The sequence below is a fragment of the Anolis carolinensis genome, chromosome 6 (assembly GCF_035594765.1).
Source record: "Anolis carolinensis isolate JA03-04 chromosome 6, rAnoCar3.1.pri, whole genome shotgun sequence".
Lineage (NCBI taxonomy): Eukaryota > Metazoa > Chordata > Lepidosauria > Squamata > Dactyloidae > Anolis > Anolis carolinensis.
In genome coordinates, this window is record NC_085846.1 from 37428603 (window position 1) to 37493969 (window position 65367).

At 40.5% G+C, this 65367-nt stretch overlaps 1 protein-coding gene and 1 long non-coding RNA gene across 6 annotated transcripts; one reads left to right on the forward strand and one right to left on the reverse strand.

Moving 5' to 3' along the window:
* Window positions 1-12893: 12893 nt before the first annotated feature.
* acbd4 (acyl-CoA binding domain containing 4) lies at window positions 12894-50444 on the reverse strand. 5 transcript variants are annotated; one of them, XM_062983723.1, is made up of 10 exons: window positions 50216-50444; window positions 47566-47653; window positions 46204-46324; window positions 43855-43939; window positions 41721-41841; window positions 35987-36087; window positions 27960-28098; window positions 24897-25084; window positions 17091-17144; window positions 12894-16535 (listed from the first exon to the last, which is right to left on the reverse strand). In XM_062983723.1, exons 2-10 carry the CDS (start codon window positions 47645-47647, stop codon window positions 16425-16427), a joined length of 1002 nt encoding a protein of 333 aa, XP_062839793.1. In that variant the 5' UTR covers window positions 47648-47653; window positions 50216-50444; the 3' UTR covers window positions 12894-16424. The 5 variants fall into 5 exon arrangements, with proteins under 5 accessions (XP_062839793.1, XP_062839792.1, XP_062839794.1 ...); XM_062983722.1 differs by having other exon boundaries at window positions 50250-50443; XM_062983724.1 differs by lacking the exon at window positions 50216-50444 and adding an exon at window positions 50099-50119 and having other exon boundaries at window positions 28029-28098.
* LOC134299843 (uncharacterized) lies at window positions 47592-57248 on the forward strand. Its single transcript, XR_010007081.1, has 2 exons — window positions 47592-47731; window positions 56904-57248. It is a non-coding gene; the product is annotated as an uncharacterized LOC134299843 (long non-coding RNA).
* The last annotated feature ends 8119 nt before the right edge of the window (window positions 57249-65367 follow it).

Below are 65367 nucleotides of genomic sequence, written 5' to 3' on the forward strand. Positions count from 1 at the left end.
CAAAACGGACTAGACTTCAGGCAGCCATTGCCAGGCTCATACATTACATCACTACAAAAAACAGTGGTGCAATTCAGCCCCAAGATCTTTCGAAAGCCTCAACAGTCATCCTGAGATCCACTCAAAGACAGTGTTTTTTAGAAGAAATAGCTTGTCTAGAAAGAAAAGCATCCTTGCCCAAAAATAGTTGTTTAAAGGACTTGAACCCCTTCCTGGACAATGAGGGTCTCCTTAGGGTTGGAGGTAGACTAAAAAGAGCAAAGATTAGATCCTGTGTTAAAAATCCTTTTATTTTGCCACACCATAGCCACATAGCTCTGCTGTTGACACAGCATTTCCACACAAAAGTCAAACACCAAGGAAGGTCAATTACTCAGTCTGCCCTAAGAAACTATGGGTTTTGGATTGTTAGGTGCCAACGTAAAGGTTGGGGATTTGGTGTTACTTAAACAAAAAGATGCTCCTAGACACCAATGGGCTAAGGGTATTGTGTCAAAATTATATCCTAGTCCTGACAATAGAGTGCGCAAGGCCCAGGTTAAGGTCGTCTCTAACGAAAAGGTTTCTTTGTTTGACAGGCCTATCAGCGACATGGTTGTGTTATTTTCAGAAGACATACAGTCTTAAAGTTATTAGAGTTAAAGGTATTTAACTCCATTTTGTTTAGATTTCCGAAAGTCCGGAAATCTAGGCCGGGAGTGTGACGGCGCGAGTGGCGCCATTTATATGTCAAACTATAAGTTTCAAGATTTGAATTGCTGTATCATGCCTGATTTTGCCCTTACCCTGTAAATGTAGTTGGATTGGTTATTTATATCTGTCAATCAATGTTGTTTGTACCTGTTACATTGCTCACTCAGCAAAACTGTTTGGCTCCACCTCTTCCTGGAGTAGGACTGTGTTTCCTCCTTTTCATTCCACTCTATCGGATGGACGTGAAAGAGAGGCTTGGCTCTGAAAGCCCTTCAAAAGTTACCTCTCAGCACCAATTCTGAGGTTCTTACCCTTGGGACTCACACTTCATGTTCAGGGCCAACCTGAACAACGTTGAGGAGTCTCAAGCGCCTTCACATCAGTCCTTTGGCAACAGAGGAAGACTCTTGTCTTCAGATATAGGTCATTGGACTGAGGCTGAGTTTGCTCCGGCATTCACAGCCAGAGAGAGAGGGATCTGGACAAGCTTCATGGACTTAGGCAATTAAAGACTGTGGTGTATGTTTTCTTTTACCCCCTTTGTGAAGAGTGGACCCAGTTTTTGAGTTAACTGCAGTGTTTTGGTCCTTGGGAGTTCCAGTTTCCCTGGGGGAGGGCGGGAAGCAGTCCCCTGGGGAAAGATGTCACGTCCATGCCTCTTTCACTAAGAGTTTACAGCCCCAGGCGCGACGGCACAAACATTATTGTCTTTTTGAGTGACTCATGTCTTCTCATTATATGGCCCAAGTAATGGCAGTCCTAGTTTAGTCCTCTTGCTTTAGGGAGCATTCAGATTTGATTAGCTTTATAACAATTTATTGGTCTTTATAGCAATCCATAGTATCTGTAGAACTCTTCTCCAGCACCATATTTCAAATGAGTTGATTTTCCTATCAGCTTTCTTCACTTCCCAGCTTTCACAATCGTGCATACAAATTGAAAACATGATTTCATGGCCCATCCTAACTTTAGTATTCAATGACGTATCTTTACACGTTTGGATCTTATTGAGTTACCTCATAGTCCCCCCCTCTCCAAATCCAAGGCCTCATCTACATTGCCATATAATGCGGTTTCAAACTGCATTATATGGCAGTGTAGATGGGGCTCTATTCTTCTGATTTCTTGATTGCAGTCTCCATTCTGGTTAAAGACTTAGCCAAGGTAGGGAAATTCTTGAAGCATTTCAATGTCTTAATAATCTACATTAAAGTTATATGAACCATATGTATTTCTGTTTCCTTAACGTTTATCTGGAATTTGCTTTTGTGTTGTTTTTCTTGATTATCTTCAGTAATTGTTCTAAGTCTTTACTATTTTTTGCTAGTAGTATGGTGTCATCTGCATAACTTACATTTTTGATCTTCCTTTCTTCAATTTTCACACCAACCCCCTGGGTTTAAACCTGGTTTATGTATGATATATTCAATGTATGCAGCTTTGCATGTCCCCTTTCCAACTGGAAATGATTCCATTTGTAGGTACAGTAGAGTCTCACTAATCCAAGCCTCGCTTATCCAAGCCTCTGGATAATCCAAGCCATTTTTGTAGTCAATGTTTCCAATATATCGTGATATTTTGGTGCTAAATTCATAAATACAGTAATTACAACATAACATTACTGTGTATTGAACTACTTTTTCTGTCAAATTTGTTGTATAACATGAAGTTAATTTGTAAAATCATAACCTAATTTGATGTTTAATAGGCTTTTCCTTGATCAGTCCTTATTATCCAAGATATTCGCTTATCCAAGCTTCTGCCGGCCCGTTTAGCTTGGATTAGTGAGACTCTACTGTATTCTGTTCTGACCACAACCTCTTTCCCTGAGTATAGGTATACGTGAGGACAAATAATTGTAGTGGCATAACAATTTCTTTAAGACAGATCCATAATTTTTAAAGATCAACACAATCAAAAGGTTTCCAGTAATCTATAATGCACTGGTTGCTTTACTTCTGAAATTATTTGGTGTGCTACATTATCCAATATGATAATACAATATGATCCCTAGTTCCGCTTCCTTTTGAACCCGGCTTGGACATCTGGCATTTCTCAGTCCATGTATAGTAAAAGTCTTTGGTGTAGTATTTTAAGCATCACTTTGCTTGTATGGGAAATGAATACAAAGACAATCTCTGCGATTCCCATTCTTTGCGATCAAAATGTCTATTGAATATTTCCAATCTGTTGGTCATTCTCTCCCCACCCCACACCATATTTGTTGACAGATTTTAGTTAAGACTGTACACTGAAGTAGCTCTATTCATATGCCATCTGTTCCTAAGTGCAGCTTCCACTCCACTTTCCATAATTGTAGGCTCATCTCCAAATATCTTTTTATTTGTACTTGGTTGTATAATGTGTTCCTGCCAGTCATATACCATTCCAACTCTTAGTTCTTTGAGACCTTGTGAAAGAGATATCTTGCTCTTTCTTTTTTGTTTTAATCTTCTGTTATCTCTGTGCTGATTACACAGCTCAACTAAAAGAAATTTTGGTATCTTGGATATTAGGCCTGTTCCTGGGGTTATTTAGGGCACTGATTCAGGAAATTACATTAGATAGACCAAATCAGTTCAAGTTCTTAGATCAGCAGGTCAAATATATTCAGAAACAGGGTCAACATTTTGGGCACCAAATGTGTATTGGCCAGTGTTATCATTGATTACACTATGTAACACAATTTTTGTTCCTGGATTATAAATGTCATTTTCTAATTGGTTCTATCATAAAAACATAGAAAACATTTATTAAACTGCAAAAACTTTGTTTCTACAGGACATCCAACAGCACATTTTGTTATAATTTTTCAGTGAATATTTCCACAAATCACAACTAATTCAGCATAGGTTGTGGCAGCCACAAAAACGATGTTTCTGGACTATAACAACAACTTTCAAAGGAAGTACTGCACAATTAAACAGGAATAACACTTTGTAACCAGGAAGAGATTTTCCCCCCAAATTTGGTTGCATAGTGTTAGTAGTTCTCCTTGTACCTTTATGCAGTTGCATTCAGGGTCCTGCCTCTAGTTCTGATCCTTTTTACTTTTGCTCCCCCCCCCTCTCTCTCCTCTCATAAAGTTACATTAACTTTAAAATATAGTTTTCATGATAAATTTTAAACTTCAGCTCTAAGTCTAACTTTTGTTTTGTGTATTTTATGGAAATATGTTTTAATATCCATATTCTATGGAGTATTTTTAAATGAATATGTTTTGATTATGTGTTTTAGCAATGTTGTAACCCACTTTGAGCTGTGAGGAGAGGTAAGAAATAAAATATAATAATAATCATCATCATCATCATCATCTACATGGTTGTTCTTCAGGCTGTATTCTGGAACAGTGATTCATTTGGTGTGTTCTTCAGCTTTACTCTAATTTTGATAGTGTCACAAACTGCTCCTGGTCTTGTTTTTGCAGAGAAAATTGAGCTTCTCTGTTTTCTGCTTCCAATTACCTCCTTTGCATTACCTCCTTTGACTATTTTTGCTATTTTATTTTGATTTGACACCATGTATATCCAGTTGCCTCTTTGGCTGCTTGAGGAATGTGTTTTCAATGAACAAACTGTTCAGTCAGCCTCCTTCCACATAACTGAATAAAATCCCACATTATCTGCTTTGAACTGGAATGAATATATCACAGTGTGGACTCAGATAACCCAGTTCAAAGCAGATATTGTGAGATTTTCTGCCTTGATATTTTGGGTTTTGTGACTGTGTGGAAGGGCCCTCAGTCATTCTGCTGTTTTATTTCTTGATCTTAGGCCTGATTTATCTACAATATTTGATTCTGTCCTGTTTCTTACTTTTATATTTCAATCGTCTATGATTGTTATGCCCCAGGTTATGTCCTGTTTTAGTATGTGATCAATAGCCTCCAGAACTCCAGCATGGGATCTATCAATTTCTTCTTTTTCCTTCTCTGTAGTTGGAATCTAAACTTAGATTATGATTCTATTGATCTCTTTTCCCTGAAGTTTTATTGATTTGCATTACCCCCTTTGACTGTTTTTGCTACATTGCTCCACACTTATATTGCCATTTCTCCATAAATGGTCATTTCCTGAACAAAACATTATAATTTTCATGACTCAAAAAGTCTCATTCTTGTCTGTGCGCCATTACTTAAAACATCAAAATTAAGAATGAATATTCATTTCTAAAGTATTTGGCATCATGTGTGAAATAAGTGTCTACCCACGCAGTTCAGATAATTATTTGCTTAAACTCCAGGATAGATCTAATTCAGTTTCCTCGAGCAGGGAGAACAATTGCTTCACCAACAACCAACACAGAGTCATATAGAAATACAGTACTTGCAGATTTCAAGGAGTGACTGTGGCAGGGATAGGCAAGGCTATCCCTACCACTATTTGGAGTAATAATGTATCAGGAAGTTGTTGTCACAAAGGAGAAGTAAATGGGTTGTTGTGTGTTTTCAAGGCTGTATGGCCATGTTCCAGGAGCATTCTCTCCTGACGTTTCGCCCACATCTGTGGAAGGCCTTGTTATGCTCCAAGGCATGGTATATGCATCTGCCATACTGTGTTGCCTTGTAGTTTGGCCCTCTTGGCTTTCTGTCCCCCTAGTGATGATGCAATAGCTCCTCCCTTCTCTCTCAGGGCCTGGACTTCGTCTGAAGAGACAACATGGCTGCCCAGCCTCTGGGAAACTCTCATTTTTTCTCCTACTGTAGTGTGATTTTTACAAGATTTGCCCAGAATAAAAGACTTGGAACCTTGTTTTGCATCTCGGCAGCAGAATTGACAGTATCTGACAAAATTTCTGGTGTAAGTACTGGTCAAATGAGATTACTACAGGCCTCACACTTGCAGCCAGGTTATTGAGTCAGAATAGGCATCCTCAGAGGTTGTGAGGTAGATGGCAAATGGAAGTAAATAGTTAATTCTTCTTCTTTTACTGCCAAGGAATGGAGGAGAGGCCCCTGTGCAATTTGTGTCTCAGATGACAGACTACCTTAGTTGGCATTGGGTATTATGCGACTTGACTTGGGTGACAGGAGTGTTTTGGGCGTCATTTGTTGTTCTACCTCAGACAGCAAAATGTCTTATGAGGTCATGGATAGGGTTACCAGAGTGAAAACTGAAGACAGTTGCTATATCTTTAGTAGCTGCATAGCCGGGAACATTTCAGCAAGTGGTACTTGTTACCTGGTTGTATGAAAAGCAACACAAGGCAACATTCCCTCTTCTATACATCCATGGTTGTGTTGAAGGAATTTCAGCATGTATCGTATGTTACCTGTTTGCTTAAGAAGTAACATCTGCTGAGATTCCCTCTTCTACACAACTATTATAGGGGGGAAAAATCTATTTCTAGTGCTTAATTTGGCAACAATATGTACATCTGTAAGGGTTTCCTCTCTGGTGGTTGTTGTTTGCCTGCTTCAAGTCATTTCTGTTTTATGACAATCTTAAAGTTAACCTATCATAATGTTTCCTTGACCATATTGGTTCAAAAAATGTTCAACGTTGTCTTCCTCTGAAGCTGAGAGACTATGACTTGTCCAAGGTCATCCAGTGGGTTACCATGGCCAAGCAGAGATGGGAATCCAGGCCTCCAAAGCTCAGATATCTACTGGATTTAAATGTCTCTGCTTCGCCTGAGTAATAGTAACATTTTGCTTTCCTGGATTTTGGATCCTTGTACACACTACACATTTATAGAGCTTTGATTCTGCTTTAACTGCCATAATTTAATCCAAGAAGCCCCTTAGGTGGGCAGTTAAGGGAATGACATATACAGGCAGGTCCCAAGTTTAAACAAGATAGGTTCTGAAAGTTTGTTCTTAAGATGAATTTGTATGTAAGTCAGAACAGGTACATTTTAAGTGTAAATCCAACCAAATTTTTTATTTTTTAGCTTTGGATAGCATAGGGAAAGGTTAACAACCCTATGGTGTTTGTTTTGCCTCCTGTGCCCCTGTTCAAACAATTTCACCTCGCTTTCTGTCCCTGTGAGAATTGGATTTTGAAAAATTTGTTTGTTGTGGAAACAAGGATTGGTGAGAAAGCTTCAGTGGATACACCTTTTCCCCATGATAAGTCTTTCAGGAGTGAATTTCCCTTCAGAGGGCTAGATTTCTCTCACTTCCTGTTGTCTCCCATTCTTAACTATGAGTTGTTTGTAAGTCAGATGTAACTCGGGGATTTCCTGTATATTTTTTATCTAGAGACCATTAATGACTCTGGCCAAACTACAAACCCCAGGATTGCTTAGGACGCAGCCAAGGCAACCGGCATTACAGTGTTATAACTGTGTGGTTTGAAAGGGCTCTTACTGCACAGTTGATATAGCCACCTTCCCCTTAAGGCAGTGTTTCCCAACCTTTGGTCCGCCCAAGTGTTTTGGACTTCAGATCCCACGGTTATTTATTTATTTATTATTTATTTGCTACATTTATATGCCACCCTTCTCACCCCGAAGGGGACTCAGAGCAGCTTACAAATTAAATTTACATACAATATTATATTATTAGCATAGTATAATATTACTATATTGTACTGTATCAATATATTGTTATATGGTGGGAGGGGCCTCAGCTGATGCAAAGAGACAAGATGGAACTCTCTTCAGTTCCTTACAAGCTGATAAGCTGGCTGGGATTTCTGGGAGCTGAAGTCCAAAACACCTCAAGGAGCACAGTTTGAGAACCACTGCCTAAGAGGAAAGGGCAGAATACATTATTTAAGAAATAGAAGGAGGTATGCCAATTTATCCATTGTCATTTAACATTTTTACCTGTTTGATGTTCATATTTATTTGATTTGAACCAGTAATACAAATCCAGTTCACTGTGATGGTAACAAATAGAGGTGGCCATGGATTTGTTGTTATGTGCCTGCAAGTTATTTTTGACATATCCCAATCCTATCACAAGATTTTGCTGATAAGATTTGTCTAGTAGGTTTCTATTTCTTTTCCTTTGAAGGTGAAAGGGTTGGTTTTCATGGCAAAGCAGAAATTCAAAGCTTGGTCTCCAAGCTCAGGGCTCTTCCACACAGTCATAACGCAGAATATCAAGGCAGAAAATCCCACAATATCTGCTTTGAACTGGGTTATTTGAGTCCACACTGCCATATATCCCTTTGTCAGCATCATAGGTGTCCAGGACACTCGTGTCTTTTGGCAGATTCCTCTGGTGATGATTTTTGGTCTTTCTGCTGAATTGTGCAAAGGCACCCAATGAAGGCCATGCCATCTCCAGAACTTTATAGCCAGCTGCCATGGTGACAAGTGACAATGCCTGGCAGGACTGAAATGGGGTTGGGTCAACTGGGAAGTCTGACCCTTATGTTATATTTATATTATATTTGGCCTTATATTATCCAATTGTCTGCCCATGTAACATCCATACAATATCCGGCAATCATGGGTCCTGTGACAAAACGTGTTGCTTGCACAAGGATCGGGTGGTCATGTTACCTTCTCCTCACAGCAGGGGTACAAATGCTTTTCCTTACGCAGAGAGATGAGCTGGCATCCAAGATGGCCATATTCCAGTAGCATTCTTTCTTGACGTTTCTTCCGTATCTGTGGCAGGCTTCTTCAGAGGTTCTGTTGGCAATGATGCAAGTGGAGTGTATACATATATCTGTGAAATGTCCAGGATGGGAGAAAAAAACCCTTGTCTGGTAAAGCAAGTGTGAATGTTGCAAATTAGCAAACTTGAATAGCATTGTGCAGCCATGAACCTGTAAAGTCAATCAGTGAGAGTATCTGCATAGAGATAGCCTGGGTTTTGTTGCCTGGAGTTATCTTCTGTTTGGGAGGTGTTAACTGGCATATGATAGTTTGCTGTCTGGAGTTCTCTGTTTTCTGAGTGGTGTTCTTTATTTACTGTCTTGATTCTGATGTTTTTTTTAAATACAAGTAACCAGATTTTGTTCATTTTCATGGTTTCCTCTTTCTGTTGAAATTGCCCATGTGCTTGTGGATTTTGATGGCTTCTCTGTGTAGTCTGACATAACAGCTGTCAGAGTGGTCTAGAATTCGTGCGTTCTCAAATAATATTCTGTGTCCAGGTTGATTCATCAAGCGCTCTGCTATAGCTGACTTCTCTGGTTGTTGAATTAGTCTGCAATGCCTTTCATGTTCTTTGTGTCTGAGCGCTTCATTTGAGGTTCCTGTGTAGACTTGTCCACAGCAGCATGATATACGGTAGACTCCTGTAGTGGTTAGAGGATCCCTCTTATCTTTTGCTAAACGTAGCATTTGTTAAATTTTCTTCATGGGCCTGTAGATTGTTTGGAGATTGTGTTCCTTCATCAGCTTCCCTATGTGATCAGTGGTTCCCTTGGCGTATGCTAAGAACATATTTCTTTTAGGTGGATCTTTGTCTTTGTTCTCGTGGCTTTTCTTGTTCTTGCAGCTCTTCTGATGTCTGTCGTAGAATACCCATTATCCTCTAGAGCACGATTTAGGTGGTTCAGTTCACATTGGAGCAGGTGGGGTTCACAGATCCTGTTTGCATGGGAAATTCTAGTTAAGGAGTGTTGGTTTTTCTGGTGATTTGGTTGGTTGGGTCCTGTTTAGGTTTTTTGTATGTTGTGGGATCCAGGAGTTGTCTGCTTTTTTTCTTTGTGTTGTTCTGTTTTCATGATGACTTTGGCATTCCCCTTGTCTGCTGGAAGAATGATGATTTCTGGATCTGAACTGAGGTCTTTGGTGGTTTTTCTTTTTTTCTTGTTATGTTGCTGGAGGGATGCTTTGATTCCCCGGGATCCTCAATGTTGCCCTCTTACTTCTGCTGCTTCTTCCTCCTTTTGCTCAGATGAATACTTCACCACCTGAGGGTTGCCCATCGATCAGATAATAATGGTCCGCAAATTATCCAGTTTAGATTAAGGCTGGAAAATGGTACGGCCGGGGCACTGGCCTGGGAGGAGGGGAAGGTGATAGGGTTTTTTGTGGGAGGAGGGCGTGGACCTGCTCGAGGCAGGGGAATTATTTTTGCCGGGCTCCACTGGTCCGCGCTCAGAGGCATCTTCGGGAGAAAGGATTGTTGTCTCTTCACTTCCGTCTCTTCCACATTTGCCAGCTGGTGCACAGACCCAGGGCGGAGATCCTTCTGGATGGAATCGTGTTCCTTTTGGTCTTCCTGGCAGATCTTCCCGTGGGGCTTCTTTGGTAAGACAGGGGGCTCCTGTTTTGGCCTTCGCCTCTCCCTCTCCTCCCGCTGCTTTTTCACCTTCTCCCTCAGGATTTCCGCCTGGGCCGCTTTTTGTGGCTCCAGTTCCCACAAGGGGCACCTCTGCCTGCTTGGCCGCTTATTCTGCATGTGTGGCACTGGCCACTTCACGGGGGCTTCCTCGGGATTGGGGGTCCTTAAGTAAATGACCCTGATCTCCAGAAGCAGCTGGCCAGTACTTAGCATATCAAATGCCTCCATTACGTTTCCAAAAAAAATTAACAAAAAACCCCCTCAAAATAAAAACAAACAAAATCAAAACAAAACAAACAAATAATAAGTAATATAAAGAAAATACTGCAAACAAAATAAACAAAAGGATACAAACCTAAATGTATACTATATTTCAGAAATAAAGTTAAATAATGAAAATTCTAAATGCTAACAAATACTACAAATTTACTACCAAACACCAACTTAATAATAGGAATAAGAATAATTAACAAACACTACCAATAAATATATTCAAAAAACAACACACTCAATAACAAAAACAATTAACAGTCTAAACAGATACAAACAAACCAATTATAAAAACAAATAACAAATAATACTACCAAAACAAAACAGCAACAAGAAAAAGCAAACCAATAAACAAAAACTGAACACAAATACCAGGAAGCACAATAGGAGGCAAGGACAGAGGCTAAGGGCAGGCAGGGCAGGGCAGCGATGAGCAGTGGATGAGGGCAGAATGAGGCAAGAGGAAGCCCGGAAGAGGCTGAGAGGCAGCAGGAGTCTCAGCCTCTTCATTGTGACATCGGAGACATTGTGACATCAGAGGGAGGCTGGGGAGGGGGAGGCATCGTGATATCAGAGGGGGAGGGGGGTCTGCTGGCCGGGGTTCTTGGGGAGATGACTTGTGCATGTATAGAGGGTTTTTTTAAAAAAAGTATATTACTATTTCTCTAAACATTTACATTTTGGAAGGACCAAGGCTGGGTCTACACTGTCCTATGTCCCAGGATCTGATCTCTGAGCTACTGGCTAGAAATCAGGCCTTGAACCTCTGCTTCAAAGTACATATTGTGATGACTATAACCTGGTGAAAGTTATCATGACCTTTTGTATCCGGTTTTGGCCCTTGGGGAATGCCTGACCTGGTCATCTTCTACAATGGAGAGTGGCAAACCATTCAGGTTACTTTGGACTGCAGTTCCCATCAGCCCCAGTCAATGGTAAGAGATAGTAGGAGCTGTACTTCAAACATATTCTGCGGCAAAGATTCCCCATCTCTGTTGCAGATATTGGCTGGGCTACAACCTCCACCATCCCTTGCATTGGGCATACTGGTGAAATTGATGGGATGTTGTTTCCAAGCCGTTGATTTGCATTATTCCAGTATTCTGTGGAATAAAAAAAAAACATCCCTTATAAATTGAATACTTATTCAACGTGGCAATACAATGGTGCAAGAGCTTAAAATAAAGGGCAAAAGTACACCTGAGATCAAAGTATTGCTTACTGTTTTGGACTACAATCTCCCGAATCACCCAGCCAGCATGGTCATTAATAACAATATGTAACAAAATTTGAAAACCTTTCTGGTCCTGGTTTGAGAGTACTATTTCCTGTTTAATTGTGCAGTACTTACTTTGAAAATAGTTGTTATAATCCAAAAACGTTGCTTTTGTGGCTGCCACAAACTATGTTGAATTGGTTGAGACTCGATGAAATATTCATTGAAAAACTATAGCAAAATGTGCTGCAGGATGTCCTGCAAAAACATAGTTTTTGAAGTTTAATAAGCTTTTTACATATTTTTATAATAGAAGTGATTAGGAAATGACATTTATAACTCAGGAACAAAAATTGTGTTACATCCAAAGAGCAGTACAGTCCAAAAAAGTAACTTCTTGAAGCTGTTTCTTTCTCGAAGGAATTCTGTATTTCTGTATTTCCTGATACAGAAAGTAGCTTGCAATGAAAAGTGTGATAGCTGTAAATTCCAATAAATGTTACTAATAAATAAAAAAGACTCATTGCCATACCAGCATACCTGTATCTCTGTAGTCAGTAAGAAAATCCATTAGGGTCCAAGGGATACCTGTAAATTTACAAGGCTCAATCTGGCCCCAATAAAAGCTTATAATCAAAAACATAAAAATCCTAGCTAGTCATATAAATAACCATTACATTGCGCCTCTATGAATGCTATCTCTTTTAGGGGTTAACTTTATAAAGCTTATAGTTATGAAAAGAGTGAGCATGAGCCACATGATGAGTATGAAAGACATAGGTTTGAAATTAAGCACACTGTTTGGGCTTCCATGCTTTCCTTTGGATATACAGTATGTTTTTTCCCTTCATTTTACTGCATGAGTGAGGCTAATGCAAAATTGGACTATCAGTTGGCTTTCAGTCAGGATTTCATCACAGTTCTGGAAAACATTACATAGCCCCCTTCTACACTGCCATATAATCCAGATTATCAAAACAGATAATCCACATTATCTTCATTGAACTGGAGTCTACACTGCCATAATCAAGTTCAAAGCAAATAATCTGGATTCTATATGGCAGTGTAGAAGGGGCTGTCATGTTTGTGGCCACTGGTTACAACAGTTTATTTATTTCCTGGAAGTCCTCCAGGGATCAACAGCTGATGACTATATAAAAACATTTAAATGATTCGTCACCTAATGTCTGCAGATAGTACTAAATCGATGGATTATAATGATTTTTTTTTTTAAAATGGATTGAAAGCAAAATAACCCTGAGGTCTTCACCGTTAAGGACCCTTCACTATCTATGGTAGGTTCCAAATGTATCTTTTTTTAAACCATCAATAGTAATGATTTTTAGGGTCGCTCACAACATTAAGTGTGACTTTCGCCTATTTGCCAAAGTCACCTTCTACTGTTTGTCCTGTCTGAGAGACCCCAATTGGATTGCCATACATTTGGGCAAAGGCAAATGCTTGTTCTCCCCTCCCCAGAATACAGAATAGGCGTAAATTATAAGAAGGCAGAGTATGATAGAACTTTCATCATAGTCATCGTCACCTATTTATTTGGAAGCCACCTTTCCATAATGTAATCATGTTCAAGCAGCAACATCAGAGAAAACTACATGATCAAATGCAACACCTTCAGAACTTTAACAATTAAAAAAGCAAGGCTTAATCAACCATACCATCACTTAGTGATTATAGGAGTAATTGGTTTGTGGAACGTACATGTGGAATGGAGGGTCCCTTCACTATGGAAGTCTACAAGTAGAAGTTGGATAATTATAATTGGAGATAATCTAGCTCTAGATTTCTTGCACTGAATTACAGTAGAGAGCTACGTGGTCTACAAGGCACCTTCTGACTCTATGAATGGGTGGTTTATTGGGGGAAAGGGATTGACAGAAAGTCCTTCTTAAATATGTGAGGGGAAGTCATGGGGAGGAAGAAGCAAGCTTGTTTTCTGCTGTCCTGGAGACTAGGGCACGGAACAGTTACTTCAAACTACAGGAAAGGAGATTCCACCTGAACCCTAGGAAGAACTTCCTAACTGTGAGGGCTGTTCACCAGTGGAACTCTCTGCCCAGAGTGTAGTGGAGGCTCCTTTGGAGACTTTTAGGGATTTAAGGGCTGGCTTTTGGACTCATGATTATTTTTTGCTTTTATACATTTTTCTTTTACTTTGCTATTCTTTTGCTAATAAACTGTTTATACCAAGCCTGCTTTTGTGGTGTGTGTTGCAAGTAAGGTGGACCGCCGGCTGGGGTGCAACATTATCTGTATTTATTGCACCATATCCATTGTTCCATTACAAGTGCTTTGTAAGAATCCATTTTGGGAGATAGTGGTGGTGTAGACATAAAATTTTATTATATTACTAGCTTGGGGACCCGACAGTGCCCGGGTTATTAGACAAAGGCATTGAATGTTTTGGGATGTTAGGTAATATCATTGAAGTTTGGTCCAGATCTGTCATTAGCTGGGTTCAGTGCTCTCTGGATAAGAGAGAACTACAGCTCCCAGATCCCCAAGGCAATCACCCCCAAATCCTGACAATATTTGCAGTTGGCTATGTTGGGTCTGTGTGGTAAATTTGGTTCAGTTCTGTCGTTGGCTGGATTCAGGGCTCTCTGGATAATGGTGAACTACAACTCCTAGATCTGAGGTCCATCACCCCCAAACCAGGCCTGTATGCACAGTTGGCCATGTTGGGTTTGTGTGCCAAGTTTCGTCCAAATCTGACATCAACTGGATTCAGTGCTTTCTGGATGCAGGTGAACTGCAACTCCCAAAATCAAGGTCCATCCCACTAACCCCTGCAGTATGTTCAGTTGGTCATGGGGCTTCTCTGTGCCAAGTTTGGTCCCAGTCCATTGTCGGTGGGGTTCACAGTATCAGTAAAGATACTGGAAGTCTCATCATCCATGGCAAGTTTGGTCCAGATCCATCGTTGGTTGGGTTGGATGTAGGTCAAGTACAACTGTAAATCATGGTGAATTCTCCCAAAACCTCTTGTTCAGTTGCTGATCAATTCCTCTGTTAACTGTGTGCCATAGCAAAGGGTAGGAAAGGGTTAAGGGAGAGGCAGTGGACGGGATCATACAAATTAAGGAACTCTGGGATGTCCATTCTGGAGGAAAAACACAACATCTAGGATGAAATTGTCCCCACATGAAAACCTTCACTTAGGTGGGAGGCTGAATGGTGTTTGTGGAGGACACTGGCAGGTTTTGGGTTACATGTTCATGGCGCTCACAATAACCTGCATGTCAGTGGAGGGAGGGCCATTGGTGTCTCCTGTTCAGTGGGAACTATAGCTCTTTGTGGAGGAAGGAGGCTGTCTGTGTAAGTGGATACCTCCGCCACATACACACATACACATTTTTCATTTTTATTATGTGTAGAGATAGATATATTATGCAAATAACTTCAGAAGCACTTGCACTTTCTCAGGGGTTTTCTAAGAGCAGTCCTTGGGGAAGCCAATCATTTTCTTCAGTCCTTGCCCTCACTTTTGACTGAGTGGGTGCAGAGTTAACTGCCTATTGTGTGCTGGGGAAGCTCAAGGCCATGGCGCTCATTGCACAACTGCCTCCAGGTATCTACGATCCTGGTCATAAATACTTGAAAGGTTCTCTGCTGGAACACAACAGCCACAAATATTATACCCCTATGCAATAAAACCATTAGGTTGATGCGGACCTCAAAGGCTTTACAATGCTGGAAATGGCCACAGTATGATTTGAAAGGCAGTGCTTAAATATTATCTGCACCTTTTCTGGCTATTCCACTGCCAAATGATTTTTCCTTCCTAATGGGTATTAAAAAAACAAAACACTGTCTTCTAGTTCTTTTCTTTGAGCCCTAATCAACAGAACAACAGCACAACAATTTGCCCATCGACTTATGTGACAGCCTTTCAAATATGTGAAGATGGTTATCACATCACGTCTTAATTATCTTTTCTCTAGGCTAAACATGCCCGGCTTGAGAATGATCAGGGTTTCTTTTCCCCCCCACTCACACCTGAGAAAGGGACGCAGGCCAAGTGGCATATAGGGCATGAAAACTGGCAGCAATTTCACAGGCGTGATTAATAGTTGGCCTATTGAAACAAGCAGACATCAGGAAAAATAAAAAAAAGCAGACACACTTTCTTCATCTGCATCACATCATTTTGTGTGGCTGGTGTGATTTACTTACTGAGACTAATACAATCCAAAGTGCAATGTCTGCTTGAGAGGTAAAAGATTTGCAGCAGTCGATCACCTTCAAACCGCAATTCAGGAGTCACGAATTACACTATGTAACAACATTTGAAAAAAAGTTCTGTTCCTGGCTTGAAAATGTTATTTCCTGCTTAACTGTGCGGTACGTATTTTGAAATAGTTGTTATACTCCTGAAACTTCTCTTTTGTGGCCGAGGATAATACTATTGTTTCCTTCAGTTTAGGCACTTCGTAATTTTCCTTGATGAAAATATGCCATTTTAACCTTTCAATGTGCAGATTGCAACATATTCCATGTTTATGATAGAACCAATTAGGAAATGACATTTATAATCCAGGAACAAAAATCAACCCTAACCTTATTTATCATTATAAGTGCTACATTGGAAGCAGGAAGCATTGGACTCCCTAGAAGTTTTGGTCTTCAGCTGACAAAAACCCCAGTCGGCAAAGCAAAGGGAAGAGAATATGGGAGATGTAGTCCAAATTATCTGCATTTGTTATATAAGGCTGCAGTATGCGATGCACACAACTGGTGGCTTCATGTTGAAAGAATTGTCGGCCACTTGAAGTCTCTGTTCCCATTTCTAGCCTTCCTTCTGTTGTCTGAACAAGTACTTCAGGTTTCTTTTTGTAGTCACTTTCCTCATCCCCTTTATTTATATCTTCCCTCCTCATGACAGGACTGTGGTGCTGTGGTTAAAAAAAGATCAAATTCCTTGTAGTAGAAATGCTGGCAGACATTCAATGTCCAGAGTTTGAAATCTTCACAATTTTTAAGCTGTTTCCAAGCTCTTGTTGTTCTAAATGCTAGTCACAGATAGGTAGACATTCACCTCTTCTGTCTCTGAAAATACCAAAGAAGCCACTGGACAACAAAAGGCCAAGCCAGCAAGAAACACCAGGTAGGAGGAGACAGGTGAATAGGCCATCTTGGTAGGTCCTGTAAGACAAGAGAAGGTGGTGCAATACACATCAGGACTGAATTAAAGAAAAAAGCCACAGGAATGGGCTACTACATCCTATGTACTCTCAGCAGCTCCACAATAAGAAAATTTGGTTTCTCTGACTGGCTTACCTTGCCCAAGTCTGGGACTGATATAACCAAAATTTCTAGGGTCCCTTTTACACTGCCATATAAAATTCAGATTACCTGCTTTAAACTGGATTAATAATAATAATAATATACTTTATTTCTATTCTGTTTTTATCTCCTCAAGGGGACTCAGGGCGGATTATAAAACACACATACGGCAAGTATTCAACGCCATTATACAATTAAGACTTTTACCCAGAAGCCCTATTCCTAACAAAGAACTTTAAAGAATAAATTTTGAGCCTCCGAGACACCAAGGCCTCTGGTTTCCAAGTCTGCTCTTACTGAAAAATGCCATTTTGTTCTTTGTAACCAATTCCATACTCATATTTGCCTGGTTATATCGATGTTCTTAAAGGTTTAGCTTGCATTTGGAGCACCAGCAACAGTAAAATACCATACCTTTCCATCATGTGTTGCAGTTGGCAAGCAAGGATTCACCATTGGTGTACGGCCCTGAAAAATAGAAAAATCGTCATCAAAATCTCTACCTGATAAAAGGCTTTATCATTTAAATGCACAAAGGGGGAAGAGAAGGAGAGACAGGCAGGGAAGAAGCAAGACAACGGGGTATTTAAACACTTAAAATTTTAAAAATATCTTTAATACAGCCACACACCCTTTTTAAAATTTAAAAACTTGATACTTGGCTGTTTTGCATCAAATGTATCTGTGTACCTACTTTACACCATGATCCATGTTAAGCATTTTCTTCCTGACCTTGTTTTTTAAAATTTCCACTTATCTACCTATTTTGTAGTTTTGTGTAAAACATCTCCGTACTGCTCACGATTTACTCATTTACCCATTTAAGGTGGAATCAGGTGTCAAACAGGGATGTGTTATAGCCCCAACCTTATTCTTCATCTTCATCGCTATGGTACTTCATTTTGTTGATGGGAAGCTTCCCACCGAAGTGGAAATCATTTATCGGACAGATGGCAAGCTATTTAACCTCAGCGGATTGAAAGCCAAAACCAAGATCACAATAACATCTGTTATAGAACTCCAATATGCCGATGATAACGTAGTCTGTGCGCATTCAGAAGAAGATCTACAAGCCACTCTAAACACCTCTACAGAAACAGACAAGAAACTCGGTCTCTCATTGAACATCAAGAAAACCAAAGTGCTCTTCCAGCAGTCACCAGCTAATCCCTCTGCAATGCCAGAAATACAGCGTAATAGTGTAAAATTAGAAAATGTTAACCATTTCTGCTACCTTGGCAGCCACCTCTTCACAAAAGTCAACATCGACACTGAAATACAACACCGCCTGAGCTCTGTGAGTGCAGCATTCTTCCGAATGAAGCAGAGAGCATTTGAGGATCGGGATATCCATAGGGATACCAAGGTGCTTGTTTAAAATGTTACTAGCTGTGCCCAACCACGCGTTGCTGTGGCTTCGTCCTAAATGGGAATCCTTTGTTGGGAGGTGTTAGCTGGCCCTGATTGTTTCCTGTCTGGAATTCCCCTGTTTTCAGAGTGTTGTTCTTTATTTACTGTCCTGATTTTAGAGATTATATTGTTCTGTATTATTATACCACAGTAATTATTATATATTATATTTTCAATCTTATATCATTTGCTTAGAACTGGATTATATGAGGCCCCTTCTACACAACTGTATAAAATCCACACTGAACTGGATTATATGGCAGTGTGGGCTCAAGATAATCCAGTTCAAAGCAGATACTGTGGATTATCTGCCTTGGCATTCTGGCTTATATAGCTGTGTGGAAGGGCCTTGAGTCTACACTGCCATATAATCCAGTTCAAATAAGATCATCTGTATTTTCTAGGCAGTGTGGAAGAGGCCTAATGGAACCCTCGCTGTCCCTCGGCGCTATTGTGGCCGAGGGGGTTGCTAGGAGAGGAAGTGGGCGGGGCCTAAAGGGGACAAGGCCTACTCTTCTGACCGGCAGCCAGGGTTGAAAACGGTCTTCCTCGGCATCTAATTTAGACTTTATTTTTCTAGGTTTTTTTGTTTGTTTGAAAGACATAGATTGGATGACTATGTTGTTTGTTGCCAAATGTGGTGTGATTTGCTTCAGTGGTTTTGTTGTTTACACAGTCCTACAAACGTACATTACATTTTATATATATATCTATATATATAAAAGAGTGATGGCATCACGGCGACCCACAAAACAACAAAACTACAGGCCCCCCAACCTCGAAATTTGACAACACAACCCATCATCCACGCCTCTAGGTTGATACAACAAAAAGAAAAGAAAAATAAAGTCCTAATTAGAGAGAGAGGAATAATTGTTTTTATCCAATTGCTGCCAGTTAGAAGGCTAAGCTCCTTCAACTTGGTCTCCTGGCAACCCAATAAAAAATAATTAAAAACACTAAAAATTAATACAATAAAATACTATAATAACAGAAAATAACTAAAAATAATACAAGAAAATAATAAAATATAATAAATAAAAATATAACTTACAATAAAATTAATAAAAAATTGCAAATAACGTCAAATAAAAGTTACACAACAATTTTTAAACAATACCACCACCACTTTGCCACAGCAACGTGTGGCCGGGCACAGCTAGTATATATATAGATATATAGATATAGATTGTCCTCCCAACCCTGTTATACGCCTGTGAAACGTGGACTGTACAACATCATACTCAACTCCTGGAACGAGTCCATCAACATTGCCTCCGAAAAGTCCTGCACATCCTTTAGGAAGACTGGCGGATAAATGTCAGCGTACTGGAAGAAGCAAAGACCACCAGCACTGAAGCGATGCTCCTATGCCATCAACTCTGCTGGACTGGCCACATTGTCCAAATGCCCAATCACCATCTTTCAAAGCAGTTATTATACTCCCAACTCCAGAACGAAAAGTGGATGTTGGTGGACAGGAAAAGAGATTTAAAGATGGGCTTAAAGCCAACCTTAAAAACTGTGACATAGACACTGAGATCTGGCAAGCCCTGGCCCTTGAACACTCTAGCTGGAGGTCAGCTGTGACCAGCAGTGGTGTGGAATCTGAAGAGGCACGAATGGAGGGCGAAAGAGGGATGTAATTTGGAAGGCCATCATACTCGGACAATGAGGGATCACCTAAGTAAGTAACTAAGTAAGAAGTACCATTCACATCTCAGCTGTATTGAAGCAGAAGCATATGTCTGTGTGTCCCAATGTCTGGTAAAGTCATTAATGATTACAAAAGAAAACTAGAGGTAATGGACAGGTTCAAGGAGCATGCATAAAAAAGCGGTATCCTGGGGGATTTAGGGTCCAAACTAGCCTGGTGGGCTCCTCCATACTGTGATGTTCTGCTCTCCTATAATATCATCATTTGGTGGCTACCAAACTTTTGTACTGCCCTCCCCACATTCGAAGAGATTGCAGTGTTTTTCTAAAGTTAAGTTGCTGTCTTTAAACTAGGGCCCCTTCCACACAGCTTACCAAATCCCACATTTTCTTCTTTGAACTGGAATATATAGCAGCGTGGACTCATAACCCAGTTCAAAACAGATATTGTGGGATTTTCTGCCTTGATATTCTGGGTTATATGGCTGTGTGGAAGGGCCCTAGTTTAGGGCCAGGCACTAGTGCCAATTAAGGCCGGTTAATCGCCAGCAGCAATAGATCACTGCTGACCGGAAGGTGGCAAGTTCAAAGCCCAAGTTGGATTGAGCACCCGACTGTTTAATAGCCTAGCTTACTGTCCACCTAAGCAGTTCGAAAACAGCTGCAGCTGTGAGTAGATAAATTAGAGACTGCTTAAGCGAGGAAGTTAATTTAATTTATGACACCATAAAAAACTGCCGGCGATTGAAGAGCAAGGAGGAAATACTATGATCAAAAAGGACTCGCCGTCATAGTGGATGAAGCAACACCGCCCCCTGTGGCCAGAATTGAGCATAACCTCCTGAAGCTGAAGTTGGAAGAATGTTGAATTACCTCTATCTAACTGTATTGTTGTATGTCTATAAATTGCACTGAATGTTTGCCCTGTATATGTGCATTATGATCCACCCTGAGTCCTCTTCGGGGTGAGAAGGACGGGATATAAATACTGCAAATAAATAGATAAATAAATATTGTTGGTTCCATTCTTTTGCCCTTCATCACACACATTGCTGGAATGTGATATTTAAGAGGTTCCCTGAAACCGAATGTGGCCTTCCTTAGAGGGGAATCTCTTGTTCCAATAATCCTCTTCACCCTTCAGACCAGATTGGAAAGCCAGGATTCACAGTTCTACTTTTTATGAAGTGAAAGTGTTTTTTTTTTTATGAAGTGAAGAACATTGGTTTTCTCGTTATGGTTTTCATATTTTGGAAGTCCCATTAGAAATAAATGTTCCATAACTGAGGAAGAATCCTGTGAGTACAAAGCAGCCATTGATGGAACTTGCCTACTGCAACTCTGTAAGACGTACTGCTGTGGGGTTTGCTTCTTTTCAAGCAAGATGGGTGTCATGAATAATGATAAGAAGTGAGATGGCTCTCTTGGGAAGCAAGAATGAAGAGTTATTTCTTACACTCATGGGCATTCTTACTTCTGAAGATCTTGGGTTCATAAGTACTCTGCTTCAAGAAGCGGGTAATAAATAACAATGGTTGTTGTTGTTAGGACACAAGGAAGAACATACTATGTCTTTGTGTCAATAATAATAATAATAATAGCAATAATAATAATAATAATAACTTTATTTTTATACCCTGCCTCCATCTCCCTGCTCCATCTCAAGGCGGCTAACATGGGGTCAAGCCCAGATAACCATGATAAAACAGGATAAAATAGATACAGAACAAGGAAAAAACCTGGCATTATCAACAACTCCCAAGCCAAAATGCCATCCAAGGGCAGGAAAAGAAACCGAGCTAGCCCCAGCAATATTACAGGGGTTCATAAATCTTTCCAAACAGCAAAACAAATGAGAATTGACTACTACCTACCAGCCAGGGAGACGGCAACGGAAACAGTGAGTAACAGATCTTCACTTTTGGGCCCTAAATTAGACACTATAAACTCAGCAAACACAAGCCTGGTCACCGCCTTGTCCCCTTTGAACTCTCAAGGATCTAGCCCAGGATTCTCGCCTGTGCAGAGAAGTAGTGGGGATAGAATTTTGGAACTCTCTGGACATGCTCCGGGCACCTCCCACAAACATATTAATCAATCCTGCAAAGAGATATGCTTGCTTTCAGCAGAATCTATGATTCTCATTTTACAAAGACTAAATGAGATTGCTGAACAAGTGAAAAATCTACAAGAATCCCTTTGGCAGCCTCCCTCTCAGGGCAAACAAGGGGTTAACAAAAGCTTGCTGAGACACGCTGACCCCTCTTTAGCAGCAGCTGTTAATCACCGTGATCCAGTGAGAGAAGAGGTAGGTGGGTCCTCCAAAAGAACCAGATTCTGCTTCAATTTCAACACCGGGACCACAGCAGATGGAGAAACAAAAAGTCCATAAAAATGTCTCTGTCCCATTTATTACAGCTCCAGCATGGAGCGATGGACCTCCAAGACCATCATTTTTTACCAAGCTGCCCTAATGCAAAACGGGTTCTTCTCATCTTTGGTAATTCCACAATCCCCAGCCGCCTCTTACACCTGAAGGACTTTCTTTGGAACAGACACTCTATTGCTATTACTAGAGTTTTCCGTGACCCATGGATTCGAGAACTTATATCTGGTAGAGTGTATGACCCTCCATTTCGACAACACCAATTACAAGTCAACAACTCAATTAACTCAAACAAGACACCTAATTCCAATACTCAAACAGAACTCAACAAAATGGAAAACGAAATAGACCAGTTCCAAAATATGATCACTCAATCATTTACAGTAGATGACGAAATGGAGACCCAACAGGAGAATCCTAGGGCTGCCCTGTTGAGCCCCTCACTCATGGAAAATAGCTGCAGAAAAACAACAGGCAACCCTAACACGAGTAACTTCGACAGCGATGATATTGCCCTTGCGGAGATCCTCAAAATCTCAGACTCTAAGGATCAATACAAGTCACATCAAAGCAATACAATAACCCAGACTGAGTCTTCCGCAATGCAGAAAGGGTTCATTTCACAGAGAAAACAGTCCTCCCCACCTCGCTTCTCACTTGACAAGAGTGGCACTGCAACCTCTACAAAAGGAATGGGACACATTCCTATCACAAACTCACAAACTGCCGCTCTGGGGGCTCCTATTCCCCAAGGACCCATATTGGAAGCACAACCCCCTTCATCCTCATATAGAGACAGGTGTCTGATGGGGAGGCGAAGAGTAATTGAAGTCAAAGTCCATGCTCCTTTCGAGGCATGACAAATCAAGTTCCAAACACAACTTTTCGATTCTATCATGGAATGTTGCTGGTTGCCATGCTTCTATTAGAGACTCCTGTTTTGCAGACTTTCTCACTCGTCACCACATTTTACAAATCCAAGAAACAGGGATAGTGGATGAACTGACATTTAGTGGATTCCATTCATCTACGGGGAAGACCTAGCCAGGGGCAAAATGTGGGAGAGTTAAAGGAGGAATAGGGATCCTGGTTTCCACCTCATTACATGTCTGCACTAGGCCCTACCTCCATCCAAAAAGAGTGCAATAGCAATGTTGATCCAATTCCAACATCACACGCTGCTGGTAATGTATATATGCCCCCACTGAAGAGGAAACCACAAATCAGAGCCCAGTGATCCGATTTGGAAATCTATGTTGGTGATCTCATAATGCAGAACTCAAATGCTTCTGTCATTTTGGGAGGAGACTTTAACACTAAGATGGGCCCAAATCTACCCCTCCTTATGCGATAATATTGAAACCAGGAAATATTTTTATCTAATTTATTCATTTCCTGTTGTGTTTTTAGTGCCCAATTCCCATTTTTTATTATTAATAGATCTTTATATTTGAGCCAATTTTCCCACCCTATTCTTCTTTGGGAGGCCTCTAATGTTGATATCCATAATGGTGTTTTTTCATATAACTTTTTTATATTTCTCCCATATCTTAAGAATTGAGGACCTTATAAAACGAAATTATTTTCTATCTTTTTTTCATACCAGAGATAAGAGTGCCACCCTAATCTCAGGTCTATTCCCTTCAGATTCAAAAATTTTAATATTTTCAAGTTTTGCCCAATCTGTGGCCCACAATAGTGCTGCCACCTCAAAGTATAGTTTTAAATCAGGCGTAGCTAAACCTCCCCTCTGTCTTTCATCAATCATGTATTTTACTTTAATTCTGGGTTTCTTGTTTTTCTTTTTCTGTTTTTTTTTTCTTTTTGCAAAATAAACTTCATTATAGCTTTATGCCCCCACCCCCCCCCCCCCAAAAAGAAAAAGGCTGGCCAGAATCCTGCACGGGATCTTTTTAACAGCTTGTTTATTTTAGCTTCTTTTGTACCGCGGGTTGTATGTTGTATGTATGTCTATGTGCTAAATGTTTTGATACGGCCGATGGGCTAATCAATAAAATGTGATTGATTGTGATAGATACAGAACAAAACAAGCATCATCAATGAGAAAATTTAAAGAGAATAAAACATCATTTTAAACAGTAATGTAGTAATTAAATAAAATAATTAAATAAAAACCACCATATTATGACCACATCTCCATAATTCAGGGGAGAACTAGGGGCCCTTCCACACTGCCCCTTTATCCCAGGATCTGGTTCCAGATTATCTGTTTATCCCTGGTTATCTGGCAGTAGGGATTCATACTTTCCTATTTAAAGCAGAAAATTTGGGATCAGATCCTGGGGAAAAGGGGCAGTGTGGAAGGGCCCTAAAGCCCCTTCTACACTGCTATGTAATCCAGATTATCAAAGCAGATAATCCACATTATCTCATTTGAACTAGATTATATGAGTCTACACTGCCATATAATCAAAGCAGATAATCTGGGTTTTATACGGCAGCGTAGAAGGACCTATGTGTCCTCTTCCAAGGCTCAAACCATCACCTTCAACTGAAAGTGGCCAGCCAGAAATCTATTTTCCATTTTAGAGAGGCAAAAATGAGGCTTGGGACGTATTTTTTGCACCTTGTTTTACAGGAGACCTGCTCTTACCGGAGCCTGTCACACAGGAACCCCCGGTACCTCATATCATAAAGGGCTTGTGGTATGTTTCCTTTTCACAATTTGACTCAACAGGTTTTCTAGTTGGAACAGTGGTTGAAAATGTATGAAATAAAACATCCTCCACTCCAAATCCGCGTCATACCTGCAATGCTGCCCAGGACTCCAGGGAACTGAGTCTCTCCATCACTTCCTTCATGTCCCTCTGCAAAGCTTGAAGGGTGTTTGACACTTGCCGATCCACTTCCCGCTGGCCCAAGGCCCCCGCTGGGCACCCCGCAATGGCTTCGGGGCTTTGGATGAGACTCTCCTCACCTGGGCCACGTTGTAAGTCTGTAACAGGAGATGGAAGTGAGAAACGAAATAGGCTGTATCAGGAAGACACCACTAATATCGCTAAAGGGCAGAGAATTTAAAAGGAAATTGTGCTCAAATAAAATCCTAAATACTTGTTCATTTCAAAAATGAGAAATCCTAGGATTCAAACCTGCCCAGAGCTCTTTCGTATTACCCAATTATATTATGTTTTAATTGCCATGGTTCTGTCATAGGAACCCTTTGCTAAATTCTTTACTTAGAGAAGGATATTTATAGTTCTTGGCTAGAGAGCTCTAGGGCTTCCCTATACTACAGACCAAAGTATTCCACACAATATAGGCATGGAAGCTAAAGCTAAAGAGTGCTATAAATTGTGTAGTGTGAAAGGGCCCCTGGACATCGGTCCTACTCCAATTCTAATATGGGTATATAGTGTAGATGCACTCTGTGCCAGGTGTCATGTCCCCCTTGGATTATATGAAGCAAGGAACAGAGATACAAGGGGATGGGGGAAGGAGAGGTATGAATAGCCTATGGGGGTAGTGCTATTTTCTCAAATGGGTTACCAATTAACCTCTCTCAAGGCCAAGAGTCTGAGCAGATCAGAAGAACATTCCTCTTATCATGGGATGGAGGGAGGAACGTAGGAGGGAGGAATCAAATGGTTGTGTTGCTTGCATTAGTCAAAGCATAGCTCAAAGCCCAGCTGGCCCAGCAATAAGGTGAGGATTGAAACCATGCCAACTATTTCCACCAATTACATTTTGGGTCGTAAATTTTGAACCAAGTGTTGGCCTAGCGATTTGGAATAAATTCAGAAGCAGAGGGATTAATCGTCTTAATTTTTACATCCTTCAAAGAAAGTCCAAAAATTCAGGCAGCTCTGCTGATATCTGTGTGTGCTTTATCAGCAGCTTTATCACCAGCAGCTCTGGTGGCACAGTGTATTAAAGCACTGAGCAGCTGAACTTGCGGACCAAAAGGTCCCAGGTTCAAATCCCGGGAGCAGAATGAGCGCTCGCTATTAGCCCCAGATCCTGCCAACCTAGCAGTTCGAAAACATGCCAATGTGAGTAGATCAATAGGTACTGCTCCAGCGGGAAGGTAACGGCGCTCCATGCAGTCATGCTGGCCACATGACCTTGGAGGTGTCTATGGACAACGCCGGCTCTTTGGCTTAGAAATGGGGATGAGCACTGGACTTAACGTCAGGGGAAACCTTTACCTTTACCTTTACCTTTATCAATTACTGATTTGTAGTGTATGATCTAGTGCAGGCATGGGCAAACTAAGGCCTGGGAAAATGAGGTCTGGGTGCTTACCTCAGGCCTCATTTTCCCTGTCCTCTAAGCATAAGGGCACAGAGGTCTTCAGCATCCTTATGCAGAAAGGACAGGGGAGGAAGGCATGCAGTAGCTGAGAGCCCTCTGGAGCGCTCTCAGCCATAGCATGTCTCACCCTCCTGCCGGCATAAGAACGGGGTGAGTGGCCCTGTCCTTATGCTGACAGGACAACCCGAGGAAGGCACGCAGCGGCATATAACCTCTCTAATTACACTCATGGCCCTCCCACACAGCCATATAGTCCAGAATATCATAACAGATAATCAACAATACAGTAGAGTCTCAATTATCCAAGCTAAAGGGGCCAGCAGAACCTTGGATAAGCAAATATCTTGGATAATAAGGAGGGATTAAGGAAAAGCCTATTAAACATCAAATTAGGTTATGATTTTACAAATTAAGCAGCAAAACATCATGTTATACCACAAATTTGGCAGAAAAAGTAGTTCAATACGCCGTAATGTTATGTTGTAATTACTGTATGTACGAATTTAGCACCAAAATATCACGATATATTGAAAACATTAACTACAAAAATGCATTGGATAATACAGAACCTTGGATAAGCGAGTCTTGGATAAGTGAGACTCTACTGTAGCTGCTTTGAACTGGGTTATCTGAGTCCACATTGCCATATAATCCAGTTCAATGTGGATTTTATACAGCTGTGTCGAAGGTGTCTATATAACACGATTTTTGTTTCTGGGTTATAAATGTCACTTCCTAATTGGTTCTAAACATGGGAAAAGTTTATTAAACTGCAAAAACTTTGTTTTTGTGGAACATCCTGCAACACATTTTCTTATAGGTTTTTCATTGAATATCTTGTCGAGTCTCAAACCAATTCAACATAGTTTGTGACAGGCACCAAAACAAAGTTTCTGGAGTATAACGATTACTTTCAAAGTAAGTATCACACAATCAAACAGGAATAACACTTTCAAATCAGGAGCAGAACATTTTTCAGATTTTGTTACATAGTGTTATTTTTCAATGAAACCTATTGGATGACCGTTGACAAGTCACACTCTCTCAGCCTCAGAGGAAGGCAATGTCAAACTTCTTCTGAACAGATCTTGCAAAGAAAACCCTGTGATAGGTTTGCCTTCGGGCTGGAAATGACTTTAAGACATACAACAGCAACACAGATCTTGAACTAAATTAATCTGCCAATCCTCAAGACCATTCTGGGGAAGAAGGCTAGTGCAAAGGTTTGCAGGAATGCTTTAACATCCCTCACGATGCTTTACTTTTATATTGCATTTAACCTTTCCTGCCTGCTTTTACCACTCCACTCTCAAGGATTGATTCTGTTGTGGAAGCAATTACAGAGGTCTTTCCCTTTTGTTTTCTAGCAAAAAATATTTTCTATCAAACCTGGGCATCTTGTTCTATTCAGTTAATTATACTGAGGCTTGTTTACACTTGCAGATGAAAAAAAGGGCTTCCCATTGCCAATAGCATGTGCCACAGCAGCTGAGGGCCTGCTCCAGACATGTTTTTCACAAGAGATCTCATATTTCAGAGGCAAAATATGAGCTCCACACCTGGGATACAACCTTGGCAAAGTTCTTCTCTGGTTGATAATGGTTCTTGCTCTGAAGGCTTATGCTTACTTTTATCTTCAACTTCAACTCTCTGAGCATTGTTCAGGGGGAGGCTTGGCTCAGCTGATAATCTTTTTGCCTTGAAGGGGAAAAAAGAAGAGTTTTGAGAGACATGCCTACAGTTCACTTTTTATTTGCTACGTAAAGACAGTAAACATGACTGAAATGGAACAAGGAGTTGAAGGTGAAAATATTGCGAGCACACTGAGATCACACTATGCAACACAATTTTTGTTCCTGGGTAAAAATGTCATTTCTTAATTGATTATATCATAGAAATATGGAAAAGTGTATTAAACTGCAAAAACCTTGTTTTTGTGGGACATCCTACAGCAGGGATCCCCAAACTAAGGCCCAGGGGCCGGATGCGGCCCTCCGAGGTCATTTACCTGGCCCCCGCCCTCAGTTTTATAATATAATATATTGTATATACATATAATATTGATAATAATATTATAATGTAATACAATATAACACTAATAATAATACCATATAATAATATTGATTATATATTCTATATTACATATAATATTACTAATAATATTACAGTATAGTGGTATAGTTCAATATAGCAATATATAATGCTAATATTGTGCTATGTACATATAATTTGTAAGCCACTCTGAGTCCCCTTTGAGGTGAGAAGGGTATGATACAAATGTAGTAAATAAATGCAGTAAATAATAAATAAATAAATAAATAAATTTTAGACTTAGGCTCATCCAAAGTCTGAAATGACTTGAAGGCACACAACAACAACAACAACAACCCTAATTAACTTGACTATCTCATTGGCCAGAAGCAGGACCACACTTCCCATTGAAATCCTGATAAATGTATGTTGGTTAAAATTGTTTTTATTTTTAAATATTGTATTGTTCTTTCATTGTTGTTGTTGTTGCTGTTGTTGTTGTTTTTGCACTACAAATAAGACATATGCAGTGTGCATCGGAATTTGTTTGTATTTTTTTCAAATGATAATCCGGCCCCTCAACAGTCTGAAGGATTGTAGACCGGCCCTCGGCTTAAAAAGTTTGAGGACCCCTGCAGTAGAGTCTCACTTATCCAAGCTTCTGGATTATCCAAGCCATTTTTGTAGTCAATGTTTTCAATACAGTAGAGCAGGGGTCCCCAAACTAAGGCCCGGGGGCCGGATGCGGCCCTCCAAGGTCATTTACCTGGCCCCCACCCTTAGTTTTATAATATAATATTTTTATATCATTTTAAATAATATAAAATATTGTATATACATATAATATTGATAATAATATTATAATGTTATACAATATAATACTAATAATACCATATAATAATATTAATTATATTATATATATTACATATAATATTACAGTATAGTGGTATAGTTCAATATATATAATGCTAATATTGTGCTATGCTAAGAATATAATATATTGTATGTACATACAGCTGCTCTGAGTCCCTTTCGGGGTGAGAAGGGCGGAATATAAATGTAATAAATAAATGTAGTAAACGAATAAATAAATAAATAATTTTAGACTTCGGCTCGCCCAAAGTCTGAAATGACTTGAAGGCACACAACAACAACAATCCTAATTAACTTGACTATCTCATTGGCCAGAAGCAGGCCCACACTTCCCATTGAAATCCTGATAGGTTTAGGTTGGTTACAATTGTTTTCATTGTTGTTGTTGTTTTGCACTACAAATAAGACATGTGCAGTGTGCATAGGAATTTGTTCATTTTTTTTCCTCCAAATGATAGTTCGGCCCCTCCACAGTCTGAAGGATTGTGAACCGGCCCTTTGCTTTAAAAGTTTGAGGACCCCTGTCCTACAGCATATTTTGCTACAGTCTTTCAATGACTATTTCATCTCATCTCAACCAATTCAACATAGTTTTGTGGCAGCCACATGAACAAAGTTTATGGAGTATAACAACTAATGTCAAAGTAAGTACTGCACAATAAAACAAGAATAACACTTTAAAACCAGGAACAGAAAAAATGCAAATTTTGGTACCTAGTATAATACTTTAACTACCACAGATACTTCTCAAGCAGTGGTTCTCAACCTGTGGGTCCCCAGATGTTTTTGGCCTTCAAATCCCAGAAATCCTAACATCTGGTAAACTGGCTGGGATTTCTGGGAGTTGTAGGCCAAAACACCAGGGAACCCACAGGTTGAGAACCACTGTTCCAAAGCATATGTGTCAAACTCAAGGCCCATGGCCAAATCTAGCATGCTATGTACTCAATTTGCTGCTCAGTTTTCATTATGTTGGTAAATGTGTGTGATGTGATATATTATGTTATTTAAGTTCTTACTTTTTGGTTATTTTTGGTTAGTTATTATACGTTTATATTGATGTTGTTTTATTTATTGTGTTGATTGATTTGTTGTTTGTCTGCTTTATTATGGCTTTGAATGTTTGCCAATTTTGTTGGAAACAGCCTTGAGTCCCCTCGGGGAGATAGGGTGGGTTACAAATGAAGTCTTATTACTTATTATTATGTGACTAGCTGTACCCGGCCACGCGTTGCTGTGGTGAAGTCTGGTGATATGGGAAATAAAGTATTGAGGAATTGGTGGTAGTTAAGGTAAAGGGTAAAGGTTTTCCCCTGACATTAAGTCCAGTCCTGTCTGACTCTGGGGGTTGGTGCTCATCTCCATTTCTAAGCTGAAGAGCCGGTGTTGTCCATAGACACCTCCAAGGTCATGTGGCCATTGGCATGACTGCATGGAGCGCAGTTACTTTCCCACCGGAGCGGTACCTATTGATCTACTCACATTGGCATGTTTTCGAACTGCTAGGTTGGCAGGAGCTGGGGCTAACAGCGGGTGCTCACTCAGCTCCCAGGATTTGAACCTGGAGCCTTTTGGTCCGCAAGTTCAGCAGCTCAGTGCTTTAACACACTGTGCCATCAGGGACCCCTTTTACACTGCCATATAATCCAGTTCAAATCAGATAATCTGTATTTTATAGGCAGTGTGGAAGAGGCCTGAGGCCTAACTCTGCCTGTCCCCTGGGCTGAGTGGGTTGCTAGGAGACCAAGTGGGTGGAGTGTAGCCTTCTAACTGGCAGCAATTGGATAAAAACAATGATTCCTCTCCCTCTAATTAGGATTTTATTTTAATTTTATTTTTGTTGTATGAACGTAGAGGCATGGATGAGGGGTTTAGTGTTTCTGGGATGTGTAGTTTTATTGTTTTGTCCTAGGCCGAAATTTCATTACCCTTTTATATATATAGATTTTATGTGGCCCTCCAGATGCTGTAACACAACTCTAATATTCCTCATCATTAGACATCATGACTAAAGCTGATGGGGGTTGTGATACAGCAACATCTGGAAGGCTGCAGCTTGTTCAGTTTATTCAGGAGAGTGGGGCTTGATTTTAGATACAAGGCTTGTGGATAGGATGTCTGACTTTCAAATCTCCTTTCACCATTTCCTTTCACCGTTGAGCTGCAGTGGCGCAATGGGTTAAACCTTTGTGCCGACTGAACTGTTTACCTAAAGGTTGGCAGTTTGAATCCGCAAGACGGGGTGAGCTCCTGTCTGTCAGCCCCAGCTTCCCCTGCGGGGTCATGAGAGAAGCCTCCCAGCAGGTTGGTAACACTTTCGGGCATCCCCTGGGCAACGTCTCTGTAGATGGCTGATTCTCTCACACCAGAAGCGACTTGCAGTATGTTCGCTTCTGACACAATAAAAAAACCCTGTTTCCCCAACCTCAGAGCCACAGGGACTGTTGGGTTGCAATTCCCATTATTCCTAGTCCACATAAGCGAAAAATAAAAAGTGATTCAAGTTGTCGTTTAATAACATATGGGGACCCAAATTGGGTTAAAAAAATAGAGTATTGACAACCATGTAAAAATATATAGTTGGCACTCTGTATCTATGGATTTCTCCATCCATGGATTCAATGACCCTTTGAAAGCAACCATAAGCCTGACGTGGCCCTTGATGAAAATGAATTAGTGTTGATCAACCTGTTAGAGCAAAGTGCAGCTCCAATTAGCTCTAGCCAATATAACTAATGGAAGAAGTTGCTAAGAGTTGTGATCCATCAACACTTAGAAGGCCATACTTCACTCAATCTGTGCCAGAAAACTAACTATTCTTGCTTTAATAAAACTATAAATCCCAAGGCTCCAGGGGAAAATTGTATGCCTGAATCCCACAGGCTGCAAATGCATAACACTTTGGAGATACAGTAGTCTCACTTATCCAACATAAACGGGCCGGCAGAATGTTGGATAAGCAAATATGTTGGATAATAAGGAGGGATTAAGGAAAAGCCTATTAAACATTAAATTAGGTTATGATTTTACAAATTAAGCGCCAAAACATCATGTTATACAACAAATTTGACAGAAAAAGTAGTTCAATACGCAGGAATGCTACATAGTAATTACTGTATTTACGAATTTAGCACCAAAATATCACGATGTATTGAAAACATTGACTACAAAAATGCGTTGGATAATCCAGAACGTTGGATAAGTGAGACTCTACTGTAAATGTGAGATGACCTCAGTTGGCAAGGCCTGCTTTCGTTTTCTACCAGGACAGACCAAACTATCCACTTCTCCTTTCTGCATTTAAAAAGCATACTGAAAGTTGAATATTAATATGCTTCCTGTTATTATATTTTAAGATTAAAGGAAAGTATTTCTTTGATTCTTGCTGTTTGCAATGTTTCAATCATGGGAATTTTAAAGTATGGTAAAGTATGGTTACCAAAAAGAAAGAAACAGAAAAAGGTCAGAAGGGAAATATATTGGATGTATATGGCCTAGATATTTCCATTAATGTCAGCTGAGCATGTTTCCAAAAACATCTTTGCTCAAAACGTATGTCCATAAAATATATGTTAACACACAGTTAAAGAATAAGATCTTCTGATCATTGAACAGTGGGTGCTGAAAGATAATCATACTAGCCCTGGAGTATGTCTTTTCGCAAAGGATCCAAGTACATTGGTCCTTAATTAAATTCTACATCAAAGAAATTATTTTAAAATAGCATGTGCCTCTAGCAATGTCAAAGATTTTGATAAGATAAAATATGTTGCAACATTGCAGGTAATTTCTGAACACACCCATATAACATATAACAAGAAAGCATTATCTGCATTATATTGCCAATAATTAACTGAAGGTGTAACTGTTTCCAATATGTCTGCAACACCAATTTTTTTGTTGGACAAGATATAGGGTGGATCTATACTGTCCTATATTCCAGGATCTGATCCCAGATTATCTTCTTATCCCAGATTATCTGGAAGTGTAGAACCAGGCCCCTTCCACACAGCTGAATAAAATCCCACATTATCTGCTTTGAACCAGAATATATGGCAGTGTGGACTCAGATAATTCAAAGCAGATATTGTGGGATTTTCTGCCTTGATATTCTGGGTTATATGGCTGTGTGGAAGAGCCCCCAGGCTGGATCTACACTGCCCTATATCACAGGGCCTGATCCCAGATTATCTGCTTTGAACTGGATGCATAGGGTTGTGGGCGTACTATAACTCACATCATGCCAGGTTAGCCCCTGAAACTCTATCAATACTTAAAGTTTGTCCTTTTGGGCAAATTTGATCTAGATGAATCATCAGTGGAGTTCAGTATGCTTCCCAGCTGCAGAATAAATTACTACTGCCACCACGGTGAGTCAGTCCCATCAAATCCTTCCAGTACATTCAGTTGGTTATAGGGGTTCTGTGAGTCACGTTAGGTCCAGGTCCATCATTGGTGGGGTTCGGAGTATTCTTTGATTGCAGGTGAACTATGCATCCCAGTATCTACAAGTAACAAATGTCAAGGCCAATTCCACCCCAAATCACTAGTATTCAAATTTGAGTATGTGTGCCAAATTTGGTGCAGATCCATTGTTGTTTGTGTTCACAGTGCTCTCTGGATTTAGGTGAATTTTCCCCCAAAGCCCTCCTGCATTTTTGTTGCTCATGGGGGTTCTGTGTGCTAAATTAGGTCCAGGGCTATCGTTGGTGGGGTCCAGAGTACGCTTTGATTGTAGGTGAACTACAAATCCCAGTACTCACAATGGCTATAAATCAAGATGAATTCCCCCCAAACCACTCTAGTATTTTTCTTTGGTCATGGGGGTTCTGTGTGCCAAATGTGGTTCAGGCCCACTGTCAGTGGGGGTAACGGTGCTCTAACTTGATGCAGGGTGAATTACAACTTCCATCATGTGGAGTCAATCTCCCAAACCCTTCCAGTATGTTTAGTTGCTGCTCTGTTTGTTATGCAGAGTTGAAATAAGTAGGAAAGGGTGAAGGGAGAGGCAGTGGGCAGGGTCATGAAAATTTCGCACCAATAGAGAGAGTAAGAAACACTGGGATGTTTGTGGTGGAGGAAGCACGTAAAATCTATGATAAAATTGTAACCGAATTAAAGCATTCCTTGGGTGGTGGGCTGTAGTGTTTGGGGAGGACATTGGCAGGGTTTGGGCTACATGTTCATGGCGCTCGCTATAATCTACAATGTCACTGGAGAGAGTGCTTTTGGGGGCTTCTCAGCACTGTGAGTTATAGGTGTTTGTGGAAGTGGGAGCCTGTCTGTGGAAGTGGGCAACCCGGCCACATACACACATACATATTTTCACTTTTATTATGTGTATAGATCAAGTATGGGCAAACATTTTTACTTTGCATTGCAGGGCCATCCGGGAGGGCTGAGCCGGGAGGGAGGCCAGGTACACACTGGGTGGGGAGGGCCTGGGAGAGGGCAAGGCAAGGAGGGCACAGGGCAGGGCCAAGGTCATCAGGTTGCCCTTCCAGCATAAGGACCAGGCTGCCCTCCCCATCCTTATGCCAGGAGGAAGGTGGAATAAGTGGCGACTACCCTAACCCTTCTCCCTATCCTCCTTCTCTGAACCTTGGGCTGTTCTCTTGGCATTATGCCAGGAGGAGGGCAAGACAGGTGGCAACAGAGAGTGCTCTGGCAGGCTCTCAGCCACCGTATGCCTTCTTTGAGCTGTCCTCCTGGCATAAGGATGGTGCCGCACATGCCGTCCTTATGCCGGGAGGAGGGCAAGACACACGGTGGCTGAGAGCGCTCCAGAGGGCTCTTAGCTACTATGTGCCTTCCTCCCCCATCTTTTTGGCATAGCGACAAGGCAAGCTGCCGTGTCCTTCTGCAAGAGGACAGGGAAAATGAAGGCCTGAGATAAGCATCCAAGGGGCCAAATCCGGCCTCCAGGCCTTCGATATATAGATGGTCTAGGAGCCCTTATGTGGAAATAATATTACTTTTGAAGACATCTGTTCATAGTAAAAACCAGAGCTGCAGTGCACTAGATTCTGCCTTTTTAAAAGGGTAGTTAAATCACACAATAGTTTACTTCAGTGCATTCTGCCTAAACTGACAATCATACCCTTAATGAAGAGTTAGTTAGTTATTGCTCACTAAAGGCCCTTCCACACAGCCATGTAACCCAGAATATCAAGGCAGATAATCCACAATAGCTACAGTAGAGTTTCACTGATCCAACATTCACTTATCCAACGTCCTGGATTATCCAACGCATTTTTGTAGTCAATGTTTTCAATACATCGTGATATTTTGGTGCTAAATTCGTAAATACAGTAATTATTACATAGCATTGCTGCATATTGAACTACTTTTTCTGTCAAATTTGTTGTATAACATGATGTTTTGGTGCTTAATTTGTAAAATCATAACCTAATTTGATGTTTAATAGACTTTTCCTTGATCCCTCCTTATTATCCAACATATTCACTTATCCAACGTTCTGCCGGCCCGTTTATGTTGGATAAGTGAAACTCTACTGTACTTTGGACTAGATTACCTGAGTCCGTGCTGCCATATAATCCAGTTCAATGTGGATTTTATGCAGCTGTGTGGAAGGGGCCTGAGTGGCAAGCTGTCCGCTAAGGAACTCTGAAAATAGTTTCTGTTGGCCAACATTTTCCACCCATGCATCCCATCTTATTACCTGATCAGGCTCCACTTGTTCCAGACTATCACAGAACACCTCATTCTCGGCATCAGTGGTCACTTGATTGCTCTTGATAGCATTGTCCATGTATCCTGGTCCTGCAATAGAGAAAGGGCTCAGGAATGGAGAACAATGGAAGTACAGACAGGAGAAAGGATATATGTATGTAGACACTCAGGTCTTGCCAATCTTACAATACCTGAAAATCTCAACCTGGGAAATGTCTGATTCCTTCCTAAATATTGATCACAATATTTGCCTATGATTCAAGTGTTGAGCATCAAAAAAGCAAGAAGCAAGAAAAATCCTTTATACTGCACTAATGCTGATCTATAGGTTTTTAATTGATCTGAAAATTGAGCTGGGCATCTTCTACCAAGCTGGCTTGCAAGAACTGGGATGTCAGCTGTTGTAACAGAGAAAGTGTATCAGATCTGCAGAAGAGAAGATGGGAGTAAGGATAGGTTTCTTCTCAGGTTATGTACATTTCATTAAGAGACAAGAATCAATGAACTGGCAACCTTGCTTAGGCGGTAATATCCCAGCTTCAAGGACATCCATCTGTCTTTCGGAAGGAAGTTTTCCTCTGTCATTCAAACAGCCTTCTTTTGCTTTTAACAGGAACGTTAGTAGGCTTGGGCTCTCTATGGAATCCTAATTGATCATAAGCATCTCCTATGAATACCCAAGCAACCAGGCAAGTAATGATGCCCAAAGGAGGCATAACTGATGTTGTTGCGTTTCTTCAAGTCATTTCCAACATAGGGCAACCCTAAGACAAATTTATCAAAGGATTTTCAGAGGCTGAGAGACTTGACCATAGTCACCCACAATGTTTCATAGATGAACTGAGATTTGAACCCTGGTCTCTTGAATTGTAGTAATTGCAGTCCAACACTCCAACCAATATGACACTTCATAGGCTCCTTCTGCACTGCCATATAAAATCCAAGTTATCTGTTTTGAACAGTGTAGACTCATTAAATCCAGTTCAAAGCAGACAATCTCTATTATTTGCTTTGATAATCTGGACTATATGGCACTGAGAGAGGGGCCTGAGGCTGGATCTAAATTGCCATATTAAATCCAGTTTATTGGCAGTGTAGACTCATATAATCCAATTCAAAGCAGATAAAGTGAATTATATGCTTTGATAATATAGATTATATGGCAATGTAGAAGGGGCCTGAAGCTGGATCTACACTGCCCTGTATGCTAGGATCTGATCCTAGATTATTTTATCCCAGATTATCTGTCTATCCCAAATTATCTGGCAGTGTAGACTCAGGCCCCTTCTACACTAACATATAATCCAGATTATTAAATCAGATAACCCACAATATCTGTTTTGAACTGGATTATATGGGTCTACACTGAGTCCCTTCGGGGAGATAGGATGGTATATAAATAAAGTATTATTATTATTGTTATTATTATTATTCAAAGCAGATCCTGGGATATAGGACAATGTAGATGCAGCCTGTGAAGCCTGATTTTCTTTTCTTCTCCTGCATTAAAACTGGAGGCACACTTGCTTTAGACATCAACATTTTTGCTGTTAGAATAGATACAAAACCGAAGGTCCTGACTTCAGAGAAAACCACGTGCCGCCTTTCTCAACCAAGTCCTTTTGCCCTTCCTTTGCTGGACATGCCAGTGATTTGTTGCAGCAGATTTACCCACCCCAACTGCAAACAGTGTAGAATAATGGAGAAAGAGTGAAAAAGTCAGAGAAACCATAGGCAGCTTTCTCTGTGGGCGTGTAGGCACTCTCAGCCCGGAGGAAAAGTCTTTGTCGTGGCACCGGCACACAGTTTTGGGAGCTAGCCATCTACTCTTTGAGCCAGCCTGGCTGCAGTCCAAGTCAAGCTAGTCTGCCCTTTGCACAAACAGGTGCAAACTATCATCAGGGACATGGATGTGAGAGTCAGCAGAAGGAACAGGATAAGCACACGTCACTCCTGGACTCCTGCTATAGAGAGAGGTCCCATCTATAATTCCATATACGTAATACAGTTTAACTGCATTCAACCGCATTATATGAGTCTACACTGACCATATAATGCAATTTCAAACTGCATTATATGGCAGTGTAGTTCCAGCTAGAGATAGATAGAGGTAGATAGAGATAGAGGCTGGATCTACGGCTGGATCTGACTGCCCTGATCCCATATTATCTGTTTATCCCAGATTACCTGGCAGTATAGACTCATATAATCCTGTTCAAAGCAGATAATCTGGAATCAGATCCTGGTATAGATGGCAGTGTAGATCCAGATTGCCAGATAATCTCTCTGAGGGCCCTTCCACACTGCCATATAACCCAGAATATCAAGGCATAAAATCCCACAATATTTGCTTTGAATTGGGTTATTTGAGTCGGCACTGCCATATATTCCAGTTTAAAGCAAAAAATGAGGGTTTTTATTCAGTTGTGTGGAAGAGGGCTGAGGCAGGATGAGGCGCATGGCACCTCTCAGCCAAAAGGATTTGAATTCCATGAAAAGCAGCAACCGGAGAGTGCCAATGACCATTATGCTGTCTAGTAAGGGTGGACATCAGCACTGTAGAATTAATGCGGTTTGATACCACTTTAAATGCAATGGCTTAAGGCTATGGAATCATGCAAGTTGTTGTTTTACAATGTGTTTAGCCTTCTCTTCCAAAGGGTGCTGGTGACTCACCAAACGACAACTCCCAGGATTCCATTGCTTTGAACCATGGCAGTCAGAGTAGTGTTAAACTGCATTCATTCGGGAAGATCTTTTTCCACATGTCACATTGAAAATGAATTGGGAGTCACACCTGGCATGAGCGCAGCCAATCCGCATCCAGTATCTCTAGGTAAAGGTAAAGGTTTCCCCTGACGTTAAGTCCAGTCATGTTTGACTCTGGGGGTTGGTGCTCATCTCCATTTCTAAGCCAAAGAGTTGGCGTTGTCCGTAGATACCTCCAAGGTCATGTGGCCAGCATGACTGCATGGAGCGCCATTAGCTTCCCACCAGAGCAGAACCCAGTGATCTATTCACATTTGCATGTTTTCAAACTGCTAGGTTGGCAGAAGCTGGGGCTAATAGCGGGACCTCACTCTGTTCCCTGGATTCGAACTGCTAACCTTTCAATCAGCAAGTTCAGCAGCTCAGCAGTTTAACCTATAAACCCTATAATCAATTTCAAAGCTGATAATCTGGATTGTATATGGTAGTGTAGAAGGAGCCTAGATTATATGAGTCTACACTGCCATATAATCCACTTCAAAACATCTGGATTTAATATGGCAGTGTAAATAGGGCCTAGATTATATGAGTCTACACTGCCATTTAATCCTGTTCAAAGCAGATAATCTGGATTTTATATGACAATATGGGGGCCTGAAACTGCATTATATGGCAATAGATGCCAGCCTTGAAGTCCTTTCCTTATGGCTGGTGATAAGACATGCAAATCATCATTTAAAACTTTCCACAATCTTCCCAGATGCATTGGAAACAGTGGTTCACAGCAGAAGAAAACAGCTATGTAAGGCAGCAGGTCGGGTCCATCAAAATAGAAGGGTGTTTATCAAAGGTCCCTCCAAATCACAGCGGCCATATAAATGCTCTGCGGTATCATGTCTGCAACTATCAATGATTCTGCCAGCACAAGGGATTTTGACCTATGCTACTTGTAAATATAAAAGATAAGAGGTGGAAGGAGTGCCAGATCTCCTTGTTGGGAAATGCAAATCCAAGGTGTTTTGCAAGAGGAATGTGAATATCAAGATTATGGAATGAATTGAAAAATGGTAGGAGCCCCTGCTCCGGAAAGTTACTTTATTGTACATTCCCAGAATTTTCAACCCACATGCTCTATATGGCTAGGGTTTTTGCGTAGTGTCGTTTGAAAGTAATGTTGCAGGCTCTACTCCTGGTTTGAGGTCCAGGTCTTTCCCACTCTTCCAAGATCCCTCTTTCTAGACATGGAAACAAACAGAAGGCCCATCTACATTGTAAAATTAATTCACTTTGACACGACTTTGGCCCCTTCTACACAGCTGTATAAAATCCACATTATCAGCTTTGAACTGAATCCAGTATATGGCAGTGTAGACTAAAATAATCTAGTTCGAATCAGATAATGTGGATTTTCTGCTTTGATAACCTGGATTGTCTGGCTGTGTAGAAGGGGCCTGAAATTGCTATGGCTCAATGCTGTCGCATAATCGGAGTTGTAGTTTTACAAGGTCCCTAGCTTTTTCTGCGTCCGAGTGCTGGTGCTTCCCCAAACTACAACTCCTATGACTCAAAGCATAGAGCAGTTAAAGTAGTGTCAATCTGCACTCATTCTATAGGGTAGATCAGTGTTTCCCCAACTCTGGTCTTTTGGGGCCCCTTCTACACTGCTATATAATCCAGATCATCAAATCAGATATATCTGCTTTGAACTGGGGGCCCTTCTACACTGCTGTATAATCCAGATTATCAAATCAATGTCCCATCGGGGAGATAGAGTGGAATACAAATGTATTATTATTATTATTATTATTATTATTATTATTATTATTATTATTACCATCATCATCATCATCTGCTTTGAACTGGGGCCCCTTCTACATTGCCATATAAAATCCAGATTATCTGCTTTGAACTGGATTATACAGCAGTGTAGATGCGTATAATCCAGTTGAAAGCAGATCATGTGGTTTATCTGCTTTTATAATCTGGATTATATGGTAGTGTAGAAAGATCCTGGATTATATGAGTTTACACTGCTGTATAATCCAATTCAAAGCAGATAATCTGGATTTAACATGGCAGTGTAGATGGGGCCAGGGTGATGAGGACTTCTGGTCCCAGAATCCCTGCACCTTGGCCAAAGCCACTGAGGCCTCTTCTACACAGCTGTATAAAATCCACATTATCTGATTTAAACCAGATTATATGGCAGTGTATACTAAGATAATCTAGTTCAAATCAGATAATGTGGATTTTCTACTTTGATAACCTGGATGATCTGGCAGCGTAGAAGGTGCTTGAGGCTTCTGGGAGTTGAAATCCAAAATACCTGGAGGACTAGAGTTTGGGAATCACTGTTGTAGATGTGTCCAAAGAATGATGACAGGGAAATTGTTTGAACAAAGAAGTCCAACATAAACTGAATGTCAAATCGCTCCATTTTTGCTTCTGCTTCTCTCTGCCCAAAAAAATCTTGAAGGTTCAGAGGGGGGGAGGGTAACTTCTTTGCCAAAATCCCAAACTTGTCCAAGCAGGTTAGACCACTCCAAGATGATGAATTTAAATTGCCACTTTAACAATTCCAGGGAGGGACTTGCTGCGCCTTCAAACTGGGAATACATGGCGGAGATGACCTAACACAAGGTCCTTCTGAGATGCTTTTGCCTGGAGGACCAAAGCGCTGTAACTAAACATGTCTAACAGGCTCCATCCAGCTTCCATAAACATGTGTTTTACAAGCCAAGAGAGGCCACGTATAAGAGGTGCTAGAAAAGCAGCAGGATTGTAGGTCAGGGAGCCAGGCTGACTTTCCCACATTGATCTGAAAAGTTAGGAAAAGTCACTTGCAGGCTATCGTTCCCAAAATCCAACAGTTCTGGGAACTGTATCCCAAATTTTCTAAGATTTTGACAACAAGCGAAAAAACCTAGACAGTGATTTTTCAACTTTCCACTGCAGGTGCAACATTTCCCCAATACAAACTCATCCTCATTTACTTTTGCAACCAAGGGCCATACCTGCTTTCTTCCTGAAGAAGGATTCAGGAGGCCTGGGCATGTCGTCAATTACGTCATAGAGGGATTCAAAGTAGACAAACATGTCCTTCGATGACTCGTCCAGCGGCACGGTGTCGATGACCTGCCAGAAAGTCCTAGAAGGGATCCCAGGTAGTACAAGACCACCCAGCTCAGCCAAAAAGACATGTGGCCCTCCAGATGTTGTAGGGCTATAGCTCCTCTGAGCTCTGGTTGGCGGAGCCAACAATGAGAGACGATGGGAGATGCAATCCAACAGCATCTGGAGGCAGTTCCCCACTGCCATGCTCCAATCCATATCCAGTGGGGAATTTAGCATGGATGCTTCAGATCTTTTATCTCAAGACTAGAAAACTGTGGCCCTTTCCGCACCACCCCTATATCCTAGGATCTGATCCCAGATTATCTGTTTATTTGTGATACAGCCTAAGGGCTAATCAATAAAATGTATTCTAATATCTGTTTATCCCAGATTATCTGGCAGTGGGGACTCATATAATCCAGTTTAAAGAAGATAACCTGGGATCAGATCCTGGGATATAGGGGCGGTGTGGAAGGGGCCTAAGAAGTCAAATTGGGGACAGGAATTCTCAAGCCAATATGGAGGGTTTTTTTCTACCTAGTTGATTAAAAAACCCAAAATATAACATGTTGACATATCAATGTTTACCAACATGACTTCAAATTCACGGATGTTGATCTCTTTCCTTTAAAATATCCCACAGTCATTTGTATACTAAACACTTGGCACCTTTTCAGTTGGTTCAAAACTTAATTTCAATTACATTAAAAATGTAAACAATTCCTTCACATTTCAATTCCCCATTATCCTCAAATGCAAATTCTGCAGATATATAAACATTCTTGTTGAGAGCTAAATGACCCCATTCCACCAACTCAAGCGCCTTGATAATCCAGATTATCCAATCAGATAATTGAGATTATCTGCTTTGAATTGGATTATATGAATCTACAGTGCCATATAATCCAGTTCAAAGCAGATAATCTGAATTTTATTTGGCAGTGTTTGAAGAGGTCTGACAGCCCTTCCAGACAGGCCCTATATTCCAGGATATAATCCCAGGTTTTTTGCTTTAAACTGGATTATATGAGTCTGCACTGCCAAATAATCTGGGATAAACAGAAAACCTGGGATCAGATCCTGAGATATAGGGCCTGTCTGGATGGTCCCCAAGGCCCCTTCCACACATCTAAATAAAATCCCACATTATCTGCTTTGAACTGGAATATATGGCAGTGTGGATTCAGATAACCCAGTTCAAAGCAGATATTGTGGGATTTTCTGTCTTGATATTCTGGGTTATATGGTTGTGTGGAAAGGTCCTGAGTCTACATTGCCATATAATCCAGTTCAAAGCAAATCATCTAGATTTTATATGGCAGTGTAGAAGGAGCCTCCCATATATTAATTCATGTTCAAGCTCTGATGGCTTCTGTGGCATTTATCTCTGCTTTGCTGGCCATATATTTCATATTAAGAGACATCATAGTATTGTGGCTCATCCGTAACGATGCCCTTTATAAAAGGAATGAGCAAATGGCAGCATGTCAACTGCATGGGGCCCAAAGCTCCTGAAAAAGCAGGGCAACCTCCAACAATTCCCACTTGATAACTTTAACCCTTAATTTTTTAAAAAATGACAATTTTAAAACAATTTAAATCCCAAAACCATTCAAATAAAAACTGACTGGAAATGTGACAGTTTAATTCCTCCCCCCACCAAAGTTTCTCTCAATTCCCCAATTTTTAAAAAATGCACCCAAAATCAGCCAACACAGGCCCCTTCCACGCAGCTGTTTAAAATCCACATTGAACTGGATTATATGGCAGTGTGGACTCAGATAATCCAGTTCAAAGCAGATATTGTGGGATTTTCTGCCTTGATATTTTGGGTTACATGTCTGTGTGTAAGGGCCCACAACAACCAAAATTGATACAGTATACACATTCCAATGGTGATGTCTGCCTCACAACCTTTTTGAAGTAACCCACCCCTGCCATATCGTAATGCCTTCTGCAGTGGTCCATACCTGTCTTACATTATAGCAACCCACCCAGGCAATCCCACAAATAGGGCCTGCAAGAAATAAGTACCTTCTGGGCTGCCTTCTTCATCTCTGCAACATACGCCGCCATCGCTTCCTCTTTGCTCATCTTTCCTAATCTATTCCACGCATCCCTGGCAAAACACAAAAAGTAACTGTTTAATGGAGTATATTTTTTAAAATGAAAACATCCAGACCCAACCAGCAAGTCCACTCCTCCTTGACTTCACCATTCTGACTTTTGTATGGTAGCCAGTTGGTTATTCATAAACAGATAAACAGCATTCTGCACATGCTATGGATTATATATAGCTTTGTTTTTCCTTCTTTTTAACTTTAAGTTAAGGTAAAGTTAAAGGTTTCCCCTTGACATTAAGTCTAGTCATGTCTGACTCTGAGAGGTGGAGCTCATCTCCATTTCTAAACTAAAGAGCTGGCGTTGTCCATAGACAACCTCCAAGGTCATGTGACCCGCATGACTGCATGGAGCACTGTTACCTTCCCACCAGAGAGGTACCTATTGATCTACTCACATTTGCATGTTTTCGAACTGCTAGCTTGGCAGAAGCTGGGGCTAACAGTGGGTGTTCACCCTGCTCCTCATATTCGAACTGTTGACCTTTTGGTCAGCAAGTTCAGCAGCTCAGCGGTTTAATCTGCTGCACCACCGGGGGCTCCCTTTTTAAACTTTAGAATACTTCAAATATATATTGCATACATTCCATGCAGGACATGACACACCAGTGTAAAACATTGGGCTGGATTCAGACTGAATCTTGTTTAGAAGTCTTTCCATTCATAATCCCTTCCCACTGAGAAATGTGTACATGACCCCAGGTGTACAGATACCAGTATATAAAATAGGTGTAAAATCAAACATTAATGATAACAAATCAGCAGCTAAACAGGCTGATTTTCCTTTTTGTGGACTATAGCTAAAGCCTTTTCTGCAGAGTCCACTGTAAACACAACTTGTTGTTACTAACAGTTTCGTGTAGATTTGTGTTAGTAACAGATTAGTTCATTCTTAAGTACTATTAATTTCAGTGGGTCTACACTTATTTGACTAAATCTTGTTGTTTTTATTTGCCTTTAAGGCCCCTTCTACACTGCCATATAAAATCCAGATTATCTTATTTGAACTGGATTATATGGCAGTGTAGACTCATATAATATAATTCAAACCAGATAATGTGGATTATCTGATTTGATAACCTGGATTATATGGCAGTGTAGAAGAGGCCTACATCATTTCCAAGTTGAGGCAACATCACAGCATTTTCTGAGCAAGATTTGTTCAGAGATGTTTGTCATGGCCTTCATTTGAAGCTTGAAAGAGTATGATTTGTCCAAGGTCACCCAGTGACCATGACCGAAAGGGGATTCAAACCCTGCTCTACCAATTCCAGCACTCAAACCACTTCACCACACTGCTTTGCAGACTAAATATGGATCCAACCCAATTGGCTAGCAACAAAACTGAGAGATCACTTCAATTTTGTTAGCACAAAACAACAGAATCCCAAATGTGTTTACTAAGAAGTAAGTCCCAATGAGTTAAACGGGGCATAGTCCAGCTATAAAAAATCAGCCAAGTGACTCCTAATAAATATCTTATATTGCCCATGGAGGAAAGCCAAAAATCAACACAAGTCTAAATCCTCAGAGTTACTGCCATGAAGAGACCACACATTTAAAGATCAGAGATGGTGGGAGTTATAATCCAAAACACCTAGGTCTCTTCTACAATACAATATAATCCAGATTTTTTTTTTCATGTCAGGAGTGATTTGAGAAATTTGAGAGAATTGGCCATTTGCAAGGACATTGCCCAGGGGACACCCGGGAGTTTTGATATTTTTACCATCCTTATGGGAGGTTTCTCTCATGTCCCCACATGGAGCTGGAGCTGATAGAGGGAGCTCATCAGTGCTCTTCCCGGTTGGATTTGAACCGGAAACTTTCAGGTCAGCAACCCAACCTTCAAATCAGCAGTCCTGCTGGCACAAGAGTTTAACCCACTACGCCACCAGGGGCTCCAGATTATCAAATCAGATTATCCAGATTATCTGCTTTGAACTGAACTATATGAGTCAACACTGCCATTTAATCTGGTTCAAAGCAGATATTCTGGATTTTATATGGCATAAGCAGTTGTACTTTGCAGTAGTATTCCAAGTCTACACTCTGACCAAGGGCCCTTCCACATTGCCCCTATATCCCAGGATCTAATCACAGATTATTTGGCAGTGGGGACTCATATATTCAAAGCAAATAATCTGGGATCAGATCCTGGGATAAAAAGCAGTGTGGAAGGGCCCAAGTTCTCTTAACTCAAACCTGGTTAAATACAGTGCTTCATCTAGGTTTATAAGAAGGTTCCAGTGAGGTTTCTTACCATTTATATCTGCCGATAGGGTCCCAAAACCCAGGCCTGGAGATCTGGCACTGACCCACAGTCGCTTGCTTATAGAAACTGTAGAAACGCAGCATTTCTTCATAAGATGGACGGTAGGCACCTTTAGGGATGGGAGAAGTGGTCAGAAACATATATAGATTTTTTAATAGTCTAGGGACCCTTCCACACAGATGAATAAAATCCCACATTATCTGCTTTGAACTGGAATATATGGCAGTGTGGGCTCAGATAATCCAGTTCAGAGCAGATATTGTGGATTATTTGCCTTGATATTCTGGGTTATGTGGCTGTGTGGAAGGGCCCAGGTTTCAGCATCACAGTTTTCAAAGCAACTATGCATCAAGTATTTGATCGGTTTCCAATCAGAGTAGAATTTTGGAGGTAAAAGTGGATTTCCATCCATGGGGGGGGGGGGGGGGGGCGAAACTTTAGTCCATAACACTGTTCTCTAGTTTTGCAAAAAGAATATGAATATATTTTGATTTTCAGTGTTAGTGACTTTGGCCCCATTTACATTGCCATATAAAATCCAGATTATCTGCTTTGAGCTGGATCATATGGCAGTGTAGACTCGTCTAACCCAGTTCAAAGCAGATATTGTGGATTATTTGCCTTGATATTCTGTTTTATAGTTGTGTGGAAGGGCGTTAGGTGGGTCAAATAGCTTTTACCTGACCCTCTTTCATTTCACAAGCAGTCTCCATGTTACGAAGAAGATAGACTTCATGAGTTTGTTTTTAAATTGAATTTGTTTGTAAATCAGAATGTAACTCCAGCAATACACACACACACACACACACACACACGTTTTGTATAGCCCAGGGAAGGGTTAACACTCCTGTGGTGTTTGTTTTACTATCTGTGCCTTTGTTCAGAAGATTTCACTGCACTTTCTGTCCCTGTGATAACTGGATTTTGAAAGATTTAGCTTGTCTGAATTGGCAATAAAGCTTCAGTGGAGACACCTTTTCCCCATGATAACTCTTTCAGGAGTGAATTTCCCTTTTGAGGGGTAGATTTCTCTCACTTCCTGTTGTCTCACCCCTGTTTGTAACTATGAGTCATTTCTAAGTCAAATGTTTGTTAACTCGGGCACTGCCTGCAATGCAGTTTTGAATAAAAAGTCTGTTTAAACACATTGAACCACTCTTTTTTGCATTGTAGAAACCTATCTCTATTTTATCCATGTTGTTTCTGCCTCTGGTACTAATTTTGATGTTGTTAAAAAAGTAATGTCTATTAACAATTTGATTTGTTAACTAAGGTATAGCTGTACACACAGTTTTAGGAAGGTGGGTGTCAGTTTGAGAACTGTGGGCATCCTCTAAATTTGACTCTCACCATTCTTGGGCAAGCCTTGGATGACACGGACAGCCGCTTCAAACTGCTTCTGGCAATCTGGCTCCTCTGCCTTCTTCCCCATTGGTACCTGTTTTGGAAAGGGAAAAAAGGATGAAAACTGCAGGCTCTGCTTAAGAAGAAATACAGATATTAACTGACGTAAAAGGTAAGATAACTCTTCAAGCCATCAAACATTTATTCCTCCTGCCCAGAGATGTCTTGTGGCCTTCTCTTGTTATAGATAAATTCTTATGCTACAGTTAGTAAATCTTCTGTTCTTTGAACTACAAAAAAGTGATAATGATGATGTGTTGGAGTCCAAAGAATAGCCTCCCCTAAATTCTGTGTCTAAAACAGGATATCGAGAACCTTCTCTCAGTAGCATCTATCATTCCTAGTACAGTAGAGTCTCACTTATCCAACATAAACGGGCCGGCAGAACATTGGATAAGCGAATATGTTGGATAATAAGGAGGCATTAAGGAAAAGCCTATTAAACATCAAATTAGGTTATGCTTTCACAAATTAAGCACCAAAACATCATGTTATACCACAAATTTGACAGAAAAAGTAGTTCAATACACAGTAATGCTATGTAGAAATTACTGTATTTACGAACTTGGCACCAAAATATCACGATGTACTGAAAACATTGACTACAAAAAAGTGTTGGATAATTCAGAACGTTGGATAAGCGAGTGTTGGATAAGTGAGACTCTACTGTACTGCCGCACCCCAGGATATAGTCAAGATCATTCAATAGCAAAAGTATTAGATTTAGGATGCATCTACAATGTAGAATTAAGGCAGTTCGAGCCCAGTTTAACTGCTGTGTCTCAATGCTATGGAATCCTGAAAGTTGTAGTTTGGCTAAAGACCTTGTAAAACTACAACTCCCAGAATTCCCTAGCATTGAGCCATGGCAGTTAACATTCTATAGTGTAAATATACCCTTGGATGTGGGAAACCCGGGGCCCTTTCACAAAGCCATATATCCCAGAATATCCAGGCAGAAAATCCCACAATATCTGAGTGTGGATTCAGATAACCCAGTTCAAAGCAGATATTGTGAGATTTTCTGTCTTGATATTCTGGGATATAGGGCTGTGTGGAATGGTCCACAAAGTTAGATCTTCACTGGGCAGTGTAAAGAAAATACAGACTAAAATGTAACCAAGTTAGATAACAAAATTATTCTACTCAAGGAGTCAGGGTTTTTTTTTACATTCTCAATCGTATCCCAGCCAAGATAATTTATTACTTAAGGTCAAGAAGTTAAGGCCCTTCCACATAGCCCTATATCCCAGAATATCAAGGCAGAAAATCCCAAAATATTTGTTTTGAACTGGGTTATCTGAGTCCACATGCCATATATTCCAGTTCAAAGTAGATAATGTGGGATTTTATTCAGCTGTGTGTAAGGGGCCTTAATGACACTGCTATCTCAGCCAAGGATCACAGTAACCTCAGCCAACCAAATTGTTTCAGTACTTAAAACAGGCAATCCCATCAGCACTCTTCTCCTGGTAATAAAAATACATGTAGGAAGAAGAGTTTCCAGCCCCTTATTTTTGTTGTATGCCTTCGAGCTTTAATGGCTGAGCGAGGGTTCAAACCCTGATCTCCAGAGTTATAGTCCAACATTACAACCACTATATCATACAAGTTGTTTCCAATCAATTGCGGAGACTTTAAAAATGTTGCCCAAGACAAGCACCCCAGTCATCAATAAGGCTTGGATCTCATATTATACACTCGTGACCTGATTTCTATCCTCATTGCCAAACCTATGCTCTTTGCCTTCCTGCATTACCTGAGTGACTCTGATCTAATAATACTTTCTGGGTACATTTACACTGTAGAATTAATATGTATTATTTATTTATTTACTACATTTATATCCCGCTCTTCTCATCCCGGAGGGGACTCAGAGCAGCTTATAAATCAAATGTACATACAATATATTATTAGCATAGCACAATATAAGCATTAAATTACTATATTGTACTATAACATTATATGGTAATATTATTAGTAATATTACATTTAATATATAATGCAATATATAATATATAATTAATACAGAATCATGGGAGGTGTTGTTTTACAAGGTTTAGTTCCTTCTCTATCAAAGAGTGCTGGTGCCTCACCAAACTACATCTTCCATGATTCCATAGTACTGAGCCATTGCGGTTAAAGTGGTGTCAAACTGCACTAATTGCACAGTGTAGATGCACCTCCTATTGTATCACAGAAGTCCACAAAAGTCGTATTTCCTTCTAATGCTCCAGCAACTTGGACTCTTTTGCCAGCCTAATATTCTGATTCCAGTGATCACTTAAAAGAAAGCTCTCCTTGTTTAGAAACCTGCCAATTACTGGCCAGTCCTGAGTTCAAATCCACATTATTCTTGAGATAATCAGAGATGGCTTTATGATTTTATTTCGCTTCCTTTCGACTCTGTCTCTGCTTTTCCTGTTCTGACGCATAGAAAACAAAACAGTTATTTCCCTTTCACCCAGAGTCAGATTACGTTTTTCATCTCCTCTCCCCACCAAAGAAGTGCTGCTGTCCAGGAAATTTAAGCCTATTGTCCACTGGAACCACTGATCCGGAGTCTTTTTTCACAAGTTCTCCTTTTCAACTCTACCTTATATTCCCCGCAGAATAAGTGATCCACTCACTTTGCTCTTTGCCCTGGCACCAGCTCTGCCAACCTCTTGTTTATTATTGCAGCTGGAAGCTATGTTACGCCTTCGACCTTTTAAGATCAGCCCACATTGCCGGGAGCAGGGTTAAGCGCGTTTTAGCCAATCAGCGCGCTGCTTCGCGTTCTACTCCTCGCATCTCGGCCAATCGGCATTAAGCATCTCTCAGACTCACTCTCCATACTACACAGGAATTCCTTCTGTTTTTTGCCTATCCGACTTTAAAAACAGCGCCACCTAGAGGGGGAAAACTAGGAAAAGTTCGCCTTATGGTTGACATAGGTCGGAAATGATTTGAAGGCTGACAACAAAGTGTGTATAACAGCGACATCTGCAGGAGAGAACAAGAATGACAGCCTTCACTGTTCTTTTTATATGCAGAATTTAGTTTCCAAATCAGACTGGCAGTGGCTGGACAAATTGTATCAAGGTTCAGCCTTCCAGCCTTGAAGCCAAGATTTATTATTTGAAGTCCAAAGTGCCTCCAAGTACAGAGAAAACTCTTCCAACATTATATAACAAATATCCAGCTGCGGAATCTGATCTGAGGTTAAAGATATATAGATACAAATATATATATATATATATATATAATTAAAGTTATCCAAGTAGCTATTAATCTTGATTTATGCATACTCAAGAGTAAATCTATTGAGATTACTTGGATAAATTAGTCCTTGCTAACACTGTATGGTGAATGGAGTTTGATACCACTTAAAAAAAGGTAAAGGTTTCTCCTGACGTTAAGTCCAGTTGTGTCCAACTTTAGGGGTTGGTGCTCATCTCCATTTTTAAACCGAAGAGCTGGTGTTGTCTATAGACACCTCCAAGGTCATGTGGCCGGCATGACTGCATGGAGCGCTGTTACCTTCCCGCCAGAGAAGAAATGTGATCTACCAGAGAAATGTGATCTACTCACATTTGCATGTTTTCGAACTGCTAGGTTGGCAGGAGTTGATACCACTTACTGCTATGGAATCATGAGAGTTGTAGTTTTACAAGGCCGTTAGCCTTCTCTTTGAATTTTCCGCATCAAATTAGAAATCCCAGGGTTCCACAGCACTAAGGACCCTTCCACACAGCCTAGTATTATTGCTGTTGCTGTTGTTGTTGTTGTTGTTGTTGTTGTTGTTGTTGTTGTTATTAATACCCAGAATATCAAGGCAGATAATCCACATTATCTGCTTTGAATTGGATTATCTGATTCCACACTGCCATATCATTCAGTTCAATGTAGATTTTATACAGCTGTGTGGAAGGGCCATGAGACCCATTCTACAAAGCTGTATAAAATCCAGATTATCTGCTTTGAACTGGATTATATGGCAGTGTGGACTCAGATAATCCAGTTCAAAGCAGATAATGTGGATTATTTACCTTGATATTCTGGATTATATGGCAGTGGAGAAGGGCCCTGAGCCATGGTCTTTAAAGTAGTATTAAACTGAATTAGTATTATAGTGTAGATGCACCCTTAGTTCCATTTACTGCAGTGGTCTGCACTGGCTACATCCAGATTCATTTCATAGAATCCATTTGAAGAAATGATGACGCTCTTAGGCGAGAGTAAATAACAGAATTTGTATTTTTCTCATGATTAACAATAAAATAAGGGCTCCTTCATGTGCAGCCAATGTATTGGAAAGTTGTTGGAGATTGTGGCATTTGTTGTTGTATCTGAGGTTTTTTTAAAAAAAACAACAGATGACTATTCTTTTGTCTTGGCCCTTTTTCTGGCAATTTTTGCCAACAGTTACAAAATTCCATTTCTCCTTTGTATTGGGCTGTTTTTTAAACATTGCAAGACATATCGGAACAGCCGTCCTTCTCTTTATATAGATTTTCAAATATTTATAGTGCACCAGTGCGTCACTGAAGCATCACCTATGCACTATAACACAATCATTCCTTTAAAAAATTAGAAATTCACATGGAGAAAATTGGCCCTTCAAGCCATAAAACCATAGCAACAAGCGACTCTCCAGCTTAATAAAAAGGTTAGGAAAAGCTCTAATGGAAATTCCCTGCAAATAGATGTGGAAACAAGAAGAACCTGCCAAATCCAAGGAGGTATATTTTGAGAGTTCACTCTTTCTTAGACCAGTCTATGAGGGACGCTAAACAAAAAAGTACTACTCAATATTGGATTCTAATCCAAACAAGCAGGCATTCATGACAATTTGTTAGGTGCATCATATCATTGGTTTATAGAAAAAGACAATAGTCTCAACAAGGCTGGTCCTATGGTCTGGAAACTATGCCCTATGAGGAGCGTCTTAAAGAACTGAGTATGTGTAGCCTGCAGAAGAGAAGGTCGAGAGGAGACATGATAGCCATATATAGATAGGGTGTCATAAGGAAGAAGGAGCAGACTTGTTTTCTGCTGCCCTTGAAACTAGGACTAGGAGCAATAGGTTCAAATGACAGGAAAGGAGATTCCACCTGATCATTAGGAAGGACTTTCTAACCGTATGAGCTGTTCAAAAGTGGAACTCTTTGCCTCGGAGTGTGGTGGAAGCTCCTTCCTTGAAAAATTTTAAACAGAGGCTGGATGGCCATCTGTCAGCAGGCCTGTAGCGAGGGGGGGGGGGGGGGGGTTTAGGGGTTCAACCCCTCCCCCCCAAATTTTTCAGGTTATAAAAAAACCTGGTTTACTCATGAATTTTAACTGGTTAACCAAATCCCCATGCTAAATCTATGAGACGCAAAACATTAAGAGTCCCGCCAGGCACTATCTCAAACAGATATTGACAGGTTTGTAGCAGGGGTGGGGGGTGCCAGGGGTTCAACCCCCCCCCCCCGAAATTTTTTTCTGGCTACGGCCCTGTCTGTCAGGGATACTTTGTTTGTGCTTTTCTTGCATTGCAGGGAGTTGGACTAGATGGCTCACGTAATTTCTTCCAACTCTATGATTCTGTGCTATCATTATGAAAACATTTAGGAAATAATAATTGTTTTCTTAAATTGCTAACTAAATAACATCCCAGTACATTCACTTTTTCTTAGTTAATTGAGTAGGAGGAAGAGATGTCTGTGGGATTTTCTACTTGAGCTGCCAAACAGGATGGTGGACTTTGGGTCCTATTTGTGTCCTAGGACCGCCTGGTGAGTGTTATGCTAAAAGCCTGAAGTTCCAGATCAGAGGACATACTCACCAGGTGAAGGCAAGCAACAGAGGTTTATTTCGATCCAGCCAGAAAGGATGCAAGTATGGCTAATTCCAAAATATACAAGCATAACCATGAATACAGAGACATTAAGTTTAATACGCATGTCAGTTATTCAAACACTTTATTTATATTCCGCCCTTCTCCCCAAGGGGACTCAGAGTGGATTACAGCATATAAACAGACATAGGCAAACATTCATTGCTATGTTACAATGAAATACAATGAGACACAAATATCGAGACAAAGGCTTCTCCTTTCATTTCCAGCTCTGGAGGCAGTGCTCATCTCTGGCTCTGGGGGAGGTGCTCTTCTCCATTTTCAAGCTGAGGAGCCTGCGTTGTCCTTAGACACCTCCTGGTCATGTGGCTGGCATGATTGCTTGAAACATCTCTTTGCTCTTACCTACCAAAGCGGTGCCTATGGATCTACTCACATTTGCATTTTTTCAAACTTCTAGATTGGCAGGAGCTAGGACTAACAGTGGGAGCTCACTCTGTCCCACAGATTCGAACTACCAACCTTTAGGTCAGCAGATTCAGCAGTTCAACGGTTCAACCCATTGCGCCACCGCAGCCCCTATATATCATCAGGGCGGGGTGCTGTGTTCAACAACACTATGAACCTTAAATTGGATAAGCTGAGGAGCCTGCGTTGTCCTTAGACACCTTCTGGTCATGTGGCTGGCATGACTGCTTGAAGCGTCTCTTTGCTCTTACCTGCCAAAGCAGTGCCTATGGATCTACTCACATTTGCATTATTTCGAACTTCTAGATAGGCAGGAGCTAGGACTAACAGTGGGAGCTCACCCTGTCCCACAGATTTGAACTGCCAACCTTTAGGTCAGCAGATTCAGCAGTTCAACTGTTTAACCCATTGCGCCACCGCGGCCCCTATATATAATCAGGGCGGGGTGCCGTGTTCAACAACACTATTAAATTGGATATGCATTTTATTCTTACAACTGAGACAGCAAATTGTTGAAGCCAGGGTTTGACAGAAGTTCAGAATTGATAGCAAAACCTGTCAATCAGCATCATTGAAAAAAGCACATACTGTAGTGTACTGGCCTATTCCTGGATCAGAGGGAAGAAAAAAAAATGCAGGTTGGAGACCAAAATAGGAAGATATTTTAGAGAAAACTTTCATTCTCTTGCTTGCATGGCCAAGCACAAAGGGAAGAAAGCAAAACGTAAGCCTGATCTTTTGTGCTGGCTAATCTCTGCTGATAAGAAAGAATATTTGTGTTTGAAATCCTACAAACTCTAAACCCTTGCAGATTATTTAAAGTCCTCAAGGTGCCCCCATGTCAGTGGCAGCCTGTATAAGCAGTATTCATTTTTAGCTGAATGCGTGGGTCACTGGCTATTTTTAGACACTGCTCCCAGCTAATTGAACTAGTGAGATAAGACTGTATTTTCATATATTGGAGAGTTCATGGACACAACTTCTAAAAACCTCCCCATACTCTATGTCCGTGTGTAATCCTGTCGTTTTAGGTCTTAACCATGGTCTTTATGTCTTCGAGAGCTAGTCTGGATCACAATATGGACTTCAGCAGTGGAGGCTTGACCTGATGGAAGCTGGCAAGAGCTCCTTGAAAAGCATTTGATGTCTGGAGGATAGCAGCAAAAACATTCAAACATGTTCAAATACAATGTGCATTTGGGTGAAGGAGAATTAAATGAGCAAGATAGCTCTTTGCCAAAATATTAGACGCAAAAATAAATATAAAATCAAATTAAAATATTTAACTCTTCAAAAGCATGTGAGAACTAAGTAATGATCCAGGTACAGTAGCTTCATGCTCTGAAATAAAAATGTAGTCCTTCATAATAAGGTTATGCTAGAATATTTACACAAAGCTTTTAGCCTTATCTTGCTGATGTCAATGGCTTTGCTTTTTACTTGTCAAAAAGACTTATTATTTCTATATTGGCCAATTCATCTTATTTATTTTTTCTTAACTGTTTCTTCTACTTCAGTTGTTAATAATATTCAGATAGGTTTTTGGTTTTAAATTGCACATTTTTATTTTATTTTATTTTCTATCATTGCTAGCTGTTTGGTCTTTTTTAAAGAGACAGAAGCTGTTATAACAACAGCAGCAACAATAAGAACATTTTGTATAAGGTTAAAAAGTCTTTCAGAAGCTCAAAATAGTAACATTATACCAATAAATCCAAAATTCACTAGCACTGATGCCGTTTTGTGGCCAACTCCAAAGCATTAAATACATTCCACAAGCGTTTGAAGCTTCACTGGCTTTTGTTTATACTTATGTTCTAAGATATGTCTCCTTATTGTCCTGCACTGATAATAACTTAATAACATCTCAAGCTGTTACTGAGTCACACTACCCCCCCACCCCGGAAAGATGTATAGTTCATCAAGAGACTACAAGCATATGTGTGTGTGTGTGGCATGTGTATGTGCTTGTAGTCTCTTGATGAACTATACATTTTTTGGGGGGATAGCGTGTCTATATATATATATTCTTTTTATTTAAAACCTTTTCTGAGTTGAAAATTTTCGAAGCAATAGAGGTTCCAGAATGGACCTAGCAGCAGCTGTACCTTACAAACTATCAATTTTAAACCCTTTAATAAATTGTATCAATTTGATGATTTTTGTAAATATACGAGGGCTATCCAGAAAGTAGATTACGTTTTGGAATTAAAGATGAACAAAGTATAGGAGAAAACATTTACCATATGCAGTTGAAAGCCACACCCAAATACCACATCTCATGTAATTGCCATTCAAATCTAGGCACTTACCATAGTGATGAATGAGCTTTGCAACTCCTCCCCTACTAAATTCTGTCGCTTGCGTCCTCAACCACTTGTTTCCAACAATGGAGGCGTGGCTGGCAATGCAGCGTTTTGGCGATGCTGCGCAGCTGTGGGAAGGGGTGACTGGCTGGTTGAGGACGCAAGTGGCAGAATTTAGTGGGGAAGGAGTTGCAAAGCTCATTCATCGCTATGGTAAGTGCCTAGATTTGAATGGCGACTATGTGAGATGTGGTATTTGGGTGTGGCTTTCAGCTGCATATGGTAAAGGTTTTCTCCTATACTTTGTTCATTTATAATTCCAGAACGTAATCTACTTTCTGGATAACCCTAGTACATATCAAATGTAACTTGAAGGCAGCCACCTCTCCATGACCCAGTTTGCATAATCCCTTGGGAAAGGGGACCATAGCTAAGATCCCTCCAGCCATTTCCCAAGCCAAATATCTATCGGAACCATTGTATATATGTAGACGGATGATATTCTTTACCAACAAAATAAGCTCAGGATGTTTGTCAATTTAACCTGAGGCTGAGAACCTGCTGCTCCCACAGAGGAGGGAGCTTAGTAGATACAGATCCATTTACTTCTCAGTGCTGGCAGCTAGGCCCTTAATTGTCTGAAAACAACACTTTTGTCTTTTGAATCTTGCACCCTTTGTCTTCCACAGAACTGGATACTTGAGTTAATCAGAAGCTCATCAGCATATTTACATCATTGTTTCATCATGGGCTGTATCCTCCAGGAAGGTGTCTCTGTAGTGGATCCCAGCTGACATTTCTCCTTCCATGAGAATCCACACTTATAGGCTCTGATGTCAAAGGAACCCCCAGCCAATCCTTGAGTGGATCCTTTCCAGCCAATCAGGAGAGGAAGCATAAAGTCCGAATACCTATCAGAACTGTACAATGTCATGCATTTCCTTGTGTGTTATGTTTGTACCTTTTGAAGCAAATTGCTTGTACTTGCATATTTTTTAGAAGAATTGTAATAAACCTCTGTGGCTTTTCTTCAATCTGGTGAATTTGTTTCTCTGTCCTGACCAATTTGATTTAGCATATGCTCGCCAGGCATAGACCCTTTAATCAAGGTCCTAGCTGAAATCACTGCAAGGCCCCATTTATACTGACATATAATGGAGTTTGAAACTGCATTCTATGGCCAATATAGACTCATATAATGTAGTTCAATGCAGTTAAACTAAATATGAGTATACACTGATAACACTATCTAACAGGATTTTTGTTCCTGGGTTTTAAATGTCATTTCTTAATTGGTTCTATCATAAAAACATGAAAAAGGTTTATTCAACGGTAAAAAACTTTGTTTTTGTGGGACATCCTGCAAAACATTTTGCTATATTTTTTCAATGAAATATCTCATTGAATCTCAACCAATGTAACATAGTTTGTGGCAGCCACAAAAACGAAGTTTCTGGAGTATAACAACTACTTTCAAAGTAAGTACCACACAATTAAACAGGGAATAACACTTTCAAACCAGGAACAGGAACAAATTTAATTTTCAAATTTTGTTACATAGTGAAATAGAATGCAGTTTCAAACTATAACATCAGCACCATTTTCCTCCTGTATGATTTTATAGAAGCCAGCAAAGCTGCAAAAGCTTGCATAATGTGTTTTATGCTTTGGAGTTGGCCCAATAAAAGTATTGCCGCTTGAGGGCTATGTATTGTTAACCTTTCCAGCTGGAAGGAAGCCAATTGAGAGGGAATTTGATCTCTTTGTGCTGGTCAGAGGAAGCAACAAGAAGAAATAGAGTTAGAACCCTTAAGAAATACTACCCAAAAAGTATGCCATTCATTATGACATTTGAGTGACAAGACAAAATCAGCATAGAAAAGAGAGAAAGGGGTGCAAAGGAGAGAAAAGTCCACAGTCATGTGAGCATCATGGTGGTTCACATGTCAGCAGGGCAATGAATCCATTCCCGTTTTTTAAAAACAGCTTTGAAGGAGCTATCCAAGGTTCTGAATCTATTTTAGGAAAAGGGTGCAGCACCTTATACAAGGGGTGCCAAAATACATAAAGGCACTTGACATTTGAATAAATTTTGGGCAAATCTTTTAAAAATAGATTATACACGTAATGCAATGTAACTTTATTTTCTACTAGCTTGGGGACCCGAAGGCATTGTTTGTTTTGGGATGTTAGGTAATATCACTTAAATTTGATCCAGATCTGTCGTTGGCTGGGTTCAGCGGATAAGGATAAGGTGAACTACAACTCCCAGATTCCCAGGGCAATCACCCCCAAACCCTGCCAGTATTCGCAATTGACCATGTTGGGTCTGTGGGCCAAGTTTGGTCCAGATCCGTTGTAGTGGACACTTCTGCCACACAAACACATACATATGTATTATGTGTATAGATAGCTAGTTAGATAAATATATATTTTATAATGCTGTGGTATTGTAAATTAAGAACATAAAATAAAGGGTTTTATTAAATAGTGAACATTTTTGTGACCTCACTATATACTAAAAATGCCAGAAAGTCTACTTTCAGATCACCTTGTAGTTCTCTTCCATTTTATCAATAGGATACACTTTGATATATATGCAGTTGAATAGAGTTCATGGCATCTGAGATTGAGCATAAAATATCTGAGAATATTTTATTAGTTGTGGTGAATGCAAGGCTTATTAGGAGACCTGCATACCATATGGGGATGTGCACATATATCTCTGATACTATATATTGATAGGAAGCTTAGTCACGTGTGCTCTGTGGAGAGAAAAGAGGTCATTGAATCATCATCTGGGTTTAACAGAAGCAGGGCAGACAATATTGTCACTCTTTTATAAACAGAGTGTAGCCAATCTGTTATGTTCTTTCATGCATCATAAATAAATTTCAGGCACCGTCCAAGTAAACATCAATTTTCTGTATTGACATATGGCATTATTTTTGAGCAGTTTTTACATGTTTTAAAAGGGGTAAGTATTTACTTCTATCGTTTTAGGGATTTTCAAAGAACATATGAATTATCCTAAACATTAGTACCAAATAAACCCTCCTGAAGCTGAGACAGAACATCAGCAATTGTTTTATGGAAAATTGTTTGTGTTAGTGTTGTTGCTGACCTATGGCTTCAGAACTGTATCTAGTGATATCGGAAGAACATCACTATTATCTTGTCAGATTATTATCCTTTGGGCATAGAAAAAATGGCACACATTTCTTTCATGGTAAGAGCTGCCTTGGAGTGTGATAGACTCTTCTTTGAAGGTTTTAAAACAAAGACTGGATGTCCACCTGTTGAGAGTGTTTTGATTGTGTATTCCTAATGGTAGGGGATTGGACTGGATAGGTTAAGGTAAAGATTTTCCCCTGACATTAAATCTAGTCGTGTCTGACTCTGAGGGATGGTGCTCATCCCCTTTTCTAAGCTGAAGAGCCAGCATTCTCCATAGACACCTCCTACCGTGTTTCCCCGAAAATAAGACAGTGTCTTATATTAATTTTTGCTCCCAAAGATGCACTAGGTCTTATTTTCAGGGGATGTCTTATTTTTCCATGAAGAAGAATTCACATTTATTGTTGAACAAAAAAATTGAACATTTATTATATACTGTACAGTAGTTGTCATCGAAAACCAGCATAATCAGACAAACTGTGAATCCTATCAAAAATTTCTTGTTACTACCATTATTTCTATGTACAACAATCTATGGTATGTACATTTACCAATCCTGCATGCTCTGATGTTCTGTTCGATGGGCATGCTTCCAAACAAAAACTTTGCTAGGTCTCACTTTCGTGGGAGGCCTTATATTTAGTAATTCAGCAAAACCTCTACTAGGTCTTATTTTCTGGGGATGTCTTATTTTAGGGGAAACAGGGTAGGTCATGTGGCTGGCATGATTACATGGAGCGCCATTACCTTCGCGCTAAAGCTATACACACTTACATGTTCTACTCACATTTGCATGTTTTCAAACTGCTAGGTTGGCAGAAGCTGGGGCTGACAGCAGGAGCTCACTCAGTTCCCCGGATTTGAACTGCCAATCTTTTGGTCAGTAAGTTCAGCAGCTCAGCGGTTTGATCTGCTGCACCATCAGGGGCCTTGGGATATTTTCCACAAATTCTATGATTGTTGTCATCTTTTCAAACAACAACATTTATTACGATCCATAGACCCATCAGAAAATGATGGGTCATCTTTTCTTAATCTCAATATCTATGTGGTTGTCTCTTCTCAACAACTCTGGAGGTTCCTGCCTCTACTCTGAATCAGGAACTGCATTCGTAATAGTGGGGCAAAGAACACAAGAACCCTGTCATCTTAGGAAATGTGTGCCATTCTCTCCCTGGCCAAAGGCCTACCTTCATTGTTCTTTCAAAGCTTTCTTTCTTTCTCATTTGTTTTGGATATGTGAAATCTACAGTGCATTATTTGTATATCGTTCAGCATCTCCTTTTCATTAAAGATTCCACAGTTAAGCAACATTAACTCTTGCAGACTCGCAGCTTTCTAGACTACTCTATACATTTCTCCTCTTTGACCCTTGAGCTAGAAACCTTCTTCCTATTAAATTGCTGGACTGAGTCACCAATATAGTGTAAGATCTCTCTCTCTCCCCCCCCCCCCCCCCCCCCGCTCTTCTTCTTATGTTCTCTGAGCCATAGTAGTACAGCAACAGAAAAAGGGGACAATTAACTGAATTCTTTTGTAACTGAATCACTCTCCCTTTTTCCTATCCTGTGGTGTGATGAATTCAGGCCAAGCCGGCAGCAACATCAGATCTGTTACATCTCCCGGATACTCTGGTGGCTGGAATGCTAGTCTAACAGTATTGAAAATACCAAATAATTTGGGAAATATAGTAAGATCAATAGCCTTATATCATAGAATCATAGAATAGTAGAGTTGGAAGAGACCTCATGGACCATCCAGTCCAACCCCCTGCCAAGAAGAGGAAATCGCATTCAAAGCACCCCCGACAGATGGCCATCCAGCCTCTGCTTAAAAGCCTCCAAAGAAGGAGCCTCCACCACAGTCTGGGGGAGAGAGTTCCACTGCCAAACAGCTCTCACAGTGAGGAACTTCTTCCTGATGTTCAGGTGGAATCTCCTTTCCTGTAGTTTGAAGCCATTGTTCCGCGTCCTAGTCTGCAGGGCAGCAGAAAACAAGCTTGCTCCCTCCTCCCTATGACTTCCCCTCACATATTTGTACATGGCTATTATGTCTCCTCTCAGCCTTCTCTTCTGCAGGCTAAACATGCCCAGGTCTTTAAGCTGCTCCTCATAGGGCTTGTTCTCCAGACCCTTAATCATTTTAGTCGCCCTCCTCTGGACGCCTTCCAGCTTGTCAACATCTCCCTTCAACTGCGGTGCCCAAAATTGGACACGGTATTCCAGGTGTGGTCTGACCAAGGCAGAATAGAGGGGGAGCATGACTTCCCTGGATCTAGACGCTATATCCCTATTGATGCAGGCCAGAATCCCGTTGGCTTTTTTAGCTGCCGCATCACATTGTTGGCTCATGTTTAACTTGTTGTCCACGAGGACTCCAAGGTCTTTTTCGCACACACTGCTGTCAAGCCAGGCGTCCCCCATTCTGTATCTTTGCATTTCATTTTTTCTACCTAAGTGGAGTATCTTGCATTTGTCTTTGTTGAACTTCATTTTGTTAGTTTCGGCCCATCTCTCTAGTCTGTCAAGATCGTTTTGAATTCTGCTCCTGTCTTCTGGAGTGTTGGTTATCCCTCCCAGTTTGGTGTCGTCTGCAAACTTGATGATCGTGCCTTCTAACCCTTCATCTAAGTTGTTAATAAAGATGTTGAACAGAACTGGGCCCAGGATGGAGCCCTGCGGCACTCCACTTGTCACTTCTTTCCATGATGAAGACGACGCATTGGTGAGCACCCTTTGGGTTCGTTCACTTAGCCAATTACCGATCCACCTAACTGTAGTTTTGTCTAGCCCACATTTTACTAGTTTGTTTGCCAGAAGGTTGTGAGGGACGTTGTCGAAGGCCTTACTGAAATCCAGGTACGTTACATCCACGGCATTCCCTGTATCAACCCAACTCGTAACTCTATCGAAAAAAGAGATCAGATTAGTTTGGCATGACTTGTTTTTGGTAAATCCGTGTTGACTATTAACAATGACCACATTTGTTTCTAAGTGTTTGCAGACCACTTCCTTAATGATCTTTTCCAGAATCTTGCCTGGTATCGATGTGAGGCTGACCGGACAGTAATTGTTTGGGTCATTCTTTTTTCCCTTCTTGAAGATAGGGACCACATTCGCCCTCCTCCAATCTCCTGGGACTTCTCCTGTTCTCCAAGAACTCTCGAAGATAATTGCCAGTGGTTCTGAAATATGCATCAGTGCATCAGTGGTTTTTGTAATACCTTTTGATACTGCATTAAATAGTCAATGTAGATTTGGCCTCAGTTGGTAGTGTAGTGAGACTATAGGTTTGCTATCATGACCCCTTTGAAGTCATACCATAAATGTCAACATGGGACATGCAATTGCTGTATAGATACTGTATGGAAACACACAAAGTTTATGGAAGACAATTTGGCTGAGACAATCGGGGAATGAAGGAAGCACAAAAAGTCTGTTTACTCTTAGGTTCAATGACACTGGGAGATTGAGCTCCCTTCCACACAGAGATATGACCCAGAATATGAAGGCAGAAAATCCCACAATATCTGCTTTGAACTGGGCCCCCTTCCACACAGCTGGATAAAATCCCACATTACTGCTTTGAACTGGAATATATGGCAGTGTGGATTCAGATAACCCACTTCAAAGCTGATATTGTGGAATTTTCTGCCTTGATATTTTTTGTTATATGGCTGTGTGGAAGGGCCCTGGGTTATCTGAGTCCACACTGCCATATATTCCAGTTCAAAGCAGAAAATGTGGGATTTTATTCAGCTGTGTGGAAGGGGTCTAAACCTTTCTCCCATTAGTACAAAGGGCTAAGGATATGACTGATGGACATATGAACAGCTTGGCATACAAGGACTTTGTAGAGATCTTTAGTTCAGACCAAGATTGTCACGAGTAGGTTGTTCTTGCTGTTTGTTAACAAATAAAGTACTATTTGAAAGATAATAAGACTTTTTTGGAAACAAATTGTTAGATGGCTATAAAACCTGACAAATGCACTCTTAACATTATTTAGCAACACAGCACTGAGTTTTTAATGTGGAAACCCTCTGAGTGACTTTGGGCAAGTCACACTTCTCCAGAGGAAGGCAAAGGCATACTTTCACTGAATAAATCTTGGTAAAATAGTGTTATCATACATCAGAAATAACTTGAAGACATGAAACACTAACAGGAGGAGAAGATTCTCATGAAGATACAGGGCAAAGTTTAGAAGGCAATAAGCAATATCAACAGAGTGGTAATTGGGAAAAGAATTCATTATCATCACAGCGCAGGAGGGATGCAAGTCAGTTCTCCAGCCATATGTCAGTCGGCTTCTCTTTCAGGATGCTTTGGGCATAGCAAAGGCCCTTTCACACTATGCAGTTGTTGCACTTTGGTTCCACTTTAACTGCCTGGATTGAATCCTATGGAATCCTGATGTGTGGGGAAACACTAGAGCTCTCTGGCTGAGAATACGTCATCCTAAATCCCTGAATTCAATTGGATATTGCCATGGCGGCTGTTAAAATGTAATTATAATACTGTAATTGTGTAGTGGAAGACTCCACTAGTTTGAGGGCAGAACAGAAGCATCACAACCTTTCTTTGACTGCCTTTCAATGACTTCTTGAATTTAATTACCCTCCCTAGTTTTCACACAGAACACCCATAAACGTAATGCTTATCTGCTTATTTATGACCCTTATGACTTCAGTGGATGACTCCTTGTTTACACCAGGAGCTCATGCCAACTTGAACCAAGCAGCTGAAATCTCTCCAGTCTTGATTTTCACGCTAGAATGCTTTGGAAAGATATCCATCATCTGCAATTTTTTATCCAGTCTAACACTTGGAGCTGCTCTGGATTGCAGAATATGTTAGTTTGGTTCCAGAATGTGTGGGTTTGAAAAGAAAACATAACAGAATGTCTTGCCAGAGTTCTTACAAGGCCCTTGGTTACTAGAGCTTGAATAACATTTCCATTCTGTGTTTCCACCCGGTTCTGCTTTTCTTGCATTGCTAATTTTCTTGAAACCAGTCTTTGAGCTTATTTAGCTGATTCTTTACATTAATTTTAAAGCTTTGTTATGTTTCCTTGGAAACTAAAGAATAATTCATTTTAGCACTGGAAATAAAATGATGCCTGCTTTGTTAATAGAGGGAAAATGGCAGGTCCAATCTGTTTAACATTATTATTCATTGTCTCTTGTTAAATGTTCAGTTTAGGTGGATCAAAATGTCAAATCACATTGCAAGCCCAAAAAAAATTTCTGGGACATATTTAAGTGCAAATTTGGAGATTGCCAAATTTTAGGAATTTCAGAAAAGCAGGCAGAATTAGATGCCTCTTAATCCAATATAGAATTCATACACAAATTGCCATCAAAAAGCAGTCACAAAGTTAGTTTCTTTTATAGATGGGATTAAAGACAAATTAATTGAGTAGATTTCCTAGTGAAGATTGATCATCCCAAGAGTTCACAGGAACCTCCAGGTATAGAAACAGTGTATATTGAAAGAGAGAAAATATTGAGGCCAGTAAGCAGTATAGAAAGGAGAGATCTTCTGATTGAAACAATATTCCAAACTAGATTTACTTTTGCGATGATCTAGCAAAAAATAATGCTATACAGTGGGACTTAAAGTGATATCAACAGCTCACAGAATCACTATCTGCTGCTGAGTCACTAATCGTGTAGAATTGTGAGCAAAACTTGGTAAAGTTACTTTTTGGATGACAGCTCCTACAATCATGACAGCAAACTAAACCAAATCATCCAGCCAATATTCATGTGTAAATCATGTTTTTGAGGTCAGGGGGTTATCGTAGCTTATGGAAACATGACAGCAGGGGCGGTTCAACTGCGAGGCCATTTAGGCACTTGCCTGTGGCACCATAATCCCGGGGGGCGCAGTTGAGGGCCCCCCACATGCGCATGCATGCATGCTTGCATGCGCGTGCATTCCCCCCCTGCCTCCTCCTCCTTTGGGCCTTCAG

What these genes read in the sequence shown, in the direction of transcription:
- acbd4 (XM_062983720.1), bottom strand. An exon ending in TGAAGAAGGCAGCCCAGAAG is followed by an intron (nt 41,842 to 43,854) that starts GTACTTATTTCT and finishes ACTTTCTGGCAG; the next exon opens with GTCATCGACACCGTGCCGCT. An exon ending in CTGCAACACATGATGGAAAG is followed by an intron (nt 16,536 to 17,090) that starts GTATGGTATTTT and finishes CTTGTCTTACAG; the next exon opens with GACCTACCAAGATGGCCTAT.